General features: G+C 40.0%; 1 protein-coding gene across 3 annotated transcripts; it reads left to right on the top strand.

Moving 5' to 3' along the window:
* Positions 1-14885: 14885 nt before the first annotated feature.
* On the top strand, positions 14886-68016 carry LRIG3 (leucine rich repeats and immunoglobulin like domains 3). 3 transcript variants are annotated; one of them, XM_045467161.1, is made up of 19 exons: positions 14886-15469; positions 21054-21125; positions 21338-21412; positions 45513-45644; positions 46464-46607; positions 47620-47763; positions 48065-48208; positions 48603-48746; positions 49672-49752; positions 50655-50726; positions 53124-53195; positions 53694-53857; positions 56188-56508; positions 58037-58318; positions 59297-59749; positions 60512-60670; positions 62490-62633; positions 62727-63002; positions 64232-68016. In XM_045467161.1, exons 1-19 carry the CDS (start codon positions 15225-15227, stop codon positions 64474-64476), a joined length of 3369 nt encoding a protein of 1122 aa, XP_045323117.1. In that variant the 5' UTR covers positions 14886-15224; the 3' UTR covers positions 64477-68016. The 3 variants fall into 3 exon arrangements, with proteins under 3 accessions (XP_045323117.1, XP_045323118.1, XP_045323119.1); XM_045467162.1 differs by lacking the exon at positions 62727-63002 and having other exon boundaries at positions 14915-15469; XM_045467163.1 differs by lacking the exons at positions 14886-15469; positions 21054-21125; positions 21338-21412 and adding an exon at positions 37098-38055.
* Positions 68017-72089: the final 4073 nt, after the last annotated feature.

Below are 72089 nucleotides of genomic sequence, written 5' to 3'. Positions count from 1 at the left end.
AGAGGTGATTTGAAGTATTCATCTCTAGGAATGCTTCTTGACTTTATAAGTTTCCTTTTTCTGACAATAAAATAACTACACCAATTTGTTTAGTTTACCACTGAGAGGTAAACGAACTTTTTCTGTCCCTTGACTTTAAACCTTTATCTGAATGTTTTAAGTGTATCTCCCATGAGCTGAATATGGCTGATTGTTGTATTTGTTTTAAAATTCAATTTGAGATTGTTTTTAACTGAAGAATTTAACTTGTTTACATTGATTATGATATGATTACTACCATGTTTGGATTTTTTCTGTACTCTTATGTGCTTTCTACTTTTTTTACTTTTCCTGTTTCTTTTTTAACCAAGGCAGTGGGCCTTATGGAAATTTTTAAAAATAAAAAGAAATTAAAAACATTTTTACATAGGCAAGATGTGCCCCTTGCAGAAAATAGGACAACACAGATAAGAAACAAGAATTTTAAAATGCAATCAAATCTTCCATATCCATTACCTTTGTGTATATCTATCCATAATTTTATTATTTTTCATATGTCCAATTAGATATATGCATGATAATATCTGTACATATAAACAGCATTAAAGTTTTTAAGGAGGAAAATTACACTATGAAATAATATTTAAGATTTCCTTAACAGTATAGGGTAAATCGGAGGAAAGAGATTAACATCATAAAATGCAAAATAAAAAGACTGCTGTAGTTTTCTAAGATAAAAGCTTGGTTAAAAGCACATCTGAACACTCAGCACAGACTTATCTTTGATAAATATGTCACTAAAGTAAAAGCCAAAAAGTCACACTAAGTTTAAAAGCAAATCTTCATATCCCCACCATTATTAATGTAACACAGTGTTTTATGTCATTATTCAAGCACAGTTTAAAGTCATTGAACCTTGGCTCTTTAATGATACCATAAATCTCAGTTGTGTGAAACAGAATTCAGCTTCCTTTTGCAACATCTTGACAAGTGATTGGAAGGTGAAATAGTTAATCTAAGGTCTGTTCATCTACAAGTCGTCAAATCAAATTGTGACGATAGTTCACTAAATTAACCAGTTGTTTAAATGTTGCATAAATATAGGCTTAGTTTTAAAATTAAGACCTGGCAGCACTTCTTGTGAAGGTTGCCAAGTCTGGAGCTATTAAAAGCTGTCCCATCCCAAGAACTTTCCACTTGTAGCTGTCAGAGATCTTTTTTTCTTAATTAAGCCAAAATAACTTGATGTCTGAGTTACTTCCTGATTGCAAATTAAGTGTCTTTGGAAACCACTCTACATATCCCAGTCCTAGAGGCCAATCCATGGTGTTCTTAAGATTTATGTGCACTCTGGGGCGCCTGGGTGGCTCAGTCGGTTAAGCGTCTGACTTCGGCTCAGGTCACCATCTCGCGGTCCGTGAGTTCGAGCCCCGCGTCGGGCTCTGGGCTGATGGCTCAGAGCCTGGAGCCTGCTTCCGATTCTGTGTTTCCCTCCCTCTCTGCCCCTCCCCCGTTCATGCTGTGTCTCTCTCTGTCTCAAAAATAAATAAATAAACGTTAAAAAAAAAAAAAAGATTTATGTGCACTCTAGTGGGGAAAGTAGGAGGGGATACCACAAGGAAAAAATGCACTGGGCAGCGAGGCAGGTGTTACTGAGCAGGACTTACCACAGGAGCAAAGGTGTCTGTTGTGTCCATTGTCCCTGTCACGGACAGTTTCTGTCAACTGTCAGGCCAGCCCTGTTTCCAAACTGGGAGGAGCATTCAATATCCTTACCTTGCAGAGTGCACCGTCCTAGTCTTGAAAACTCACATCGATCTGTCCTCTGTTCACCAGCCTATTCTTCCAGTTCAGGGATCCATGTAGTTCTCTGAAAATGGCCACATACCACTTTTTAGAACTGATACTCAGCATCGTTTTCATTTTCCCACTTTATCTCTTCCTTTTTCCTTTTATCCATCTCAACCCACACACATACACACAACCCTTTTCAGCATATAAAACATGCTAGGTGCTAGGCACTTGTCTAAATTCAGGGGATATCATGATAAATACTTTAGAAATAATTTACGCATTCTCAGAGCTCATGAATATATAAGCTCAGAACACAGCAAAGGCATTTTCCACATTCACTATTGAGCCTTCAACCTTCCTGGATAACCATCCTTCCCTCTATAATAAACCCAACCCAGGAGGCTTTATTTTTGCAATGACCTGAATAAATGGTCTTTCTGCAAAGTGTGGCCAACGAGGACCTGGACAGACAGATGTCTCGGGCAAAGTCTGCAATCTGCTCAGTCACATCACATCAGATGTGGCGTGTACAGGTGAAGGACTAAACACACAGAACGACTTCACTTTCTTTATGCTAAATACAGCTACTTAATACATATTCAGTTGCTGGGTGTTGTTTTCCTTTTCCCATTTTGGGAAATCTCTCTCTTCAATGAAAATTCAATGGTGAATCCTTGAGACCCCACAAGGAGAAAACTGTGCCCCATGGAGGACACCTGTGGAGAGGCCACCATGGCCGTTTTCCCTCAGAACGGGTCTGCTGGGCACACAGCCATCCCCCCAAGGCCAGCTCTGACCCGGGTTATAGTAATGCTAACGATTTGCTTTAATCCAACCAAAATAAGAGTAGGCAATCTTAAAGCTTTTAAAGAAAAAAAAAATCTGGCTCTACCTTTGACCCGGGCTATTTTTCTTCAAATATTTAAAGTTCAAAGGCACCATGTGCTTATACTTTTATTTCAAACCAGAAAATCACCCTTATTGTATTTGATCACCTTCTTATTTGAATTTGCAGACTTGCTTAATAATAAAGCACATACTGGACACCAGCCTAATGTATCATATATATAATAATATCAGAAACTTTTTTTTTAACTAGGAAATACATAAAATACTGACCTTGTGGGTAAATGTCTTTAGCATCCATTTTTAATCATTATATTTTACTAAAGAGTGGCAAGAGTGAGGTTTTAACATGGCTCCTGGGAGAATTATACCAGTCTTTATGGAACACATTGCTCACAGCTGTGGTGAAATAGCTATCACTAAAAATCACAGCACTCTTTATTCCATGTCAATGACATCATTGGTCTAGTTGAACTGTAATTCACATGTGGGAAGCAGTTGTCTACCAGTGTGAAATTATCCTCTAACTGAATTCTAAGGGGGAAGGGGACTGTAACATGGAGCCATTTTATTATTTCACTTGCATTAATCATTACCATTATTTCCCACTCTGGATAATGTTGTCAGAAGCCATACTTCTGCTCCTATAATAGCAGATGATGTTTTTAAGGTATTTTTTTAAGGTATGACTAGGTAGACACCTTTCTACAAGACCACTGTACTGGCTGGGATTCTTCAGCTTTTCATTTATGCAGGTTTTAAAATGTCCCATAAAGACACATTTCCATAAAGAAATGTGACAGTGAGGCAATTAGTGCCTAAAACCTAAATTGGTATCCCCTGAGAATCTGAGGAGGAATCTGAAATTGTAACGGAAAGGATACCAATAACAGGTGGGTTATTATACAGGGTATTTAGGTTCTCAGTGACATAGAGAGAGAGAAACAAGTGAAAAAGGCCTATTACTAAGTCTCTATTGTCTTATTTCTGATACTGTCTCGCTTCATGATAATTTGGATGCCACCCTATATCCTTCTGTTGGGCAAAATTAATTTTATGATTATTTTATAGGCTTCAAACAAGCCCAAATTGCTTTTTATTTAATAAGAACTTGGTTCTACTTGACTTTCATTCATCCAAACATGAGAAAACAAATCTGTTCTGATGGAAAATATGATCAAGGAAGCAGAGGTAGGACCAGGTAAGAGCACTTACCTGCAAGGGACACATTCTGTTTAAGGTGAATATTTGTAACTGGAAACACAAAGCTTCTAATAGCCATTCTGTGAGACATTTAGCCCCATATATAAACCTCTGATTATGTAATTCCTCTGGGAATACAGACATTTAATGATGTTTCACTGATTACTATGCCATGCCAGACATATTCTAGGCATGGAGTTTCAGTGGTAAACAGGACCAAGTTCCCACTTGGCCAAGGGGCTTACCTTCTGATGAAAAACATGAAAGAAAGAAAGAAAGAAAGAAAGAAAGAAAGAAAGAAAGAAAGAAAGAAAGAAAGAAAGAAATATAGAAAGAAAAGGAGGGAAGAAAGGAAAGGAGGGAAGAAAAAAGAAAGAGAGGGAAGGAGGAAGGAGAAAGGAAGAAAGAAAGAAAAGAAAAAAAAACACATATAATGTTAATTTCATGTAGTGATAATACAAGAAAATAAAATAACAGGCCAAGAACTAGAGCTTGTCTAGGGCCAGGGAGGGAGGAGAGGGAGGTTATTTTGAAGCTGTGGAAGGAAGTTTCTCTGGGAGGTGAAATTTGAGCAGAGACCTTAATGAGGAGAGAATGAACTAGGGGGTGATCAAGGAAGCACAGTCTAGGCCTGACTGAATTAACAGCAATTGAAACTGTCCTCAGGTGAGAATAACCTTGGTATGTTCCAGAAATAAGAGTGAGACCAAGTATGGTGTTGCCAGAGGGAGAGTGGTACAAATCAGAGCAGAGGAGTGGGAGATAAGGTCGGGGAAGAAAGCAGCTCCTATGGGGACTTGCAGACCACACCAAGGTGAAAACTTCGGATTTAATTTCAAGTGTGAGAGAATCTATGAATTGGGCAGAGTAGAAGGGTCTGTAGAGTCTGGTTTATGTTTAAGAAGGTCTGAACTGTTTTGTGAAGAACTGATTATAGGAATTCAAGAGTGGCATCAGAGATTGGGTAAGAGGTTTTCCTACTAATCCAGGAGGAAGACAATGATAGCTAGAACTGGGTCATGGGAATAGAGGTGTGGAAACTGGTGAGAATCGTCATATATTTTGAAAATAGAATTGACAGGACTCGCTGATGTGGGAGGGGAGTTGTAAACTGTGAGAGAAAGAGAAGAGCGGAGAAGAACCAGGTGCCACTAGCTGAAATGGCAGATCAAATCACAAATCAAATCAGTAAGACAGTTCCTGGCTTCCAAGATGCAAGGAGCTCACATCATAAGGAAGACACACACACACACACACACACACACACACACACACACACACACACACCTGACAAGTGTTGTTACAGAAATATACTCAGGAACTTCCTGATCTCTAGATTTTCCATAACTTTTATTTAAGTCCTTCTTCTTTAGCCTTTAGCATAAATAGATCACTGAATAGTGCGGCCTGTTGAGATACATGATATTTCAGTGTTAGCTGATTGTACAAATTGGTCTGTACAGCAGCATATTATGTATCATTACATAGCATACAAAGATCTATTGCTTGGCACCATAGAACGTATCCTTGTCCATGTAAACGTATGGGAAAGCATGCCTCTTTTTTGCCAAATTTCCATAGTGGTCCTAGGCAACCATGATTATTCAAGATAGAATCATGGTATCCTTTTCCATACTCCGTAAGTTTCAATTATGTATTTGACAGAACAGGGTAGAAAGAGAGAGGAGTTTCATGAATTCATGGTAAGGGTTTCATCACCCATGTAATGAAACTCTAAAAAGGCTACATGGTAATAGGAGAATTGGTCCCCCACAATTCCAGAGTAGCAACTTGCAGATTCCCAAACTTTGGAGGGTGTGTTAAAATGTAGATCCCCAAAACCCATCAATAGAATTTCTGATTCAGTTAAGTTGAGAAAAGGGCCAAATAGTCTTTTTGTTTATTGAGCCTCCTTCCCTGGGTCTGATGCTAAAGTTATAATGATCACCCTTGGAGAAACACTACCATCTATCAGTAATTTTGTTTTATCCTGTGCCTTCTAATAGTACACAGAGGAATCATATTCAGTATAAAGTTTTAGAACAAAGGATGACAAAAATACGAGATATTTTAAAGATTCTCTGACCTAAACCCTTTATTTTTTTTTACATATCAGTTTTAAGAAACAGATTGCTCTTAATTTCAGATCTAGTCACACATAAAACACATCTTAAAGAAGTAATTGTAGTTACCAAATATGGATTGCCTTAGGATAATTTAGTTATTTTTAATGGAAGCAAGCATGCTACATTTGAGTGATTTTATAAAAGCTGATTTAAAATTTTTTTTGCCTATGGCAAAAATTTTAGAAAGAGCTTTTGTGACTGCAATCAGTATATTCAAATTATGCATAATTTTGTTTCCAACATTCTCGTATTGGATCACAAGAAGTCAAGTATAATTACTAACAAGATGAAGAATTCTACCCTCACCTTGAGACATTTAGCATGTACTCTCATTAAAACTATAGGAAAATATCCAAAGTTACAAGGAAAAAAATATAGTACATTTTATTGTTCCCTTTACAAGCATATCAATTTCAATGAATAATCACAAACTTCAGGAAAATGCTCATCAACTTCTAATGCTATGAATCCTTTTGGGACAGATCCATCGGCATTTACTGTAATTAATTACATGCTTCCATTAACTTCCTATGGTATACTCTCATTAGCTGAAATAAAGATTATATCCAAATTCCTGTTTTTAAGATAGGTCTTGCCTTTTCCAAATTTTACCACTGCATTAAATGATTTAATGTTCTTGGAAAAGCTGTTGAAATAAGTTTTATTTTCCTAACATATTTAAGCAATACCTGGAAAAAATCAATATACTTTTATATGAATTAGTTTTGTGTACAAATTCATAAAATTGTAGATGAGAGCTCTTAATATTAGATGATAATAAAAATTAAAAAATGAATTCACAATTTTTAACCCAGGGGAACTTGTGTCGCTAGCACTCTTGCTTACAATATTAGAAAAATATAGATTTTTAATCAAAACTCCAGTAAGCTCATTTTCACGTTGTCTACTCTATTACTCATAATAGAAACTATTCGTCATGGTGATAGATGGCTTAATAAGTGTAAATGAAGATAATAAGAATTACTATCTCATACCTTGAGTTGTATCTCTGAATGTGAGAAAGACTGTGAGAACTTGAGCACAGTCCCCTATAGCCTCTGAGATGTTCCTGGGACAATGGACTTAAGGGGCAGCCTTTAAAACAAAACTGCTTGGGAAACTAGAATTCAAAATCAGCCAATTTGGGGGACACATTAAGAACAATTCTCCTGTATAAGAGGTAGAAAAGCATAAAAATGAGCATTAGCTAATAAACCAAAAGCTAAAAGAAAATTCTGCTACCACATGAAAACCATCTCAACAGCTGAAATATAATCTCTAGTATTAATATTTCCTTTCTCTGGGCTTCTTGGACAAATGCATCCCATTCATGGTTCCCCTAATTAGGTGCAGCCCTAGACAAAATTGTAAAGAAAGCCAAACCTGTCTCCCCTTCCACATTTTTTCTTCCTTCTGATTACCAACCACCTAGGTTCTCCTGCAAGTCATAAGTACTTTCCTACAACACTGACTCTAAAATGCCAATGACACCTGATGCAACACTCCTGGAGGTGAGGGGGTAGTGACATTGCAGAGGAGAACTTTAGGGGGACAGTCCTGCCTGAGCACATATGGTTAATCTGTAATGGTTACATTTGAAGGAGTACTCTGAAACTAGGGTAGGGATATTAACCTTTATGATCGGAATATGAGGTGACTTATTCATACATCTGCATAAGACAATTTTCCCCCTAAACTTGGATCAATGAAGAAAGCAAGGAAGAAGGAGGGAAGGAAAGGAGAAACAATGACTGCAGTCAAGCATCCTCAAGAATTACCAGGCAAATGCCAGGCATGCTTCCCGTCTTGATCCCAATCTACCACCAATTGGAAACCCCTTCTCTGGAGCATTTCGGAAACTTGCTTCTTCTGACTCTAGTGGAAAGCAGTGTAGCATAGTGGTTAGGAGAGTACACTGTGGAGTTAAGATTAACTGGGTTGGAATCCCAATTCCGACATAGGCAAATTCCTTAGCATCTCCATACCTCAGTTTCCTTATCTGCCACATGGGGATGACATCATACATGGTGGTGGTAAGTAATAAATGAGTTAATACACAGTAAATGTTTAGAAAATTGGAAGAATAGCGAAAGCTTGACAAAGGTTGAATAGCCTCACTTGTGGAGTCCCAGGAGTCTCCTACTTCTATTTTGCCATACTCACCTATGCAAGGCACCAAAAAACAGACATTTTTGATCCTCATGAGGGTGTTAGATAGAGGAAGGGTACTGCTTGTGAGAAAGAGTTAGAAAGAATTGTAATTATTTAATGTGCAAAGAGGAAAACTGAGGAATATTTCTGGGAATAGCTTCTATTTTGCCCAGAAGAAACAGAAAAGCTCAAATGACAGCAAGAGACCAGGAGGAATTTATTTGTGTGGGCTTTAAAGATGAAGGCTCTGACTGAAAAAGGTGTTCAAGTCTGAAATAATTGCCATGGGAGTGGAGGAGGCTGCCTGCCGCAGACATGGTTGTGCCCGGGGCAAGCCAATAAGCAAGGTGCCCTTGAAAGCGTCTTCAAGCTCCATGTCAATGTTTCTGAGGGAATCTTTCTTTATGTGTGTATAAACAACAGAAATGTGTAAAGCTTTGGGCTAAAAACTTAAGATTTTAGCAGAAAAGTACTTGTTCTGTCTTTACTATGACAGAAGCATGATGCCGTGTTGAAACCGACCCCATACAACCAAAATTCTTCTTCATTCTCTATTTGAAATACTTATGAGTGATGATACAGTAAACACTGTAGCTTAATAGGGATCCTTAAAGAATAGAAACAGAGTTGTTGTTTTTTTTTCTTAACGTTTTTATTTTTGAGACAGAGAGAGACAAAGCATGAACGGGGGAGGGTCAGAGAGAGGGAGACACAGAATCTGAAACAGGCTCCAGGCTCTGAGCTGTCAGCACAGAGCCCCACGCGGGGCTCGAACTCACGGGCCGCGAGATCATGACCTGAGCCGAAGTCGGCCGCTTAACCAACTAAGCCACCCAGGCGCCCCAAAACAGAGTTTTTAATAATGTAGGGGATTTGATTTTTGAGAATGTTCATGGCACACTCACCTTAATAATTTGATAGACTTGAGTAAACAACAAATGTGTAAGAGGATGAAACCATAAATAAAAGCAATAAGTAACTCATTTATGAGTGCTCTCATGTTTTGGAAATGCATATTAATTCTTAGAATAGTGTATACGCCAACTGTTCACGCAAGAAGTAGAAGAAAAATATTCTATAGAAAATTTTCCAGGAGAGGGGCGCCTGGGTGGCGCAGTCGGTTAAGCGTCCGACTTCAGCCAGGTCACGATCTCGCGGTCCGGGAGTTCGAACCCGCGTCAGGCTCTGGGCTGATGGCTCGGAGCCTGGAGCCTGTTTCCGATTCTGTGTCTCCCTCTCTCTCTGCCCCTCCCCCGTTCATGCTCTGTCTCTCTCTGTCTCAAAAATAAATAAACGTTAAAAAAAAAAAAATTAAAAAAAAAAAAAAAGAAAAGAAAATTTTCCAGGAGGTATACATGAATCTTTTTAGTAAATATGCCTAATGATTCTCTTTGACCTCACAAGATAAATCATAACAAATTGAGTCATGCAGTAACTTTTTGATATGCCATAATAAAAGACCTATTAAAAATCTCAGGATATGTGTAATATGCTGTCATACACATAGATTAAGGATCTTCTATTAAGGTTATAAAATGTTTTTGTCATTGTTCTCCATCTTAAAGTTAAATATTACTTTTCTCAGGACAAATAGTTGAGGGTTTCCTTAATTCCAACAGTCCATTGTCAAAAACCCCAGCAGGAGAATGTTTCTATAGTGAATTCACTTTATTTCCCTGAAATATCATTAGAAAATAGCAACTTGGGCGTTAAGTCACAGGAACTAGAATCTATGAAGGACTTTGTAGTAACACAATACTACCGTACAGCAAATGTGTCATTCTTCACCTGTTTTACAGGCCAATGTGATGAGGTATGGTATGCTGAAGCTTCCGCGTGTATGACCTCCCTATCAGACTTCTACCTTGCATCCTCTATAACAATTTCTCAAGCGTTTGGAATTCTGCATTTCTGACAGGGTGGGTTATTTTTTATGCATCGAGATTCCCCATGGAGTTAGTATTACTGCCGGCTACAGAAAAAGAAGAGAACAGACATTGAAAGAAGAGAACCTATCTGGAAGTCCCTTAAAAAATGGAGAAACTGGAGACCACTGAAAGGATCTGTTGCTGGGAAAGGATACACCACTGAGGAGAATCTAGGGGAGATCACAGCCCTGAGCCTTCACGCATTCCCCACCCCTACCTCAAGGTTCCCAGCTCCCAATGGCTCCAGGCTACACCTAGGTGAGTTCCAGGGTATCCAGTTTTGTCCACGATATGAATTTTCCTCAGAGCACATAGTATTCCTAGTGGGTGACCAGAGAAATGGGTAAAATAAAAGACAGCATATGTGTAATCTGGGGTTGGATGAATAGAATGTTCAGATAACATTGTTTGTTTTCAATTACAGTAATATCGCATGGTTGGCCAGCTTGAGAGAAACAGATGGGTGGCTATCTTCATTTTTCTAAATATTTCCTGAAGAGTTAAGACATGTTCATAGCAGAGCTTTTATAAAGTTAAGACTCTAGTCTCCTGTTCTCTAAGTAAAACATTGCACTTTTTTTGTGAGAAAGGGGGGTTATCTATTTCTTCTAAAATGCCTTAATGAATGGGAAAAGATATGGTTAGGTTACAGAGTACAGCAACATTTGCTTTTGGCATCATTATCTGGGGATTTTTGTGCTTTTCTTCCTCCTTTGCCTTATCTCTTTTTCCTTTTCACAGTTCACACTTACACAAACTGTGCCATTCATTGTCATGATAAAGCAAGTACTGAGTGTTTAGCTTTCATTCTTGCCCTGGGATGTTAAAACTGACAGCTTAGCACCTCTATTACTTTTTATCGGTGAGTCATTGCCCTTGCCAACACTCAAGATAAGAAAGTCTCACACTTGCCAGAAGGAGAAAAGAAAGAAAGAAAAAAAAAAAAAAAACAGGAAAACTGAAAAGAGAACTGGGGCCGGGTTATACTAACCACAAAATGGGCAGCTGGAGGCTGTTTTAAAAACGGATGGGAATTGCCATTCACCAGGACAAAGTTATAAATGAGAAACTGTCTGGTGTGATTTAGGTCATTTCCAATAGAGTCAATTTTCAACTACCCAGTTAACCAGTGTAAACCTCTGAAGGAGTACAGAAATCCAACACTTGATCTCATCTTAATTCAAATGTTTAAAGACCTCCATTCAAAATGAATCTGGCTACTTCATACTAGATCTGTTTTTATGAGAGATTAGCCACAAGAATGGAGAATCAACCTGTGATACTACTGTATTTGTATGTGTGTGTGTGTACAGATAAACTACGTCATGAGACGATCAGAGAATTCAATGACACATTAAGATGGTTTCTGAATCACTGCTATTCACTGATAAATTTGGGAAGATTAAACAAAGTTTTACGTTCCTTTTCCTCCTCTATTACAGACCATGTTTCCTGGCACTCAGCCTCCATTCCTATTGTCTGCATACTTACAAAAGAAGCTGCACAGGGCTGTGAGGAACATTCTCATTCAGCAGAAACCCCATGGAAGTTCTGTCCTGTGGTTCATAAAGGGATTGAGAAGTCTCTGGAAATATGACGGTGATTTAAAGTTCCCATGTAGAACTAGTTCCTCTTTCTATTGACTGAATAGTTGAGGTCATATTGAGATGGAGAATAGCCATATTTAATGTATGCTAAAACCTTTCCATGTCTTCACAGTTTGCTCAAAGACCATGTGAAGTTCTGAGCAAGCATAAGCCACATCCATAAAACATCCTCTGCTGATTGATTCCCAATTACAATTACTTTGAAGTGAAATAAGAACTTAAAGATGCTTACAAAGCAATCTGTGTGAAGAAATCTTCTAATCTATAATTTCTCCCCAGTTATTCAATTGTCTTGCCCATATCTAATCTGATGGCATTGTGTTTTAGCGATTACCTTTTAAGAATCTTCTCCAGTTTCAAATTCTTCATTAGATATCCAAATCATTATTCATTGTAAGGAATAAAGTTACTTTTTGATTGCACTCAAATTTATTTGGTTAACATAATATTTAATTCGCTTGTGTAGTTATAGATATAAACAAGTCTGGAACTACTATGGATCCTACTGGTAGGAGCAAACATGCAAAGGGTGTACTAGAGAGGGGCTGGTAGCCTCTAGATTTCAGCTAGTCATGGCTATTAGTCCTTAAATAATACAGAGGGAATAGAGGGTGACAGCTAATACAGTGAACTGATACTGGAAGTCAAATTTAGAAATATATATATATTGTATTCCCAACTCACAGATGGAGAAACTGAAATACTGAAATTTTAAGTAATTTAATTAATATATATCTGGTAAAACCCTTGAAGAATGTACAGGAAAAATGACTATATGGAAAATTCTAAGCATTACCTAGGAAATAGCGGAGTAAAAATGGCCAATTACATTCCAGTGGAGTGGATATGCTGGAAGGATATGCTGGAAGTGGAAGGATATGCTGGAAGTGGAGGGATAGGACTCAAGGAAGCCTTCTCCAAAAGAAGGGTGCTTAAGTTGAAGTGCAAACCAACCAGACAGAAGAGGGACAGAGGCCCCAGGGTACGAAGGAGGCACAAGGCAAAGAGCACAGCATGGGAAGAGAATTGCCAGTAGTTCCTGGAGTAAAATGAACATGATTAAATGAAATGAGTTAAAGAGGTGAGTAGAGGCCAAATACAAAAAGAGACTATATTATGCTAGAGAATTTAAACTTTACTCTGAGGACAGTAGGAATTAGGCATTGGAATCACAGGCTCAGATATGATCTTTTGGCTTATCACTTGAGTGCACTGTGGAGAAAGGACTGGAATGCCAGATAGGAAGGAGGCTATAGCGGTAATCCAAGCAAGAGCTGATGGTGGTCTGAGTTTGCATAACACCTCTGGAGATGGACAGGAGATATACATTTAGTTGCTAGCTTCATCAGGACTTGCTAATTGATCAAATGCAGAGGTGGTGGTGAGAATGAGGACTATTAAGGGTGAATGAGGTTTCTGGAGTTGTAGCCATCTGGAAAGAGGGAGGTTTCATCATTCCTTGAGATGTCCAACTCATGAAGAAAAGGAGTAAGGTTCAGAGGTGATGAAATTTAATATTAAACATGTTACATTTGAACGTCCAGTTTGAGAATACCTAAGAGTGGTTGAATATGTAAGTCTCGAGTTTAAGAGAAAGATGTGGGCTGGAAATATGGATATGGTAAATGTCAGCACATATGTGTAAGTGAAATGAACAGAAAATGAAATAAGGAGAGTAGAAAACAGAGAAAGAAAATGAGCCAAACTTCCCCTAAATGGTAGCCAATTTCTGACTGCTTCTATCACATGGGTGATAGGTCAATCAGCAAGCCACCACACTTACACATACATAAAGGCACATGTATAATGGCATACTTCTTTCTAAAAACTCCAAAGCACTAAGCTTGATTTTCCTTACATGAAATAGATGGGGGAGACTGAGCTGAACACAGCACGACTGTGGTGTTTCTTGACCACTCCAAGCAGGCAGAGCGATCATTCAAAACCGAGATGACATCGTTATAAATATTTCTTAATTGTACATCATCCAAAAAAGTGGTGGAGTTGACACTAACAGTAGTGAAAGGAAGAGGATGGGATATCATATCTAAAGTGTTCTTCAACTTCAAAGTGAGTCTTTACTCTCCCCCAAGAATGGGAGTGCTTATTAACAGGTGGTTTGCTGCAGTAGAAATCAAAGAGCACTGGAATTGGGGTTAAAGTCTCCACTGGACAAACTACGTCCACTCCTCAATAATGAACAGTTTAAGCAGTCCCTAAGGAATGCTTTGGCAGATGGCCTGCAAGAAACAACGACCGCAGAAGTTGAAGTTTCAAATAAGCTTCCTTTTTTCACCGCAAACAGATTAGTTACCTTCTCTGGGTATATATCCTCACCTAGAGGAGGAGGATGTTCACAGATTATCTCCGAGGTTTCCAACATCCTGTGGCCCCAACCACCTGCAGGAGTAAGTCAGGACACAGACTTCACTGGGGAAGTCCTATATGCCTGAATCCACCCCACTCCCCAACCCCCGTCCCCACACCCCCTAGCTAAGCAGGTATACCAGTACTTTTAGCCTGATAGCATTCTCAATCAGAATTTGTCATCACTCAAAGCCCAGGTAGACTATGGGGCCTATATTAACCTCCTCCTCCAAGGTCCTAGTTTTCATTTTGCCTTGAAATGACTGTTGACTATTTTTATTATTCCTAGCTATTGCATACGCTCTACGATTGCCATCACAGTTTACTGGAAGGTCATTTCCCAGAATTTCCTCCCAGCTCGACCCAATGCACTAAGGCTGGCTATTTCCACGCCATATACCGTTTCCAATGCCATGACTTTTACATTTTATTATTTTTATCTTTAGAGCTGACATATGTGTGAAAAAAATCAACCATTATTAATGTTAAAGGAACCGTATTTTTTACTGAAACCATCATTTCATCTGTGGATAATTTCTAATTTTTTTTTTTTTTTAATTTGGAATTGAAAACTTTCCTGATAACAGGACTAACTTTACTCCTCTCAAGTTTGCCAAAATACCTCCAACTCCGAGAGCTGGCCTAATGATGTGTTCAGTTGTTTGCACACTCCCTTTTTCTCTTCAACTCCATTTGATATATGTTTCCCAGGACGTAGTGGAGACTGCTGGCCGGAGAGGCTGGAAACTCTAACTCCAAATTTCCTACAATCTCAGCTCCACTTTCTCCCGCGCTCCCGCCCGGGGCTGGAGGCCTGTTGTTGTCACGTGGACTCGGGGAGACTGGGCCTGGCCGGCCAATGGGCGCTCGACGGCTCCGCACGCCCCGCCTCCCGACTCCACCGCGCCGGGACTTCACGCACCGCGGCGGGGAGGAGGCAAAAAGTTTCTTTGCGGGCGAGAGGGGCTTCGGCGCGCCGACGCTGCTGGGGCTGCAACGCCGTCGCAGCTGGCCGTCCTCACCGGTTTTCCTCTCGCTGCTCCGGGGCATGAAAGGGATTCGCTGCGGGGCGTAAAATAAGGGAGTTTGCCGCGGAGCGCCGGACAGGGCGCGCACACGCGGCCCCGAGCGCGGGCGGCCACTCTCAGCTGCAAGTTTGTGCCGGACCCCGAGCGCGCGCCGGCTGCGGAGCGCCGGGCCGAGCTAGAGGCCGCAAGAGTGCGATGGGCGCGCCGAGGCTCTGCGCGCCGGCTGTGGCGCTGGGACTGCTGCTGTGCGCGGTGCTGGGGCGGCTGGGCCCGGCCGAGGGCAGCGGTCGCGGCGGCTTGGGGACACTCGGGCAGCCTTCTGGGGTCGCCGCCGAGCGCCTGTGTCCCGCTCCCTGCCGCTGCCTCGGGGACCTCCTGGACTGCAGTCGCCAGCGGCTGGCGCGCCTTCCCGAGTCGCTCCCGCCGTGGGTCGCTCGGCTGTAAGTATTTTCGAGGGCACTGGGGGGAGCCGCTCGAGATTCGAAAGGGGCCTGGGGCTCGGCGCTCAGTTGGCCCTTCTGGAGCAGTTGCTCTTGGCCCAGGCCTCGAGCGGCGCTCCTTGGGGACGGAAAAGGAGCCGTCGAGGCCTCAGTCTCTCTACCCCGGTGCCTGGCTGCAGGTGGGCGGGGGAAGGGAGCTGCTGACAACTCCAAAGGGTAGAGCCTGGGTCCTGAGCCTTGAGCCTGCCAAGGGGATTCCACTGCGCTCCCCTGCGAGGGCGGGACAGGAGAGGTGGCAACCTACGTGTTACCGGCGTTTGCAGTTCTCCCTGAGTGTGTGATCCTGTGGCTCAACTACAGTTTCTAACTGGTTCTGGCCCCCTTTACTGTTCCTAACCAGTAACTGAGTGAGCCTTTGAGAAGTCCCCCTCGCCAGAGTTCCGTCCAAGCTGTAGTAGACATCCTTTTGTTGTTCTTCCCCTGTGCTTAATTTCGCCTATAAGAAATTCCGTAAAGCCTCCACCAAATTGTAACGCATCCTGGTTCTGGTAAGAAGTCGGCGAGACTGATGAGTAGATACGGAAAGGAAGGAACTAGTTTTCAGAACGAAGGGCGTGATTTCTGTAGCTTCTCAGCAAACAGTTTAGGACAGAGGACTGGACGCTGTTATGCAAGTTTTTGGAAGCTAGCTGTGAAGTCTGAAAACTTGAAATCACTGCCAACTGCGTGGAAGAACAAGGAAGAAAATGTAGTTTAGTTGGAAAGGCTGATTCTTTCCAAATGTCCTCTCCTTAGGCTCTCCAGGCCCCAGTCTTTTGTTAAAATTGGCGGACTTGTGTAAAATGTAAATAATCAAAACTTGTGTTTCTCAAAAAAAATTAAAAAGTTATCTTGTCTAAAAAAGTTGAAATACAGTCCATCCTCAATCCTTAGGTTTGGGCCTAGCAGAATTGCAACGCAAATTCTGCCTTCATCCTGGTAATAGTAGTAGAAAGTTTAGTCTGGTAGTTTAAGAAATTGTGTTTTTAAATCATTGCGCTAATCAAAATCTTTATTTGTGAATTGTGGGACTGTTGGCCCCAAAAGCACATTATTTGTGTTAATAAACCTTACTTTAACAGAAAAGTAGAATTAAAGGTTTAGATGATTTAATCTCTTATGATGTTTTAATAGTGTCTTTTTTTTTTTTTTTTTTTTTTACAATTGAAAGGAGATAAGGGCTTTAACCCGAAGCAGGAAGACTTTCAATTAGTTGTGGCTAATTCTGTTCAATTGCTTCTTGTGGAGGTCATGCTGCCTTATTCATGAAATGTGAATGGCTCTATTGACAACATATGGAACTGAACATTTGAATGACTGGAGGTGAACATGTATGAATAATAGAGAGATGAGAAAAAGAAATGAATAGTCCTTCCTGGGGTGTGTTTAGAAATGCTTGAATCATTCGCCAAACTTATATTAGTAGTTTCTCATTGCCAAGTAGTCTATTGGGTCATGCCAGTGTGCAATATATATTTTTGGTGTGAATTTGGATGTCTTAAAAAAAAAAAATAACTGTACTGGTCTTGATTAGAAGTTGAGTTAAACCCAAAGGGGTTTGATATGTATTGAAACGTTGTCTTAAAAGTAGCTGACCTAATTAGGATTTTGTTTTGCAGATAATTTGGTGGCACACTAAAAACAAATTACAGTTTATTTGGTTAGCACAATCTTTAATTACATTTCCGCCAGCAGTAAATTGTCTCAGTACAAGTACACATTCCTTAAATATATGTGAAAATAAGTTCCACTTGTATAAATAAGCACCAGGTCTGTTGTCAGAAGCCCCACTGTGATCACTCATTGGACAGTTCTGTCATCCTTGTACTTGTGTGACTTTTAACCAACTTTGTAGTTGTCACCAAGCCATGCGGTCTAAATTCTTTATTATAAATGTTTCTTTTGTTCCTAAAGCTCTAGAGGTCTCCTAGCTCCACCTTTGAAAGGAGCAGAAAAACACGTGGAATTGGGCTTTACTTCTCTGTTACTTGGTGTTTGGAACAGGAGGCATAAGATCACCGTTTCTTAAATTTTACACAATTATAAAAGCGTTTAAGTAGACTTTCAGAGTTGAGAACTAAACAGAAGAGTACGTATCATTCTTTCCTGTATCTTAACTCTTTCTCAGGTAATTAAGATAGTAAACATTTGCTTTAGGACTAATTGATGAGAGCACCATTCGGGAAAACTTTGTGTTTTGTGTCTTTTGTTGAATTTGCGAGTTAAATGCACGTGCGTATGTACTTTGTTCATTTTATTCGGTTGTAGTGTATTGCCTTAAGAATCTCGTGTGTGAAAAATGGAATAGTTTGAGCTGTAAAATAATAATACTGTAGTTCCCTTTTCCAAAAGTAACTTGTAGTACTTTACTGAAAGTGGCTTTTAAAACAGTAACTACTGGAAGTCTTTGCTTACAAACTGCCTTTAAAGGCAGACTTGAGTTTACATCTTTTGAGTTTGCACTTACAGAGTTCTGAACCCAAAGAGGAGTGCTTGTTGGAATATGTTACTTTAGCCAAAAGAGAGAGAAGTTGCTCAATTGCCAGTGAGAGCTAAACGTATTAAAATCTCAATGGAGTTTGAGAATTATCTTATCACACAGAGATGTTTGAGTTAGCTGGGCTGAGGAGAAAGTCCGAAAGGTACTTTCTGCTGGTGTGGCTTTAGTGTTCTCCTGTTAGAAATCGTCTGCTCGGTACCAGAATTGGGGCTGGAGTGGGGGTAATGGGCCTTATGGTTTTCACAGCTGTTTTTCTGTATTTTCCAGACTAAAACTTGAACATAGCAGGCTGATTTATGAGTCACTTTGGATCAGTGTCTTAAAACAGCTACAGCCTGGCTTTTTGTTTTTCAGCTTCCCAGATTTCTGCTGAATTTGCAGCTCTGCAGGCCCCAGTGGGATTGATTAAGAAGCTGAGCTGGATTTGCATTTTAAAATTTGACTTGGAAGTCAGATTTCCAAATGCTAAAAGGAACAAAATGATGGCCGGAACCAAATGTTGTAAATGAATTATTTTCATGTATATTTATTTGCTTGCTAACGTGCAGGAAGACTTTTCTCTACCATGTAGCATTTAATTTTCAAGCATTTGGCCGGCTGAGTTCTAGGTAAATAGTTCACACCTCCTTGCCTCACCACTTTTCACATTTATTAACCTCACTCTACAGAGTTTTTTAGTAAGGTTTCCTGGGGAAGGTGTTCATTAATGGGACCCTAAAAATGAAGAATCTGCTTTTCTCCCTGAATGTTCTTGCGGGTTTAAGAAAATATCGACATTGTATGACTTGTGTTTGTTTTTAATGTGGTTTAGCCATAAAAACAATATAGGGAAGACTGAGGAAAATGTGACATCCTTTAACTGGAAAGTAATCATTTCTGAAACATAAACTGTATTAAATCTAAATTTAGATGCATTCAAAGATTCATGGCTTTAAGTATTTAGTAGTAAAAGTCACTTAAGAGGTGATTTTTTTTTCCTCCCACATATAATGTGGTTTTAATAGTACACAAAACTCAGGAATGGAAGTGTGTTGCAATAACTGAAATATTTAAGGTTGCCAGTTCCCGCTTCTGGATCAGAAATGAGTGGTCCCCAGCATGTGCATAGTTCTTGGAAGGCAGTTTCTCATTTTAAAGGTCTTTTGTTGGAGATCTCATCCCATTACTGGTTGAAAAAAAAGCTCAACACTCGCTCTCTTTTCTCACAGGATTGCCCTATGAAATAATGTTTAAAACGAAGCGAAGAGTGTGGTTTTAGTTTTTTCTAATTAAAAAGAAAACCACCTGTATTAAATGGCAATGCCAGATTGGCTCCCCTTTTCCTTTTAAAAATTGAAACAATCAGGGACGCAGTTTTATGCTGGTTCAATGTTCTTTAGTTAAGTGGATCCAAATGAGACTCTCTGTTGATTCAGGCTACCTCCCAGGTGAAGGACTCTTTTCGCTGCTTGTTTTTGAAACCCTGTGGGAAATCCGTGACTGTCTGTGGTGCTAAAAGCACACAGGTTTTGTTTGAATCCTAACGTGAGTTGCTGGGCCCACGGGTTCCTTGATGAACTCCAGACGGACGTGAGCTGGGCCGTGAGGGAAAGTGTCTGGCTCCAGCGTGGTGAGCATGCACAGCAGTGGTTGTAATTGCAGGATTTTTATAGTTTAAAGACTGTGCCAGATTTTTTTTCATGTTATAACTCTACCAGAACAAATCTACTCATGTCTGTTACTGTCTGGTAGGTCTTTAAGCAAACATGTTTCAAATAAAACCTTTGCAGATTTTTTTTTTTTCTATTTAGGTGAAATAGAGAAATCCAGGTTTATTCTCAAAATAAAAATTCAAAGACTTGAAAGGATTGCTGGTTTCTAATTGTTAGCTTAATAGATGTGCACCAAGTTACACTGTGTTTCTCTGGATGTGATTCTTCGGCCCTTTATTTTTGGTTCACGCTTTTCTCCAGTCAAGTTTGGTTACCTAAAACTTGGGTTAGTTACAAGTCTTCATTTTTAAACACTGAAAGAATTAATTTGGTAAGGGTTGGTAAGCTTCCTTCAGTGGGAGAGCTTTAAGCCATACTGCTTGTAAGCCTGATTTTCGATGGCTGTTCCAACCATTTCGTTTTCATTATACCACGTGGAAGGCGCACATTCAGTTTATTAACACATAAAGGGAATGCCATCAAATATTTACTGGGTTTCTTTAAAATTCTTGAATCTTAAATGCTCAGATGATGGCCTGGCCTAGAATATTGTATAAGTAGAAGTTTTGTTTTGCTTTCTTAAAAATAATGCTGTCTTATGGAAATTGTTACTCAGGTTGTCTTTGAGTAAGAAGCAGATGTATTTAACGATTGAAAAAAGTCTGATCATAGGTTTCTATACAGCCTACTTTGTAGGTGGTTTATGTGGTTTAAATTATACATTACATTATCAGATACTGAGATTTGGGAAATTCAGGAAAGTAGAATTCAGGTGGCTTCCTACTCTCTCTCACACACACACACACACACACACACACACACAAAATGGTACTTGAAATAATTTGGTGCCTAAACCCAGAGAAACAAATATGTATAAAAAGCAATTTCTATTTTGTTTGTAATAAAGACACCGATCCTTAATTTTATGATAATAATAAAAAGGTTTCTTTAGAGATTTGAGTTTCAGCAGCCTGCCTAATTAGCCACTTTTCATAGGCCATGACTTCATCATATCAGGTTGGAAGCGAGGAGATGGTAGGGGATGGGGAGGGTGAAGCAAAACAACCAGTTCACAAAAGATCTGTTCACCTTGTGCCAAAAAACATCTCCTAAAAATTTGTAGGCTCAAAGCACTTGAATCTTCCAGCCTCCTAAACTAATTTTGTCCTCAGAATTTGTATTTTTGATTTTGGCAGTTTGGTTACCATCTAGTTTGGGGAAAGGATGAACCACTTATTTCTTATGTTGTCACTAGTGTTGATAGAGATATTTCCTAACTGTCTTGCACTTTGTTAAAGACCGTTAGTGACTTGTTTTTGAAACCACCTATAACTTTATTTTGGTTTTCTCATAGGGACTTGAGTCACAACAGATTGTCTTTAATCAAGGCAAATTCCATGAGCCACCTTCAGAGCCTTCGAGAAGTGTGAGTCTTATTTTACTTTCTATTTGAGGTTGAATAAAATATACCACTTAACTGTAAAGAACATTTAGATAACAGTAAATTATTAAAAACTTTTAATTTGGGAGGTATCTTTAATTTTATAAAGTTTTTACCTCTGTGAATTACAGATTATCTAATCAGCATTCTTTTTGTCTTTTTTTCTCCCCCCCCCCTTTTTTTTTTGGCACTTAAAGGAAACTGAACAACAATGAATTGGAGACCATTCCAAATCTAGGACCAGTCTCAGCAAATATTACACTTCTCTCCTTGTAAGTGAACCTTAGGATTTTGTGTGTATGTTTGCAAGGACCACGGGTAGTAGCAGTTCTGCTAGAGTAAAGGTCTTACAAGCAAAATACGAATGTTTCTATAGATAATGTAGAAGCATTTTTTAAATTGGTTGACTTGTTTTCCAGCCATTTTCTCCCAAATTTGAAGTACCATTGTAACAACACACTTTATGTGTTGCTCTCATTGCTGACCTGGTCTCCAAGATTCAGAAGAGCTGCTTTCACCTCATAGAGACAGGTGTTGGATGATGTCCTGTAGACTAGGACTAATTCTGGTTATTGCTCAGTGGTCGGCATGGGATCTGTGGGTTAGGTATTACATAGTTCCTGGTGGAGGGTGATTGGAATTGTTTTGTGAGAAGTGGGAGTTGGTAATAAGACACTGAAGTATTCTCTTTTAAGTGTGGTACCTGTAGCAGAAATCGAGGTTCAGAGACAATAAATCAAAATATCAGCTTTATACAGTTAAAATTAAGTACGTGATTGAAGTTATAAACACCACTGCATGTTACTTTACGAAGATGAGTTTTCAAATAAAATTGTGCTAAATTTCCTGTATTTTTAGGACAAATAACATGTTTATACTCATGCTTTGGAGAGGTTCTGGCATAATTTTGACTTTTGGCACTTAAGGGTAGCATGTAGGATGTGCAACATTTAATTTCTAAAATTTAAGTAGCTTGCCACCATGATCTTGAATAATTTAAAAATATATTTAAGCCATTGAGCTTAAAATGTTTTCTTTCCTAATACAACTTAAGAAAAAACCACCATTGTTGCTTGCTTCTAGGAAAGGTGTTGTGAGGGTTGAAATTATACAGTAAATTTCAGGAAAGCTGTTCAATTAATTAAAGTGATCACTACCCAATTGCTTACATCTGGTGATTTATAGAGGTTGGGTTTTACTGAGGGCCCAGGTCACCTAAGTCACGAGTGCAGCCGCTGTGTCTGCTTTCCTCTGTTTGAATAAGAACTAAGTGACATTTGATACTGATGTGGTTTTTCCAAAGATCAGAAACAGAAAGGAATGAAAGAAAAAGGAGTTGGTATTTGACAAATAAACACTGAATTTAAGAAACATTTTTATGCTAGCATTAATACCTGTTTTCTTTGTCTTTCATAATTGCTTAAGAATTTGGTGTCGAAATGGAGTACTGGTTTTGGTATCTTAAACAGCTTTAGCTATTCGCATTGGACCAGTGGGGCCTTTCTAAATCCCAGGGAATGCCTCTTCCCCCCTGCTGTTCTCGTCCTGTGTATTGGCAGATTCTGTCAGCATGTTCAAGAGAGTCTTGAGTTGAGGGTCATTGGGTGCTTCATGGTTGAGAGGGTCCACCATGGAGTTTTAGAATCTGGGTGGGGTGGGGAAAACAGTCTTCTCTTTGACTTGGTATAGAGTTGAAATCATAAGAACTTGTAAGGAAATTAGAAACTTCTATTGGAAATAAACAACCTAGGTGATTTTAATTACACTTCAAGCTTTCCTTTATAATTTGAAAACTGAAAAAGAACTCTGGAAAGACAGAAGCCTTCGAAATTTGAACTGTCCTCCCTGTTTTCATTTGTGTTTTACTTTAGTGAGCGCTGAATAATCTCTTACTGAACTTGAAGACTCTCACTTTCTTTCCCGTTAATGTGTTGCAGCATGTCTGACCGGGGATTATTTTGTTCGTTTTTATGTAATGAGAGATCCTATTTATTACCTAGATTACATAGCATCCGCAAAGGATTATTTATGTGATGGGACTGCTAATTCAATATAGGTAGTGAAAAATTGTTTTCATGCCTATAAAATATGTTGAAAAATGTATTTCTCTGGCTGTTTTCTTTTACAAATGTGTTGTTTTCTCCTGTAGTCCTCTTTCGATATTGCAGTACACGGTCATTGTTTCTGAAGCACTGTTAATTTCTGTCTTGTGTTGTATAGGACAGAGCATTTTCTTTTATATAGAAGTACTTGAACATTAGATCAGTACTTAAATTTCTGAAATTTCAAGAGATTGTTCAACCACATCCCATGGCTTAGATTAGAAACTTGCCATGGCACCACAGTTAAGCACCATGTCTCTCAAAGTAGGTCTCAGACTGTTTGACTTCTTTTTGATCAAGGTGTTTGGTTTTTGTTTTTGTTTTTTCATAACATTTGTGGAGGAAAATAGGTTTTTGGGGGTCATTTGTGCAAGTTAAATCATTTGGAAACATATTAAAGGAAAGGAAAAATCAGTTGGGAGTCTTGAGCAAAAAGATTTAAGGTTGGTTCTCCATATCTTTGCTGCTCTGTGCAGTGGGGACCCTTCCTAGCTGGAGGCAGAGAAGAGCACCTGGTGAGACCTTCACCTTCTCTCATCTTCAGGAGCCAGGAGCAAACGGCATCCCAGGTCCAGAGATGAATTCGTTTAGGGACCACTTCTGATAATGTCAGGGAAGCCTGGTAAAATACCAGGGTCTTTGGGATGGTGGTTGGATGAGCATTGAACTTTCCCTTAACAAAGTTCATCTCTAACCTTTTTAGGGGTCTGTCAGAATGTAAAAGACCTGAATAGACTTGTTTTTCTTTGAATCCCACCCAGAGCACATTTGACATGCTAGAGGCAGCACATGGTTTGTGTGATTTTTTTTTCTTTTTTTTTATTTTGTAGCCGTGGCAGGATGCTATATGTTAAGGGAAGAAATGCAATAATGTTTGGAATGAACATACATTAAAACTGTTGCCCTGATAAGGCACCTTGGTGGCTCAGTTAAGCGCCCGACTCTTGGTTTCAGCTCAGGTCATGATCTCATAGTTCATGAGATGGAGTCCCACGTCAGCTTTGTGCTGATAGCGCAAAGCCTGCTTGGGATTCTCTCCCTCTTTCTCTCTCTGCCCCTCCTCTGCTTATGCTCGCTCGCTCTCTTTCTCTCTCTCTCTCCTCTTCTCTCCTCTCCCTCTCCCTTTCAAAATAAACAAACTTAAAAAAATAAAACTGTTGACCTGGCATAAATAAGTTAATTTCACCAGACATGGTAGTTCTGACCTCCTGTGAGGCAGCATGAGCCACTCAAACATTGGACATCTGTAAAAATTATGGCTTGAGTTCGGGCAGTTTTGAGTTAGAGCATTTTTGTTGAATTATATAACATTATTGTTACATAACATTATTATTGAACAAAAGAGTTCTCACTGGTCATTAAATAAAGTTGGTTAGATCTTGGCCTTGACACTGGTGGTTTTATATAGCATTGCTCAACATGTAAGTACTTGCCTATGTGTTAGAGTTGAAAAGACTTAGGTCCCTGAATGTCAAAGGAATACCCAGAGTACTTGTTAAAAAAATGTCGATTTCCTGACCCTCTCCCTAGAGATTCTGAATTAATGGGATTGGGTGGGACCCAGGAACATCCATTTTAACACATCTACCCAGTTGGTTCTGATTAGATATTCAGTAAGTATTTCTGGAACCGCTGATGGAATCCAGTTATAATCAAATAAGCCTTTTCTCATTATTTCTTATCTCAAGGGTAGAGCATTTCTCCCAAGCCCATCATGTTCTTTATAGCCTGTAATTTTTCTAGAAATGATAATGTCATCCTTCGAGGGTGGTTATTATAAATTTTTTTTTCAACGTTTATTTATTTTTTTGGGACAGAGAGAGAGAGAGAGAGAGCATGAACGGGGGAGGGGCAGAGAGAGAGGGAGACACAGAATCGGAAACAGGCTCCAGGCTCTGAGCCATCAGCCCAGAGCCTGACGCGGGGCTTGAACCCACGGACCGCGAGATCGTGACCTGGCTGAAGTCGGACGCTTAACCGACTGCGCCACCCAGGCGCCCCGAGGGTGGTTATTATAAACATTGCTGGTGGGACCTCAAAATGTGTACTCTACCAATGGACAGCCAATGGAGAGATTTAAGGCAGAATGAGGTGATGAATTTCGCTATCTGAAAGTGTCATTTTTTCTTTAGTGTGGAGGGTGGCCGGAGGGTGATGTAGAAGGGACAGATGATGGGGGAACCACTATGGTAGCCCAAGAGTGATGCCAGTACTGTGTCACAGCAGCAGAACAGTGATTAAAGCAAAGCTTAAGTTGGAATTATTTGCTGGTTCTTCCATCTACTAGGTTTGAGATCTTGGGCAAGTCTCTGTCTATGTTTCCTCATCTACAAAATGAGAATCATAACAGTGCCCACCTCCTAGGGTTGTGAGGATCTGAAAAAAGAATACAGATAGAACCATCTGGCATATGCTGAGTGCTCAGTGAATATGAGCTGTGATCATGGTGATGATGATCATTCACCCAAGTGAAATTTGTGGAATAAATACACAGTGCCAGACTCTGTTTTAAGTGCTGGGGACACAGCAGTGAACAAAACAGACAAGTCACTGCTGTGAGGTTTCCATTTCTAGTGAGGAGTAAGAGGACACTAAGTAACAATTTTTTTTGTTTAAAGATCACTTCAGTTTCTTGATAAATGCTCTTCTGGCATTTATCTCATGGGGAAGCAAGAACAGAGAAGAGCCCTGGCGGATGCCCTTTAATATGTTCAAGGAAGGCTTCTGAGTATTTGCCAAATCCTGCTATGTGCTGGGTACCATCTCAGGTTGAGATTACTGTTTTGGCCAAACAGACAAAATTCCTGCCCTCACAGAGCTGACCTTCTCATGGAAGAAGACAAAAAAGTAAAATAAAAAATGTCCTCAGAAGGTAGTGAGGGCTAGGAAGAAAAAAGAGCTGAGGTAACAGGGGTTTGTGGCAAGAGGGGGTTTACAGTTTTATTTTATTTCATTTTTTTACTTTAATGTTTATTATTTTTGAGAGAGTGCAAGTGGGGGAGGGGCAGAGAGAGAGAGAGAGAGAGAGAGAGAGAGAGAGAGAATCTGAAGCAGGCTCCAGGCTCTGAGCTGTCAGCATAGAGCCTGACATGGGGCTTGAACTCAGGGAACATGAGAACTCAAGGAACCTGAGCCAAAGTCGAATGCTCAACCAACTGAGCCACCCAGGAGCCCAAAGCCACCCCAAACACTTTAAATGGGGATGAAAGGAGAGGTCTGCTGAGAAGATGACACTTGAATCATGGCCTGAAGGTAAGGGAAGGGTCATGTGCAGCATCCTGGGGGTCAGGGTCATCTCCTTAAGCCTCCCCTAATCTATCCAGGCCTTCCCACCTTGTATGTCCAACTCCTACATGGTAATGAAATGATTTTTTTCATACTTTTCTCCCGTAGTATACTTTGGGGCCTGTGGGCCTGCTCTTAGTTTCCCCAGCACTTGGCAGATGAATAGCATGTAGTCGGTGCTTAATTAGGTATAAAAATTAAGGAGTATATGTGGAAAGCCACATGCACTTAGCATTGTTCAGGCAGATTTCCTGTTACTTAGTCTATACCAGTGCCTAAAAACTTACAGTGAAGACCAAGCATATGTATGTTTTACTTAATGTGTCTTCCAACTCTGCGTGCTTGGTAAATAATAATAAATTATAACAACAGCAATAGTAATAAGTAAAAGAAAGAACAAGAGAAGTAATTTAAGTAGTGAAAGGATTCAGCTCCCCACTCTAGCCAGTGAGTGCACGCCCTGCAGTGTGTTTGAGATGGAAGTGTGTGGGAAATAAAAGCCCCCCTTCATTATTTGCCTTTCTCAGTTTGAATATCTCAGCCCACCCGGGATGACTTTGGTCTTCAGGTTTTGGGCCCAGCATACATGTGAACTACTTCATCAGGTCCTGAACTGAAAATTCAAAATAAGAAACAATAACAAAGCACATAATCGATCTGTTCCAACACTTAAGGCAAAACTGGTCGTATAGGACTCAGGGAGGGAGAATATGCCTGCATAAGAACACTTCGCTGTTGTCTCAAAGGGATCTTCAAGGGTGTGTTATTGATAGATGTTTTCCCCTCGTGTGCTGACATTAGAGCCTGACGTGGTGTGACGTGGGGCCCATCGCATCACGTGCCCTCCTGTACCGGGGATGCTCTGGGATGTGGGGAAGTACGGGGGTTATGCCCTTTCCTGAGGTCTAATGTGATTTACCCGCTGCAAGGAACAGTCCTGGGCATCTGGGGATGCTGGCAGCTTGTGTGGCCTGCATGATATTATGGAATTCTGAGAAGAATGGTGGCTTTTTCCCTTCAGTTTTGAAACTCCCTCAGATTCTCCAGTGGCATTTGTCACATGTCTCATTCCAGGGTAGGACTCATGTCCTACTGAGCTGTTAGTCCCTCAGCAGCCCAGCCCAGAATCTGGCACGCAGGAGGTGCTCGTTAAATATCTGAGTCAGGAGAGAGACGGTGGGGCCGTTGTACAACAGTGGAAAGACCTGAACTGGGAATGGGGCGCACACGTTGTTATCTTGTCTCACACCAGTGACTTGCCCAACCTCAGGCCGACTTCGTCACCTCTTCTTTATCTGTAAACACGGTGTGAGATGTATGCCCCTCCATCTCCTGTGGTTCCGGTGCAGGATCAAATGGCAGAGTGAACAGAAGGAGACGGCTCTGAAAGGTGCGAGCAGCAGCACTTGCAGCAGGGTCAGAGTGGATTCTGGAGCCAGAGGGTCACAGGGGGAAGGCAGGATTGAGAAACATCCTGGCCACATAGTTGAGGGAGGGAGGGAGGTAGAACTTTGCGTTTGCATGGAGTGGTTTATGTGGAAAACTTTTGCTCTCTTCAAGTAGTTCAAAGAATTGGTGAAAACTCAGTTGTAATGACTGAACAGCATTTCTACCCTGAGGGCTTGTGTGTCTGTAGGTGGATTTTGAGCTGCTCGGGGTGCCCAGCAACACCACCTATGTGCTCAGTGCTAGGGAACAAAGAAAAATGGGACTTGGCCTCTGCCCTCAAGGGACTTCAAATAAGGAATAACGGGGGAAGACAGACAACAAGGGCATGCTGCGAGTAGGGTGATGCCCTGAATGATGGAGAGATGCTTAGGGCTGTCCCAGTGCGGTAGAGAGCTGTAGTTTCAGTGTGTGTGGAACGTGAGCATGAGTGAGGTCCACAGAAGGAAAGGAGACATGGGTAAGTTGGTAGTGATGCACCTAAGTGTTTTACAGGTTTGGAGGAGGAAATGACGTTTTTGTTAATCAGGAGAATGACTACATTTCATTGAAGCGCAGAATCTTCTTTCCTTTTTTTCAAGTCACTAAACCATGTTCATTTTCAAAATCAAATGCCATGAAGATAAATAATGTGCTGTTGATCATTAACAGTTACGATTTGCCAAATACCTGCTATCCATCCATCCTTAGAACTATCCTGTGTTCTGGCCCTTGCTGTCTGTTAGGGCCACATCTCTCTTTCCCACAAAAGGAAATTGACCACAGGGTGGGCATCATATAAACATTGACTTCTGTATGATGAAAAGGGTGGAGTTGAACTAGTGATTAGAAATCTGGTCTGCAGGGGCGCCTGGGTGGCTCAGTCAGTTAAGCGTTGACTTCAGCTCAGGTCATGATCTCACGGTTCGTGAGTTCGAGCCCCACATCGGGCTCTGTGCTGACAGCTCAGAGTCTGGAGTCTACTTTGGATTGTGTCACCTTCTCTTTCCGCCTTTCCCCCGTGCGCACTCTCTCTCTCTCTCTCTCTCTCTCTCTCAAAAATAAAAAAAAATTAAAAATCAGATTTGCAGTATTCTGATATGTATATATGTATATACATATCAAAATATATATATATACATATCAGAATATATATACACATATTATATATATACACATATCAGAATATGTACCAATATATATACATACATATCAGTATATATATATATATATATATCACGATATGTATATACACATATCAGAATACATATATATATATATATATCAGGATACATATATATCAGAATATATATATATAGATAGATAGATAGATAGATAGATAGATCTAGAAGCCAACACCATACTGAGTGGGAATTTCATCCATAAGCATGCATTTTTTGTTACATTTCAAAAATCAGACTAATAAAATCATCTTGGGAGATGGTGACTCGAGACCATTGCTTGGTTGTATGGCACAGAGTTGATTTAAATAATTCCTCAAACTCAATTTGTGATTTTAAAGCGTGTTGATATTTGAATAGTTTATAACTCAGATAAAGCTGCATAAAAGGAAGGGAAGCATTACATACGTTTTCACATACGATGATTGATGTAATTTCAAGTGATGATGTAACTAAGCAACTGTGTAACTGTGGTAAAGCTCAAATAGTTTGTTTTTAAACCAAACCTATATAAGTCAGCATCTGAAAGAAGGTTACCAATGTGTCATGTTAATTAGGGAAATGGGAAGAAGCTTTAGCCAAAATTAGAATCTTAAGTTTCTGGGGAATCTGGGAGCTTTGTTCTGATTAAGTGGACATAAACCATATCATCTTTACCCGTTTGTGGGTGTAGATGAGCCCATAGAATTTGACCACCTTAACTGAAGAACTCATCCCTAAATGTCTGCTCTAGTGATGTGGATGAATGGACTAGTGTCTTTGTATTTAAAGGACATTGCATCTGAAGGCTATAGCTTTTACCAGTGTAAATAACCCAGACGTTATTGTGTTTAATGGAAATAAGCTCATAAAGCTGAAGTCTTACAAAATAAACACATAAACATCTTAATATGATAAGTTGTATTCTTTTATTGGATTTTTAAATGTTTATATGTGATTTGCACATAAAAGAGTTTATTGTACACAAAGATGTGTTTGTTACACTCTACGTTTATCTTTACAATTAATCATAAACCAGTCCCCACAATACAGGTTTGCTAGGTGTTTGAATTCTCAATTTAGATATGAAACATTTGTGATCATGCCGTGGCTCTTTAAACCCTTCAGGAATTCCCCACTCCTCTTAGGTCAAGAGCAGAATCTTTCACAAGACCTGCAAGGCACTTGCCCGATCTGAATCTTCCCCTGCTGAGCCCTCTCCAGACTCAGCTCTTGCTTTTAGGAGCGTACCAGCTTGTTCTGCGTCACTTCCCTTTGCACACTTTCCTCTCTGCCCACAGTACTCACCCTTTTCCTAACTCTTGCTAAGTCAGACTTAGGTTTCATGTGACACATTTTCCTATCACCTTTATTTACAGTGTCTATGATGCTGTCATACCTGCAGTCACATTTGTCAGTTGTGTATTTGTGATTTTTTTTTTTTTACATTTATTTATTTTTGAGAGACAGAGACAGAGCATGAGCAGGGGAGGGGCAGAGAGAGAGGGAGACACAGAATCCAAAGCAGGCTCCAGGCTCTGAGTCGTCAGCACAGAGCCCGACACGGGGCTTGAACTCACAGACCGTGAGATCATGACCTGAGCCGAAGTCAGACGCTCAACCCACTGAGTCACTCAGGCACCCTGTATGTGTGATTTTTTTAATGTCCATTTTCCCCACCAGAATGGAACTTCATAAAAGCTGAGAGTGTGTGTGTTTTCAACCCAATTATAACTCTAGCGTGAGTGCCTAGCCCCTGGTAGACAGTGCATGGTTGTTAAATGAATGACCAAATGGATAGCCCTAATTAATATCGTATACAGTTAATTATAGAAGACACTGTTCAGTTAACCTTTCTGTTCACGCCTCTCCATATACACTTAGAACTGTTTTCACTATTAACACTTGCTTTTTTTTTTTTTAATTTTTTTTTTTAACGTTTTTATTTATTTTTGAGACAGAGAGAGACAGAGCATGAACGGGGGAGGGTCAGAGAGAGAGGGAGATACAGAATCGGAAGCAGGCTCCAGGCTCTGAGCCATCAGCCCAGAGCCTGACGCGGGGCTCGAACTCACGGACAGCGAGATCGTGACCTGGCTGAAGTCGGACGCTTAACCGACTGCGCCACCCAGGCGCCCCATTAACACTTGCTTTTTCCAAGGTAACAACAGTCTCAGATTTGGTGTAGTGACCCAGTGGACATCTTTCTTGAGTGGTGGTACTCGGACCCCATAGAAATGACTCCCCGCTCCCTTGAACTTGTCCTTCCAGCATAGCTTGCCCCAAAAACTCCTGTATTACCGATGTTTACCTGAACCTGCAGCATTTTCTCATCTCCCCTCAACTTCATGCTAGCCATTTCGATTGCTGCTTTGAAGTATCAAGTGCGACTTCTGCCAGAGACGTTTCTGTGCTGAATGAGGCTTGTGCTGCCAAGACAGACAAGACAATAAAGTCACAGCCAGTTGCTTTTCATGATGGGGTGGCAAGAGTGAACATGTCTCTCTCCTGGCCTAGTTGCTTTTCCTCCTTCTCATCCTCATTTTAGTATCGCTGCCATCTTCCACAGATGAGAGGCTCAAGGCTCTAGTTGGATAGAGAGACCAAAACAGTGAAACAGGCCTCTAACCTGTACCACTGCTTCTTCCCTTGGCTGAAAGTTGCATAAGTACTAAATTCGAAACATGAAAGGAGAGGCAATTATAAATGTAAAATCACCTGCCTGAGAGTCTCCCTTCCTCCCTGTGAAGCTTTAGCCAGTAGATAGACCAGTCTCTAGAATGAGATTGAAGGCAAAATGAAATATCGAGGTAACGTTCATGCTGCAGGTACCCTACAACACAGGATAAACATGGTGTATATTCTTGGACGGTCAGTTTTACTGTGCATGAGTGATTTTAAATGTTTTTATTCCAAAACAAACATTGGAATAGAATCAAAACGAACATTTTTTTTTAGAAAAAAAAAAAGACGCTTTTTGAAGTTAGTCACTAATTGCCATGTAATCCTGAACAAGGTACTGGCCTAGGAATAGAGGCAGTACTCTTTAAAGATGAATAGATGTTTGCAGAACAGGAAAGTAGTCAATTGTATAAATCCTTCTTTTTTTCTCCTCCTCCTGTCTTTTTTGCTTTCAGTTCCTCACCATCATCCCCATTTAAGTGTCCACTAAAGGATGAGGGGAATTAAAAACAGTTCGGTAGATTGTATAACTGGTCACAACCCATTTTTTCTTGGTTTTGACTATCTGCGTGCAATCCTAGTAACTTAGAATGGGAAGACACATTTCTCTCTATGGAGAGATCTCTGGAAAAAGAGGTTATCCAGCCTCCCTTTGAGCACTTCCAGGGACAAAGCCTCACTTCTTGGTGACAAGCCATTCCACTGTGAATAGTCATAGTTACTAGGATGTTTTGTTTGTTAAGCTGAGCTCTTCCCCTGCCTTTACCTATAGCCTTAGTTCTCTGTATTGGGAAAAACAATTTTGTTCTATTTTCTGCATAATAATACCTACAGGTCATAAAACATAAGGTTTTCTTAAAGCCTTCTCTTTTACTGGCTCAAATTCCAATTATCCTTTCCTATATGACATGGAGTCTAGACCAGTGGTATCCAGTGGCCCTTTCTGCATTGATGGAAATGCTCAGTATCTGTGCTGTCCCCTGTGGTAGCTACTAGACACATGCATATTGAACACTTGAAATGTGGCTAGTATACTGAAAAGTTCCATTTTTAATTTTATTTAATTTAAAATTAAATAGCTACACATGGCCGGTGGCTGTTGTCCAGGACAGTACAGGTCTAGATTCTTAAAGTTGCCCTATTCATACGTCATTAACCATGACAGTGTGAAATGTGCCCAGACAAGATATTTGAGGTAAGTCCAACACAAAATACGGTGGGATCATGCCCATTGACCAGATTACTGGACATTAATGAAGCTTAAAAATGTGTTGACTTTTTAAGGACTGTGTTGTATTTTTGGCTCATATTGAGTTGTGGTCATCCAAGCTCCCCAGGTCTATTGTCATTTTCATGAGAATTTCTTTCACATAGGCCTTTTAAAAATGATTAATTAAAAATTCAAAACACTTATCCCAACTTAATTTCTCTAATTGCTTCTAGACCATCATTTTAGTACATTGAGAGTTGTGGGATCATGATTCATCTAATAGATGAGGTATACGTTTAATTCTAGGACATTCGCATTTGATCATTCCTACCTCTGTCCATGCTCATACGAATGTTGAGAGCACAAGGGCCACAGACCCAATTGCAGCCACTGGCAGCTTCCCTTTTTCATTGTTAATTTTTATTCCATTGTAGTTAAGTACAGTGTTATATTAGCTTCAGGTGTATAATACAGTGATTCAGCAGTTCCATGTATTCCGCAGTTCTCATCAAGTTAGCTGTACTCATAATTCCTGTGACCTATTTCACCCAACCCCCCACCCATCTCCCCTCTGGTGACCATCAATTTGTACTTTAAAGAGTCTGTTTTTTGGTTTGTCTCTCTTTTTTCCCCTATTTGTTTTACTTCTTAAATACTACATATGAGTGAAATCATGAGGTATTTTTCTTTCTCTGATTGGCTTATATTGCTTAGCATTACACTCTCTAGCTCCATCCATGTCATTCATTGCAAATGGCAATATTTCATTCTTATTTATAGCGGGGTAATATTCCATTATGTGTATATGTGTGTCAGCTCTTTTTATCCATTCATCTATCAATGGACCCTGAACTGCTTCCTTAATTTGGCTATTGTAAATACTACTGCAATAAACATAGGGGTGTTTTCATATTCTTTGGGTAAACGTTCAGTAGCACAATTAATTATTAGATCATAGGGTAGTTCTATTTTTAACTTTTTGAGAATTTCCATACAGTTTTCCAGAGTAACTGCACCGGTTTGCATTCCCACCAACAGTATAAGAGGGTTTCTTTTTCTCCACATCCTCGCCAACACTTTTCGTTTCTCATGTTTTTGCTTTTAGCCAGGTGTGAGGTGATATCTCCCTTGTGGTTTTGATTTGCATTTCTCTGATAATGAGTGATGTTGGGCATCTTTTCATGTGTGCTGGCCATCTGGATGTCTCCTTCAAGAAATGTCTGTTCATGCCTTCTGCCCATTTTTAATTGGATTATTTAGGTTTTAGGCGTTGAACTGTAGAAGTTGTTAATGTATTTTAGATACTAACCTTTTATGAGATATGTCATTCGCAAATATCTTCTCCCATTTGGTAGGTTGTCTTTTAGTTTTGTCGATTGTTTCCTTCCCTGTGTAGAAGGTTTTTACTTTGATGTAGATCCAATAAGTTTATTTTTGCTATTGCTTCCCATGCCTCAGAAGGCATATCTAGAAGGTGTTGTTACAGGCAGTGTCAGAGAAATAACTTCCTGTGCTCTCTTCTAGAATTTTTATGGTTTCAGACGTCACATTTAGGTCTTTATTACATTTTTAACTTACGTTTTGTATGGTGTTAGAATGTGGTCCAGTTTCCTTGTTTTGCATGTAGCTGTCCAGTTTTCCCAACACATTTGTTGAAGAGACTGTCTTTTTCCCATTGTATATACTTGTTAAAGATCAGTTGACCATATAATTGGGATTTTATTTCTGGGCTTTCTTTTCTTTGATCTTTGTGTGTTTTTTGCGGCCAGTACTATATTGTTTTTATTACTACAGCTTTGTAGTATATTTTGAATTCTGGGCTTGTGATCCCCCAGTTTTGTTTTTCTTTTTTAAGATTGCTTTGGCAGTTTGGGGTTCCATACAAATTTTAGGATTGTTTGTTCTAGTTCTATGAAACATGCTGTTGGTGTTTTGATAGGGTTTGTATTAAACCTATGGATTGCTTTCAGTAGTATAGATATATTAACAATGTTTGTTTTTCCAGTCCATGAGCATGGAATGTTTTTACATTTCTTTGAGTTGTCTCTAGTTGCTTTCATCAGTGTTCTATTGTTTTCAGAGTATAGCTCTTTCACCTCTTTGGTTAAGTTTATTCCTAGCTATTTTATTATTTTTGGTGCATTTGTAAATGGGATTGTTCTCTGAATTTCTCTTTCTGCTCCTTCATTATTAGTGTATAGAAATCCACCAGATTTAGGTACATTGATTTTGTATCTAGCAGCTTCCTTTAAAGGTTCATGTCAGTCTGTGAATAAAAGTTAAGGGATGTGAGCTCAGTTGCCTGTAAGATCATCATCACCACATTTTCTGTGTCTTATTCACAAGGACAGTTTGTTTATTTTTAAATTATTTAAGTAAACTCTAGACTGAACATGGGGCTCAAACTCATGACCCCAATATCAAGAGTCACATGCTCTGCCGACCGAGCCAATCAGATGCCCCACAAGGACAGTTTAAATACTTGGTTAAATCAAGATATTTGGTGTCTGAGATGTTCTTAGTCCATTCGTCTGTGAACCATATCAGTAAATAAAATAACATTAAGTTAGCCTGATGTTTTTGTACAGAATTAATTTTCGGTGTGAGAACTGTTTGTTAATTTGAGGTTCAAAATAATGTGTTTTCTGCTTTGTAGCATCATCTTAAATGAAAATCCTTTATATAGGCTAACTTTTCATTAAAATATACAAGTCTAAGTTGGATGATTTTTTTCCAGCAAAAAATTACAGTAGCTTTTTTGAGGGAAGGTTTTGTGATTTATTTTGGGGTTTTTAGAGAAAATCCATTTTTCTTCATTAGAGTTCTGTTGAAGACTTCCTATCAAGCATGGTGGACTAAATGAATTCATTTCACCCTGCACCTTAAAAGGGAAATAAAGGTCTAAAAAGAAAATGCACACAGATAGGAACAAAGATAAAACAGGAAAGGAGACCGTCCACATGAGAGATGTCATAAAAATTTTGCATGCAAATGGACAAATTGTAACTGACTTAGAGAAAATGGAGTGGAGTCCAAAAGCAGCAGACTTCTTTTCTGCAGAACCATTCTGAGTTCAGAAATTCAAAGACTATAAGGGTTCGGGTGCAGAGGAGGACTGAAAATGGGGGAAAGGCTAAAACTCTTTTATAAGAAGGAGTGAGACCTCCAGATTCCTCCTCCAAACTCAAAGCCCAGTGATTGACATGGACAGAAGACCGGAAGTTACCCTCTGGAGAGTTGAAACAGTGAGTCTCTAGAATTTAGGAGGCAAGACCTACTGGGCAGAGAAGGAGTGGGGATTCAGGGCAACATCAGGGCAATTAAATCTAATCTGAACACTGAGGAGGACACTGCCTCACCTCAGCTTATGTACCTGTTAGCCCTTCCAGAGGCTAGCAATCATGCTTAGACTTACCAGACTGGAGGTTGGAGGATCGGAGCAGTAAGACATGTAAGAGATCCCATCATGAAATAGGTCGCCACTCTGCCTGCCACCTGTGGCTGGGACTCACCAGGCAACAAGTCTGTTCCACACACAGCCCTCAGTAAGTTGTTTTTGTTGTATTGTTTTGGTTTGGTTTTTTGTTTGTTTGTTTTGAGGGAGAGCAAGCAGAGAGAGAGAGGGAAGGAGAAAGAAAATCAGAAGCAGGCTGTGCACACTGTCAGCACGTAGCCCAGTGTGGGGCTCAATCTCACAAATCATGAGATCATGACCTGAACTGAAATCAAGAGTCCTTCGCTTAACCGATTGAGCCACTCAGGTGCCCCACCCTCAGTAAGCTTTTGAGTGTTTTTTCTTAAATATAAATGGATAGCCCAGTGGTTGCCAGACTTTTGTAGAAGTTTCTAATAATAAAATCAGTGTTTGACTGAAATAAATGGAAAAAGAGAGCCAGAGACAGTGGAAGGAAAAGGGAATCTCAAAACAACCTAATATGTGTGGAAAGAAAAGAGGTGTTACATCCACAAAATAAGTAAAGAATGGTAAATAATTAGTACATGACAATAAAGAATATTGGGACAATAAGGAGGAAGTCTTAGAAATTAAAAAGATAACAGACACTTTAAAAAGGCAACAGAAGTATTGGAAGAAAGCTGAAAACTCTCTCAAAAGGAAGAACCAAAAGACAAAGGATGGAAAATGGGAGAGGAAAAAATGAGAAAATAGGAATATCAGACCGAAATCTAAAACGTGTCTAATCGGAATTCCACAGAGACATCTGTGGACATAGAAGGGATGAAATTATCAGAGATACAAAAACATTTCCCAGAACTGAGAAACACACATTTCTAGGTTGAAAGGCCCTACTGAGCGCCAGCAATTAAAAAAAGATCTATGCTAGAGACATCACTGTGCAGTTTCAGTATGCTAGGAGTAAAGAAGCTCTGAGAGGAGGGGAGAAAACACAGAACAGGTCACCTGTAAGGGTTGACAGTGGCTCTTCTAGTGTGCTGCCAGCAGCATCAGAATCACCTGGGAACTTGGTAGAAATGCAGATTTTCAGGTCCCACCTAGACCTGCTGGAAGAGAAGCCATGCCCCCACCCCCACCCCCAGTTCTGATGCCTGCCAAAGTTTGAGAAACCCTGGGATAGAGAATCAGAATGGCCTCCAGCTCCTCTGAGTACTTGCGTGAGTGCTGTGGATATAGAGTAAAACAATGTCTTCAAAATCCCAAGGGAGAATGACTTCTAAATTCTGTGTACACCTAAACTATCAATCCTGTTAAGTCATCTCCAAACATGGGGGCTGAGGGAAGCACTTCTGTGCATGGCTTCTTGGAAAGCTGGTGGAGGATATGCCCCAGGAAAATGAACAAGTAAACCGAGGATGAAGACTGGGCAGCCAGGCAGTGAGACTCCCCCGCAGAGGAAGGAGGTGAAATCCCTCCAGAGCGAGGCCGGATTCTGTAAGGCTTCATTTTCTAATAATGGTTCTGTGAAGCCTTCGTGGCAAATCTGATCTTCTGCAGAGTTCATCATCCAAATCCAGAATCGCAGCCTCTTAGACTTGGATGAAATCGTTCCATTCAATGTCCTCTTGATTAACAGGTGAGAAAATCAAGGTCCACAAAGTGTAGTAAATCAAAACAGCCATGAAGAGAATCAAAATCTTGCTAGGGAACTGTGATTTCAATTACTGTGTCAAGGAGATTCTACTTTTAACAGGTCGGTTAGCATATGGAATGGCAGTTTTACTTTTTTTGGCTGGTAGCTGTAATGGTCATAGTATTTTCTGATGTACATATGCGTCTTGAACCATAGTTGAGATAAATCCTTACCAGCCAATCTGAAGCTTGATCTAGAATTTCTAGGTGAAGCACTGGTCAGTCTAGGTCTCAAACCCATTCATTTAATCCTAAGTTCTGGGGAACCAAAGATGAGTTAGCCTCTCTACTCACAAGTAAGTCCCAAGGTAAGGGGAAACTCAAACTCACAGCTGAACTCTAACAGTGGTCTGGCATATGAAACTCTCTTATGGAAAGCCTCTGCCTCACAAGAGAGGTAGAGAAAATTGTTAAATTTTAGAAATTAAATTTTTTTGTACGTAATTAAATTGTTTGAGATTCAGATAATTATTCAGTATCTTTGACATTTAACATTAGCGGGTTCACCCTGAAATCTCCCTTTACATAAAGGACTAAATGGAATTCACACATCAGTCACCCAGGTCGCTCAATTGGTTAAGCGTCTGTCTCTTGGTTTCAGGTCAGGTCATGGTCTCACGGTTTTTGAGTTCGAGCCCTGCATCGGGCTCTGTTCTTGCAGTGTGGAGCCTGCTTGGGATTCTCTCTCCCCCCCCCCCCCTCTCTCTGCCCCTCCCCCACTCACGCTGTCTCTGTCTCTCTCAAAATAAACAAAAAAGATTCTTAAGTTGAATTCACACTTGGGGATCAAAACAGATGGTTTCATATGTAGTGAAAATGGGTTTTTGACCCCTATTTCTTTTTTTCATTTTTAACATGTATTATAAATACATGTATTTATATTGGCAAATAACATGTATTATATTGGCACATGAAGAAGGCCCTGATTATTGTAGAACCTCTATATTAAAATATGGCCATCTTCATTCATGTTTTGATCCAAAAGACAATTATATTTTATGTTGACCTGGCTTTTAGCTGAAAGAACTCTTTGCTCCTTACAGTAGTTCATTTGCTGCTTAGTATCATTAGTTCTTAATCAAGAATCTTTCTCCTTGCAAAAGTTTCTTCAATTGGCTTTATTCTTTGATGCCACAGTACCAGCGGACCAGTCTGAACATGTGTTCTTTTAATGAAACTTCTTAATTATCTTTTTAGAAAAAAAGATGAGCAGAGACAGTTTATTTTTATCTGCTTGGGAGAGGCTCTCTGTTTGCCAAGTCTCTCTGTTAAAAGAAGCCTAATATTATGGGATGTTAGTTATTTCAGCCAAGGTAGTTTTCAAGGAAGCATTTTCTTGGGGAGAGAAGGTCATCATTGGAAGTGTAAGTGACCTTTAATGTATTTGCAAAATGTAACGTTTTCTTTAACAACTTGTAATTCTTTCATAAATGGGTGCTAAACTGGTTGTTTTTAAATTATATATAGAAATCAGTATTTCCTTGGGCCAGGCTGACCCCCACTGTATTGGTCCCCATCAATACAGTTAATACGCTTGTCCTGTGGTTGTATAGAAAGACCACAGATTCGGCAATTTGTTAGCTGCTGTCACTGAATTGGACATAAGTGATATGGTTAGAGTAATGCATTCTAAGAAAAGGGGGCATTGCAACATATACGGTTCAGAGTAAACTTTACTGCTCACACCTTCTCTAAAAGGTAAATGCCACATGCATATAACGTTCTCTGAATAGCCAAGATTGCACGTCTTTACACATCACAGTTGAGAAACTTTAAGCTACCTGTTACCTTGTGCAGTATGTAGGAGACAGTTGAAACTATTGACAGATATTTCTTATTCATCAAGACGCTACAGTTTAATTAGTTCAGGAATTCCAGTGTGGAAAAAAACTGATACTCTGGTTCCTCACAAAGAATGTTCCACTCTCAGACTCTGGAAATAAACAGATACCATTTATATCCACTTAAGAGTCCATGAAATTCTTTTGAGACTTTTACACTTTGTGGAGATAGTAGTGAGTCAGAAGGTAAATCATCGTACCAAGTGATCATGTCACTAGCCTCGGAAGTTATATTTTACTGTTAATAATTTAGTCTGGGTTTACATTCAGTGCAGGTGTTGAGAGTATTGGAACAAATTGAGACATTCTTATAGATGGGAATGACACATTTGTCCATTTTCCAAGCGGTTACAGACATTAAAATGCCAGTACAGGGCTGTTCTGCTCAGTAGCTTCTCAGACCTGATCGAGACGCAATCCTAGTCTGTGTCCCATGCTTTACAAGGCCTTCCATGTCAGCGGCACAACACACGAGTGGTAGTGGCGAGTGGTGCTGAATTGGGTTCCAGTGTCCAGAGGCTGCAGAACTGGAAACCTGAGCCTGTATGTCAGGGGAGGAGGAAAGCACAGCCTGTGTCCTGGGGAACCAGATGAAGAATGGTGCTTCACCCCCAAAGTTGATCGCTAGGCAGAGGTCATTGTTATCCCGACACACCACCATTGGTCCTCTGCACCCGCTGGTGCTCCTGCACCTGGTCTTACCTGCCCTCACAAGTGTTTCTACCCACCGCTGCGAGAGCAGCCTTTCTAGAATGCACACCTGATACTGCCACCCCACGTTCGAAGTCCTCTGCCCTCCCCCCCACCCCAGCTGATTGAGACAAAGGTCCAGTGCCTGCAGTGGTTTACAGGGTCCCACTTGGCCTGCACTCCTCTTCTCCCAGCTACCTCACTTTTGGATTCATCTCTCCCCAGTCTTGACCCAGGAACTCCCTACTCCAGCCATCAAGGCTTTCTTTCTTTCATTTCTTCCAAGGGAAGCCCTGCCTTACTCATACTTGGTTCTGCTTGGAGCGCTAGCCCTGTCTCCTTGCTCTGGGAAGTTCTGCTGACCATTGCCCCCCCCCCCCCCGCCCCTTTTACTCCTAAAAAGTAAAGAGCTGGTCGTTCTTCTCCCACTGCAGTCTTATCACAGCAGTTATCACTCTGGTGACTGGTTTCATCTGCCTGCGTCTTTGCCCCACCAGAACGTAAGCTCCGTGAGGTCAGGGACCATAACCATCTTGTTCCTTGTTACATCTTCAGCACTCACAGAGCAAATATCCCATAAGCAAATGGTAAGCTTTATTTGCCTCAGCGTTCTAAAGGTATTGGGTAAAGTGGGCCGGAAGTGGGAAATTAGCAACAAAGTGAAACAGCATGGTTGGTCCTGAGAAGCCAAGGCTATACCTGTGACTCCTGTTTTTCCTGTGGCTTCTTGGAAGCCTCAGGGAACCATCTGCGTTCCGACAGCCCAAGCCCCCAGATCTGTGTGTGTCCACAAGGGACTAATTATACTTGACCTCAGCACTGATTTGACCATGGAACACCTTGTACTGTCAACAGACAGATGACCAAAATGTTCACGGTCCTTTTTAGGTGGATTTGCACAAGGTTAAAATGCCTTCTAGTACTTACACGACATACATGTTGTCAATTTTGAACAATGCAGAGATGGCATTTCCACATCAAGTCGTGGAAAAAGGCATTCACACTGTTTTGTTTTCGTTAAAGCATTGCACATATCCTGCCAAAAATATTAACTGCAGTGCTTTCAGTGTGTTCATCAATTTTGGCATTTATCCATATTTGGAGAAAAATTAAAGCTGGAGTTGAATTGAATCTTTGTCTTTTAGAAGCGCCTGTTTGTGACCAACTCTATTAGAATTATGTTTATTTTGAGGGTTTTAGGTGATTAGAAAGGTTTTTCAATCTAGTTTTTAATGGAGCTGTCTCCTTTTTTAAAAACTCTTGCATGATATAAAGCAAGTTTGTTTTGTTTAAACTGGTACATATCAGGTGGTTATTTGTCAGTTAGTCTGAGAGCTAATACGAAACTGGTATTTGGATTTAATTCAGTTCCATTAGAACAGAGTTAAAATTCTGTGATACAGGGACTATTATCCTGGCAGTTGTAAGGGATTTTTGTGCGAGGAAGCAGGGCTGACAAAGAGGGCACTGTGCACACTCCGTCTGTAACTGAGCACTTTCACACTGCAATTTAGGAAGTGTGCAGTTCAGGAAATTGCTGGCTTTGGCTGGAGCATACTTTAACTGCAAGGAAAATTTTATTCGTCACTCAAGTAATTGGCAGTTTTAATACCTTGTTCATAATTACTTAATAAACAAACGAACATATAAACCAAAGATTGTATGGCCTGTTATCTAACCTGTAGCCTTATTTGACCAACGTGATAGACACCTGTAGGCCTCCCTCTCCTTCCCACAAAAAACCAGGTTGTTCCGTTTATTGCAAAAATCTATAGCTGAGCGTTTTCTTTGTGTTGTTAAACGTTAAGTGTAGCTGTACCAGCGTCAGACAGCCTGGGGGCCAAAACCAGATGCAGAGTTTGATGGGAGGTAGCGACTAGGGACAGGGAGGGCGGTGGAGACGGAGGGGCATTTCAGGGTTACTCTACTGTTTGTGGGAGGACATCCTGGTAATGCAAACATTTGGGTTATGTGTTTAAGAGAACATTTTTGTCCCCTAAAGTGTGGTTTTGTTTAACCCACACACCCTGACCCTAAGGCCCTGTGGCTTTTCTCTTGGACTAAATCCATCTCCGGGACCTAGAAATTGACTAATTGTCTCTGTTGCATTACCCTATACCTCACAACTAGATCAAGGAGTTTAAACACTGGCAAATCCAGATGTGGGAAATGGTCAAAATCAGAGGTCATGGCTGACTTGACTCTAAACAAAGTCTGTAAGACTTTATGGGAGTCTAAGGGGCTTGATATTTGTTACTTGTAAATAGGACTGTTAATCCTTTATTTTTTTTTTTAACCTTACTATTATCTCAGACAAATTCAGTTCTTAAGATACACATCACCTATGCCTGTTACCTTGTATAGGATTATTTCGAAACATAGATTCCCAGATGACTTGGATCAAGACATGAATCCGTGCAGTCCTTAAAAGTAACATATGGAGGGTTTTAACAGTATTTTGACAAGTTTTGTTAGTTTGTTTATTTTTATTTTTATTTATTTTTAAATTTTCTTACTGTTTATTCTTGAGAGAGAGAGAAAGAGAGAGACAGAACGTGAGTGGGGGAGGGGCAGAGAGAGAGGGAGACACAGAATCCCAAGCTGGCTCCACACTCCGAGCTGTCAGCACAGAGCCCAGTGCAGGCTCGAACTCACTAACTGTGAGATCATGACCTGAGCCGAAGTCGGACTCCCAGCCGACTGAGCCACCCAGGCGCCCCTAGTTTGTCGTTTAAATAGAAAGCATCCAACCTGTTTTCTCCCCTTACTGTCCTTTCTGGCAGGGAAATCAGCACCCGACATTGGCGCCTATTCAGGAAGTTGGTCTTCTAGAAGCTCTGGTGTATGGCAAATACATGCAAACCCCTGGGTTATCTTCCTGGGGTACAAGCAGGACTGGGGAGACCCTGTTTCCAGGGCATCCTTACTGTTGGCATGGTGATGGCTCTGTGAGCCGGTGTTGATTCCCACATTAGTTTGAAACCAGAAGTTAAACATGTCTGCAAGAGTGGGAAGTAGTGGCCCTTTCTGGACGTGCATCTCCATGTAAGAATTGAATTGCCAAAATAAATCTGACACTGTGTTTTATGAAATAAGCCTTGCTTTGGGACCAATATGGCTTTGTCAGGTTAAAAGCTCTAGTTTCTTAATTTTGCAGTTACCTATAATATCTACACTAGAGAAATGCTGTTAGGATTAAATGGCACGACATATGAAAAATGCTTAGCCTCGGCTTGACATGTGAGATGTTCTCAACATTATTAGATTTCATATACAATCCAAGACAGGGGTAGAGACCTATCCCTACTTTCGCTACAGTTTGGCAGAGAAGATCAGCAGTGTAAAAGTGCAATGTCAGAACACAGTGTAGGATCTTGTGAAAATACATACGAGGTGCTCCTAACTCAGGGACCTTCTGAGATGGTGAGAGGCCTGTGAGTTATAATAATGCAAAAGAGCTGAATAAACTGAAAGCACTATAGAAATAAGTTATTGGTAGAAAGATACACATATGAGCTGTATTTCCTAAGTTTTCTCATTAAATGAGGCTTAACCGTAGACTATGTATAAAAACGTCAGCCTGTGACATTCACAGAGTTCTGCCCAGAGCCTTCAGATTGTTTCCCTGTTCCTTGGATTGTAAGGAGACTTTTTTTGCAGGTGGACTCTGTTTTCATCCTGTTTCTGAGTTCTGCCCAGAGCCTTCAGATTGTTTCCCTGTTCCTTGGATTGTAAAGAGACTTTTTTTGCAGGTGGACTCTGTTTTCATCCTGGCCTTCCTACGCTTCCAACCTTGACATGTTGTTTTCCCCCGCCAAATGATGGTTTAAGAAGTCCACACTTCCTGATCTAATATGACAAATAAGATGGCTCGCACATCAGTTTGATTCCTGTTCTCTAGCAAGATTGTCATTTAATGCTGACTTTCCCCTTGAAAGCTGTTGTGTTAATGACCTTTTAAGAGATTGACTTGGCCTCTTGTTTTGTTTTGTTTTTCATTTGTGATCTAGTGTAGGGCTCACCAGTGGAACTTTCAGTGATGAAATATTCTGTATGTGCACTGACCCATTTGACAGCCACCAAGCACATGTGGCTGTCGAGGACCTGAAATGTGGCTACTGTGACTAAGGAACTGAGTTTTAACATTTAAATTTAATTTAAAGTGCTACATATGGCTACCTACCATATTGGTCATCATGGTCAGGTGTTTAAGGCTGTTAATGTCAAACCTTATTAATCTAGTTCTCTAGGAATTCTTTAGACTGGTGTGCTTTTTATGTAATACTTCTATAATATTCAAAGCCCTGGAGCACATCCACTGCTTTTGAAGACTGTATAGCAATACATTGAAACTTGCTGTCTCTTAAAGAAAAAGAGAGCTCTCTAGCATGGCTTTAAAAAATAACCCCAACCTGATGATTATTTTAAGGTTATTGGTACCTATAGTGTGGGTACTCTCCAGGAGAAGAATTAGAAATAGATTAGGAATCAAGAAAAAGAATAGGGAACTAACACACCAGTGCCTAGAATGCCAACTCGGTGCTAGTCATTTTACATAACATATAATAAAATGATAAGGAAGAAGGACTGGTAATAAAATAACATAAAGAAAAATCAGTTTAAGTGCATAGCACCTAGGTAACCACAACTGGTAAACACATTCAGATTTACATAGGAATGTTTTTCATACATTCTAATATTATGATTTACTGTTTAAGGCAAAATTGAAGTGACTTAAGAGTTGCTGTTTAACTTTTAAAAGTACAGTTTAGAGCAATCAATTTTCCATAATCCTGAAGAACAAATTAGGAATGGCCTTTCAGATTGTTGTACTATTAACCTTGTCATCTGTGTTATCCTTAAATTCCAGAGCTGGAAACAGGATTGTTGAAGTATTACCTGAACATCTGAAACAGTTTCAATCTCTCGAAACTTTGGACCTGAGCAGCAATAATATTTCAGAGCTTAAAATTCCCCTTCCACCCCTACAACTCAAATATCTGTAAGTCAGTTCTTCTTTAACAAAAATATTCACCTATGATGAAAATATCATTGTAATAATAACAAAAAATCAACTTTAGGATATAATAAAATCTGCCTTTTTTTTTAATTGCTGGTGTATCAGCCATTTAACTTTTATTGATGTGTAATTTGCTGTAAGCCCAAATAACCACAATCTTTATTTTGTTGTTGTACTTTTGGATTACAAAAAATTTAGACATCCGGGGCACCTGGGTGGCTCAGTCGGTTGGGTGTCTGACTTCAGCTCAGGTCATGCTCTCACAGCTCGTGAGTTCGAGCCCTGCGGCAGGGTCTGTGCTGACAGCTCGGAGCCTGGAGTCTACTTTGGATTCTGTCTCCCGCTCTCTCTGCCCCTCCCCCACTCATGTGCCCCCACACGAGCTCTGAAAGAAATAAACATTTCTTTGTTCTCGCTCTCAAAGAAATAAACATTTTAAAAAAATGTAAACAAAAAAAATTAGACCTCCTTTGAGTGTTAGAAAAAAATAGGTGGAGTTAAAAGGGCTCCTTTGAAAAAATTAAACCACTGCTTGTTTCATTAATAAGTGAATTTTATAAAAATTGGATAAGCATCTCTAACAAACTTGTATAACCTTCAGATATTCCAGTCACTCTTTCCTGAGCAGTACGTGTGAACCCTAGTTTAGCGTTGGTCCACAAGGACCTGAATACTTAATTTTTAAAGTGTCCATTGTTACAGATGATAGTTAGGTTCTCTGGACATTATAACACAGAGAATGTTTGTGCTTTAACTTTCCAAAGAACCGGAAAGAGCAGCTCATCTTCAAACTTTTAACAGGTATATCAACAGCAACCGGGTCACTTCGATGGAACCTGGGTATTTTGACAGCTTGGCCAACACGCTCCTGGTGTTGAAGCTGAACAGGAACCGAATCCCGGCTATCCCCCCCAAGATGTTTAAACTGTCCCAACTACAACACCTGTAAGTAAAATGTTCTTTTAGATATTGTTTCCTCAGCTCCTCCTAACCCTTGGCATCTGTTGCCCAAAATCCACAACATGGCCAAAGGAGTTTAGAAGCAAGGATGTGGCTGTCTTTCCATCGAGAGCTGGAGTGGTAGAATTTCTGAATTGGAAAGAGCCTTCACAGTCACCTAGTGCAGACTCCTGCCTGACAGGGCAGGTTAGATTGTTACTGAAGGAATGCACAGTGTAATCATTGAACAATCTCCACACAAAGGCGTCATTGTGGCACAGAAGACATCGTGGGTGACTCTCAACAGCTGTGGTTTGTGAGAATAATACCGACAACTCCAGGAGGCTCTGATAGCTTAAGTGGCTGCAGAGAACTGTCTCGTTAATAGCAGTGGAATGATCTGTGAACAGGCTCCTGCAACACAGTGGTTTTCAACCTTGGCTGCACATTATAGACACTGGGGAGCTTTTAAAAATCCCAATGTCCAGGCCACACCCTAGACCAATTATATTAGAACCTCTGGGGGTAAGATCCAGGCTTCGGTAATTTTTAAAACTCTCCGGGTGATTCCAGTGTGCAACCAAGGTTGAAAAGGACTGCCTTAAAGAGAAAGCATTAAACATAAAAAGAATCGTCAAAGAGAGTAACCAACCAACTTTTGTAAGCAGGCTAAGCTTGACGGCCCTGCCCCCGAAATAGACCTCATGCTTTAACATTATATTCGGTATTCTCACTCTGGATAATTTAGAGACAAATATACTGAGTAGATGACCATTTAGAAATTAAAGTGTAGTCTAGTTTCAGTATTTCATTCTAAAAATACATCACACGTTTCAGAAGGAAATGCCCTCACTGCTAATAAATCAAACTACTTCTCACTAAAAATGTTTAGTAATTTAAAACATTCCATGTAATTTAACACCAGCTGGTTTAACTATATTATAGTAATGTTGCATTTTATTACTAACTCCAGAATTTATCATATAAGCTAACCGTTTAACTGTTATATCCAATGCAGTGAACTGAACCGAAACAAGATTAGAAATGTAGATGGGCTCACATTCCAAGGGCTTGGTGCTCTGAAGTCTCTGAAAATGCAAAGAAATGGAGTAACAAAACTTATGGATGGAGCTTTTTGGGGGCTGAGCAACATGGAAATCTTGTAAGTATGGCTTATCCTACAGTTCCTGCTTAGGTAGTACGACCATGGACCACGCAGTGAACATGCAGTAGCTTTATTTGAAATCCTATGTTACAGTCTCCTCATTTAATACCCAGTTTTGTTTCAGGTAATGTGACTGAAATTTAGAAGCACATGGTACTTTTGGCTGATGCCTTTATATCACAAAAGCTAAACATCTTGTAACAATAGGAATATGTAATAGGTTGTAATCATATGTCTCCTTTGAAAAGACTAGATAATGAACTTTTGATCCTGCTTTTGATTCTTATTGTAAATGTAGGCAGCTGGACCATAACAACCTAACAGAGATTACCAAAGGCTGGCTTTATGGCTTGCTGATGCTGCAGGAACTTCATCTCAGCCAAAATGCCATCAACAGGATCAGCCCTGATGCCTGGGAGTTCTGCCAGAAACTCAGTGAGCTGTGAGTTGCCTTTTATTCTCCCCAGGTTTGAGAGCAGGGATCATGCCAGAGCATGAGCTTCTTACCACTGATCTGTGAAATTTTCATAACAAAGTTTCCAAGGTGACAGCTTTTTTCACATGCAACCTAGTCATATTTTTGTTGTGATAAGTTGAAGCCAACTCTGCTATTTGACTTCTGGGGCACATGGGCTAAATCAGTGACGGTTATTTTCAAATAAAGAGAATTTTTTTTAATTACTAGGATTAGAAACAATGTTTACCTGAGTATTATTAAGAAGGCAGAGTGTCAAAATAAGAATTATTGTGGTTACATACATCACCTGTTGTTTAGAAAACAAATCGTTGTGTTGAATTGGAAAATAAAAGCTGTTGTTTGTTTTTTGTTTTTACAGGGACCTCACTTTCAATCACTTATCGAGGTTGGATGATTCAAGCTTCCTGGGCCTAAGCTTACTAAATACACTGCACATTGGGAATAACAAAGTCAGCTACATTGCTGATTGTGCCTTCCGGGGGCTTTCCAGTTTAAAGACTTTGTAAGTTACACATTTTGCTCTCCGTACATGAACCTAATTGGTTCCTAAATGTGCCCACTTTTCTCCAAGCAGATTTCCTTTGTTGTGAAGGAAATATCTACAGCCTCAGAAGTAGTGTCTTAATCTTTCCCAGATCAGTTTGATTAAAATAGGTCCATTTCATCCATATGTGTTTCTTAGAGGGATTAAAAAGGACAATGATCAGATTGGTTTGGTGATTACACTTAGCCTTCTCAGGATCTCCAGGAAGTTGGTAACTGCTCAAAGGGGAAACGATTGTAAATCCACTGATTTTTCTTTATAAAAATGCAGATTAGAAATTACCCAGAGCGAAAAGATCTACAAAGGGCAGCAAAGGAAGATGCCTGTTTATCATACAAGTTATATCCAGATTTAATCCATCTCCTAAGAGAAGAGAAAATTTTGAATTAATTGACCTTTGAAATATCTCTGAAATGTTCATTTTAATGTTGTGCAGTGGGTTTTTGGTTTTTGCACTGTCAGAAATTTTTGCTCCATTCACTGTTTGAAGCATGACATAATTGAAAGACATGCTGTGTGCTTTGGCCAATTCCTGCTAATGTGGTTGGAGCTGTGGTTTTAAAGTTTAATGTATTTTTCAGACTGTTCAGGTCTTTCAGAATTGAGTCATCTTGATAGAGGAATTAATAGGACAGGTTCAACTGTCTTGATTTTTGGGCAGCAATACTTAAAATGTTGTTGAGGGAGGAGGGCAGGGAGAGAGAAAATTTTGTATTGTTTTGAAAGGGGTAGAGATGATGTGAGGGATCATGAAGAATTTGTTACAAATTATATGCCACTTGGGCGGTGATCTTAGCTTTTTGAGCATATCTCTAAGGGGAGTGTTTGTATCTTATGTTAAATATCTGGTACCGGTTTCAGTAACGTTTCTTTCAATAATTAGGGATCTGAAGAACAATGAAATTTCCTGGACTATTGAAGACATGAACGGTGCTTTCTCTGGGCTTGACAAACTGAGGCGGCTGTGAGTGGGATTTGCTTCATGTTTGTCTCACTCTCTGACCTACACGTTCACTGAAGGTCCAGTCTACAGGTTCACATTTGGAAGAGTTTAGAACTAGAGGCTTTATATCTGGTTGTTTCCCTTGGACATTTTCCCAAATGAGTATTGTTACACAAGATGGGTATTAATTAGCTTTTCTTCCTTGGGATGGTGGTTTTGTTCAACACTTGGTGAGTTGTAACTTATTTTAATATCTAGATAAGAGTGTTAAATTGTTTTGAGTGCTTAGGCTCTTGGGATTATCATTGTATAAAAATTAATATGCTTACTAAGTCCACCATTTTGAACCTTTCAGAGTTGTATTCTGCTCATAGGAGTTTTTAAGTGGAGTGAGCCAGTGTCCACTGATAGTACTGCAGTAGGTTCTAAGCAGTAGAGAAGGAAACCCTGCTTCTATTTAGCCTTAAAGTGGCCTTGTAGATGGCCAGATTCTGGGTTTTAAGTTTTCGGGTTGAGTTTCATATAGCCCTAAGCTTCTGTGGATGATGAAAGTGTCCATGAGGAGGAAAGGTAAAGAGAAGATCTCCACTATATCTTCTTTACTGATTATAGTTTTTGAGACCATTTACTTGGAAGAAAGTTTCTACCTCTTCCTCAAAAGACTTTCAAAATCACTGCTTTAATTTAACTGCCAGAGTAACTTACTGAATACCTACTTTTGCTGAGTTCTCTGCTGAATGCTTTGAGACCCTGCTGAACTGTATTACTGAAATAGATGGCATGGATAACATTTTTACAGGATATATTATTTAATTGAAGAAAATAGAATTATTCACAAATGATTTTAAAAGCAATTCTTTTCATGAGAATTCCATCCCCAAATGGCTTTAACTGTTCCAATGTAATTTTTTTTTTTTGCCCAGAATACTCCAGGGGAACCGGATTCGATCTATTACCAAAAAAGCCTTTACTGGTTTGGACGCATTAGAACATCTGTGAGTGACTGGAATTTAGTTACCCTAAAGGAATCTGAGATGGTTATCTACTTATGTGTCATGAAAGATAAAGTAGAATGTAATTTTGTTGGCATCCTTTCTGTACCATAAAGTATATTTACATATCTGCTTATCCTGTACCTATTTGTCTACCTATCTATATCTTCATGGCAGTATGTAGGTATATATTTTCCTTTGCATTTGAGGACATTGCTGCACGTTATTGGGTTTTCTTTTAGTTATTTTTCTCAAGCGGTGACATATTTAGTTTTCAAAAACCTACCATTTATTGTATATACATGTCAGGCATTATGCCAGGTATTTATATACAGTCTCATTTAATCCTCATGAGAAAACTATTCAGGGGCACCTGGGTGGCCCAGTTGGTTGAGTGTCTGACTCTTGATTTTGGCTCAGGTGATCCCTGGGTCATGGGATCGAGCCCCACATGGGGCTCAGCGCTGAGCGTGGAGCCTGCTTTAACATTTGTCTCTGCCTCTGCCTCTCTCCCTTGCTTGCACTCCGTCTCTAAAAAAGGAAAAACTATTCAATAGCTATTACTACCTTTATTTTGAAGTGAAGAAATGGAAGTCCAGAGTGTCCATTGATTCCATCGAACAGTTAAGATGGTGACTTGAATTTTAAAGATTCAAAGACCACTCCCCGCGGTCGTCAGGCATGACATTAGGAGACTAGTAGCACTACTGGGAGGCTTTTAGTAGTTTGTTGTTGTGGTTAATTGTAAAGCAGACAGTCCGTTTTCCACCTTTGTTCTTTCTCTTTTTCCATTTTGCTACCAGTCCATCGGCTAGCAATTGACAGAAGTAGGACTCAAACCGGGGCTGCCTCTGCCGTAGGCGTCCCTGTGCCGAGCAGCTCTCACCTCCACGAGCTCTGCACCACCCCCTCTTAGCAACTCCTGGCACACAGTTTTGAAATGACATTCAGGGGCTCAGATATTTCCAGCCACTAGGAGGGCAAGCTAGCCAACCTTGGTAGGAGTCGAAACCTGCATGAGCTTGAACCGACCAGCTTCTTACAACTGGATCTGTGTTTTATACTTGTCCAGCAAAAGTACAAAGTGATACTAAATGCCTCCACTCTGTTAGGGAATGTTTGTAGCCAAAAGTTTTAATAACTATTAACTTCGACAAAAGATGTTCTGATTTACAATACACATTTGGTTGTGCCCGTGTTTGCACTGCGTATCAAGAGGGAAGATTTCACCATTATCCACGACCACCTTGTTGTCTTCTGACTCACTTGTTAGTTTGAGGGAGGTTTGGATGGCTAGACACACCGACAGAAACAGTTCGGGCTGGAGGAGGGTGATTCTGCATTGCAGAATTTGGAAGGGCGGGCCAGTGTTGCTGGACTTCTTGAAACAAATTGCTTTCAGAGGGAAACTAGCCAAAAGGGTTTGTCATCTGACCCATTCCATTTCTGGGAAAGTGGAATTAGTGGATCAGTGGAGTATTGACCTCGGCTTTAGCTTTCTAAACCTTCTTGACTCTCCCAGCCTCTTTCTCTGCCCATGTTTGGTACCTTCACTCTGTCCTCTCTTGCCCCTCATCTCATTCAAAATCCTTTTTGTACACTCTGACCTGTAAAGAAAACCAGAGTAGTAATCACTGTGGAGAGTGCTTTAATTCAAACTGCTTGTAGGTACTAGTTACAAATAAAGTCAGCCTAGAATATTCTCTGGTTTTACTAATGCGCTTCCCAGAGTGTGTTACGGCAAGTACATCTCGTCTGAACACCGTACTGTCTTTAGCAGTGACATACATGTGTGTTGCAGAATGGGCTACTAAGAGCATAGGTTTTGAAATTGAAACTAATGGAGTTTGCATCTTAGCTGTGCCTGTCATGCTGAACAAGGTAGTAAAACCATCTTCTTTTGGGTTGCTGTGAGGAGTAAATGTTAAGTCATTTAACCCAGTGCATGTCATAGAAAGGATTTGATGCATGATGGGTTTTTTAAAAAGGATAACTATGAAGAATTTTAGTTGTGTATTTAAAAGTTACTCTCAGTAACTTCTGAAGTTCTAACTTCTCAAGTTACTAACTTGAATAATGAGAAACAATAAAGTATCACAGCAGAACAAGCCATATAACTATTTAAAAAAATACAGTAGAACAGCTTAGGCCCTTAGGAGTCAAATGACCTGTACATAATGATATAAAGCAAATCTCTTTTACTATAACAGAACCTACCTCTGGTACAAATAGATATTCTTGTTCTTTGATCTAAGTTTCTTGTGTTCTTCTGGAGTTGCATGGTTTAAATATTTTAGCACATGGAGTAGTTCGGTGAATGGGGTGAGGAGTGTGGGCCCAGCCTTTCCCTGAGGCATGCAGTGACCATAATTCGCTCTAATGTATTTTATTTGTTTTCAGAGATTTGAGTGACAACGCAATCATGTCGTTACAAGGCAATGCATTTTCACAGATGAAGAAACTTCAGCAATTGTAAGCTTTTCTTTTTCCTTCCAAGGGTGTCAAATAAAACATGGTGGGGGGAGCTCTCATGAGGTATGTCATCCTAGATCACGTGTCTATGAAAAGTGTCTAGCACATTCTTAGCATTGCTTAATTTTTATACCAGAAAGCAAAGGGAATTGGTTATTTGTTCCTTTGGTCAAAAAGAGGAGTATCTTTTTGTTTCTGTTAGGAATTTACAATTTACATTTTTGGGACCTAATGCAGGTCAATGAATATCCCAGTAACAGGTCTTCAGTAGTGAGAGATTTTTGATATATCATCAGCCCCTCTCCCTCAGCAGGTCGGTAAGAACAAACAATATGGTGCTAATACATTTCTTACATTTTAAGGTGGACTAGAGAACATTTATTTCATAGGGTGTATTTGGTTTCCACATTCATTGCTTTGTTAATATTTACTTGAGTTAGTTTACTTGTAGAATCTGCATTTCATATAAAACAAATTGAACATAATTACTCTCCTCAGGCATTTAAATACATCAAGCCTTTTGTGCGATTGCCAGCTAAAATGGCTCCCACAGTGGGTGGCAGAAAACAACTTTCAGAGCTTTGTAAATGCCAGTTGTGCCCATCCTCAGCTGCTAAAAGGAAGAAGTATTTTCGCTGTTAGCCCAGATGGCTTTGTGTGTGGTGAGTGTACCTGTTGCCTCTGCATTCCTTCTTTTTCCCTCCAGCTAATGGTTTTGAATAAGCTTATGTTCCCTGTCTCTTTTTTTTAATGTTTATTTATTTTGAGAAAGAGTGCAAGTGGGGGAGGGGCAGAGAGAAAGAGGGAGACACTGAATCTGAAGCAGACTCTAGGCTCTGAGCTCTCAGCACAGAGCCCGACGCAGGGCTCAAACTCATGAACTGTGAGATCATGACCTGAGCTGAAGTCAGATGCTTAACAGACTGGGCCATCCCTAATGGCGCCCCCTAAGCTTCTTTTCTCTTAATGAAGCTTCCGTGTCTGCTGAGGTAGACGTAAATGGATCTATCGTGATGATTTTAGTGTTACAGATGAGAGTTTTCCAAAATGTCATTGTTTTGACATCAGGGTGGTTTGATGGAAAGAGTAGGACATTGGATCTTGGGAGAATTGAAGGACAGGGGCAGCCCTCCTGCTTCCCTAAATCTCAATCTCTGTGTCCGTGAAATGGGAACTCTGTGGACTTCCCTTCCCAACCGTGGGGTTGTTGAGAGGCTGAACTAACCCCTGTGTAAATGCTGTGTATTAAGAGTAGAAAGAGAAAAATTATCTGCTTATGATTGATGGGCCGTTAACAATTTTGCTCCCGGTGGGTAAAGCACTATAAGGAGTAGAAAGTTTGAATTTATTATAAATGAATGTAAGGTCCATTGTCAAAGCATCTAAGAATCTCAGCGTCAGAAATCTCATACTTCACATTGCTAGTCAGCAGATCGGATCAAAACCCAGGTTCTCATCTCCCTGGTGCAGGCTTCTGTCTACCACACCACACTGCTGTTTACTATTCACCACCATGGAGACCTTTGTAAAAATAAATGTGCACATAGAACACGAAATCGACTTGTGCTTAAATTTTAGCGTGTGTGTTAAGATATTACAGAACCTAATTTTACATTGGCCTTTAAAAATTTATTTGAAACTGCTTTGCCTGCGATTGTTTAGTCAAGTACAAGAAAAATATATTTTTTTAGGTTGCAGCATTAAACAGTGCCAACGGTTTCTGGAAATAAAATGTCTGATGTAGCTTTTGGATCTAAATAAGCTTTTGGCACTCATCTAGAAGGGCCTGAGCCATGCCTTTCCCATGGTGCTTATTTCACAGTTCTCTAGTCTCAAGATAGGAACGCGATTACTTTGAGACGTACATATGGTGTCCTTAGATTTTTCTGTCACTCCTTCCATTGTGGATCTAAACATTGATATACCAGATGAGAATTTTAGAATAATTCCACGGAAGGAGAAACCATCCTGATTACAGCATGGTATTGGAAGTGTGCAGCATTGGAGTTACCAGAACATTCCCATGCCCCATTCACGCATGTGCAGACACAGAGGTATACATAATCATTCTCATTCTCTCTCTCGCTCTCCCTCTCTCCCTCTCTCTCTCTCTCTCTCTCTCTCTCTCTCTCTCACACACACACACACACACACACACACACACACACACACTCACACACACTCACACACACTCACAAGTTTTTCTAGAGCACCCAAATAATACATTTCAGTATTTCTAAGCTGTTTTCCTTCTGGGTTTAGACCATCTCCAAGAAACTGCAGTTCAAGAAGGTAACTTTTCCAAAAAGTAACAGAGAACTAAAAATAGCTGTTTGGAATGAAAGAGTTGCTCAGCTCTAATTATAATGTAGCTCCAACAGTGTAGCACAGCGGCCTGATTGATTGTCCACCCGAAACCCCAGGCTGAAGCCAGGGTCTCACAGGAAGTTTGAAAGATGCTTTTTCTTTCACTGCAGGATTATCTTTTTCTGCTGTATCTAAAAATTACTGCTTTTTAATATGGGTTCTGTCTTTGGTAAATGGGGTGTTAATTGCTCTTTAGTGATAGTGATTTCTTAATTTCCCTGGTGCTTACTTATGGGTAACATGGAAAAAAAATCGCACTTCCCCAAAACAAGTAGCATTTAAGTATGATCTCTGAGCCTGGAAGTTCCATAACTGATTTCCTCTTGTATCTGTATGAAAAAAGCATAAGGGGCCTAGGATAACCTATCTTCCAAAATAGCAGTCTCCTCTCAGTTAGTGACTGATAAATAAGTTTCAGTCTCTCTTTGAAGTGAACAAATTAGTTGATAAACACTCTCCCAGGCCATCATTTCAACACTAGGACTGTTAGTCCATCTGTGAAACATACACAAAGGGTAAAACCTAAGCCCTCATTTGTTTTGGGTTTCTTGGTATTAAAAAGTGAGTAGCTTTTGGACTCTCGAGCCTTAAAATTGTTTTGTTTTCTCCTCTCCATTTTGAACAGATGATTTTCCTAAACCCCAGATCACGGTTCAGCCAGAAACACAGTCGGCAATAAAAGGTTCCAATTTGAGTTTTATCTGCTCGGCTGCCAGCAGCAGTGATTCCCCGATGACTTTTGCTTGGAAAAAAGACAATGAACTACTGCATGATGCTGAAATGGAAAATTACGCACACCTGCGGGCCCAAGGCGGCGAGGTGATGGAGTACACCACCATTCTCCGGCTGCGCAGCGTGGAATTCACCAGTGAGGGGAGATACCAGTGTGTCATCTCCAATCACTTTGGCTCATCCTACTCTGTCAAAGCCAAGCTCACAGTAAATAGTATGTGGTCTGACTTTTCCTTTTGCATTTAAAGACGCCTTTTAGATTTGGTTTTCTCTTACTCCTGACCCTGTCTTCTGCTCAGTTTCCCACCTAACCCTTCCCTTCTCTGCCTCTCTACAAAATTAAGAGTCTTGGCATCTACACAAGCAGTTATTGTGTCGAGGACCCCATCGTGGTGGGTAACACAGGAGTGAATCAGACACTCTTTGCTCTCCTGGGAGTTCACAATGTATTAGTCTTTTTTTTTAATTTTTTGCAATGTTTATTTATTTTTGAAAGAGAGAGAGACACAGAGTGCGAGTGGGGGAGGGGCAGGGAGAGAGGGAGACACAGAATCTGAAGCAGGCTCCAGGCTCTGAGCTGTCAGCACAGAGCCCAATACAGGGCCTGAACTCACAAACCATGACATCATGGCCTGAGCCAAAGTTCGATGCTTAACTGAGCCACCCAGGCACCCCATTTTTTTTCATTTTTAATTTTTGGAGAGTGTGCGTGCAAGCAGAGGAGGGGCAGAGGGAGAGAGAGAATCCCAAGCAGGCTCCATGCCGAGCCTGATGTGAATCTCAATCCTACGACCCTGGGATCATGGCCTGAGCCAAAATCAAGAGTCAGACACTCAACCACCTGAGCCACTCAGACACCCCAACGATGTATTAGTCTGATGCGGGGAGGCCATGATGTATGCTGTTAGAGCACACCGCCTTTAATTCTGAGGTCTGGGTTGGAATCCTGCAACTCGTGCTTATAGCTGTGTAACCCTTAGCAAGTTACTTAACCTTTCTGTGCCTCCATTTCCACATCTTCCCCCCTGCCCCACATCTTTCAATTAGGAATAATGGTACCTACCTTACAGAGAGGTGTGATCTTCATTAAATAAAATAATTGGTACAGAGAACTTAGCAGAATACCTAGCATATGGTGAATGCTCACTAAAGGCAGTAAGTATTAGCTAGTGTTAGTAAAAATATGTAATTACTTTGTGTGGCTGGTATACATTTTTATGACTGGAGTCTTACCACTTTATCTTTAATCATTTGTACTTTCCGTGGTAGGAGATTTTCTTGTATGATACATTAATGTATCCATTCTACAAATGATTGCTGAGGCCTGACACATACAACAATTTTGAGTTTAAAATTGTAGGACAAAACACATATCTAAAGTCATAGAATGTTGGAGCCAGGAGAGAGTGGTCAGCGTACAAAAAGATTAATTGATTTGTCCAAGATCTCACAGATGATTACTGAGGGAACTGAGAAGTATCTTGAAAATAGCAGAAAGACCTTCACTCTGAACATCAGGTGACCTGTGTTGTTTCAGCCTGACTTCATCATTTCTGTGTCTGTGTAACCTTGAGGGCACCTCTTCATCTCAGCTTTACATTCCTTATCTTGCAATCAGAAATAACACCAGCCTTAACTATGTCAGGGGCATTGGTAGGTATGTACTTAAAAAAAAAACCAGAATGGAAATGAACCCCTAAAACTCCATAGCACTGTTGCCCATATTCTTTATCTGATTTCAGTGCTTCCTTCCTTCACCAAGACCCCCATGGACCTTACCATCCGAGCCGGGGCAATGGCGCGTCTGGAGTGTGCCGCCCTGGGGCATCCAGCCCCACAGATAGCCTGGCAGAAGGACGGAGGCACAGACTTCCCTGCTGCGAGGGAGAGACGCATGCATGTTATGCCTGAGGACGATGTGTTCTTTATTGTGGATGTGAAGATAGAGGACATCGGGGTTTATAGCTGCACAGCTCAGAACAGTGCAGGAAGCATTTCTGCAAATGCGACTCTGACTGTCCTAGGTAAGTGGCTGTTGTCAGATTCCGTGATGTAAGTTAATCTTAAAGATAACTAGCTCCCCCAGAGGCCCTAAGTGTCACAAGTTGTGAGGGTGTGAGGGTGAGAGGTAATCCATAAGACACTGCCTTCCCTTGGAGAGGGCAGATGGCCTCTTGGGAGCTCGACGTGGGGAGTGCGTTACATCTTCTAGCCTGAGGCCAGTGAGATGAATCTGTTTCTTCTGTTCCGAGGGCAGGAGAAAAGTAAATGCTTTGAAGCTTCCCCTTTTTGGAGTCACCTTTTCCTCTGCCCTCCTCTTCCCATTGCCCAGTCTCTACCAATAATCCTAACACTATAAAAAATATTTAAGGAAAAAAAAACGTGAGCAGATTGGGAAGGACCTGTTCTCTTTTCGTGGCCTGCCCTGCCATTCTGGAAATCAGGAGTTTGTCTTTTACCTTTTGCCTAAATGGGAGCTTTTTAAGCATTTGAATATGTTAATCATCTGTGTATCTTTGAAAGAGTTGAGCAAAGTAACCTATGAATACTAGAAAATAAAAATACTTTCATAATTTAAATATAGGTTTGGACATCTAGCACTAGAAAGTTTCCCTTCAAAACATTTAAACATTCTGAAATCTTTCCTCCATCAACACATCCCCCTGCTTAAAATTATTTTTATATATCTTCTGTTTCTAAGAAATGTCCAAAATGTTTCACATTGCCCCTCTTCCACAATTCCCAATCTTGCCAAGAGTAAGAGAGGCTGAGATTTGAAAAATAGTAAATATTATCCTTAACAGGTGTCACAATAAATGACAGCCAAATAATGAAATGAAATCCCAAATGTTGTATACACACTTAGGCTCTTAAAGAAGTGTACACATTAAGATGTGGAAGAATACATTGTTAGGTGCCAATTTTAGTAAATTGAACTAGTGGGTCTTATGATATGCAAAACCTAATTTCATTTAGATTAAAAGCATAACTTGTCATTTCAGAGACACCATCCTTTCTGCGGCCCCTGTTGGACCGAACTGTAACCAAGGGAGAAACGGCCGTCCTGCAGTGCATTGCTGGAGGTAGCCCTCCTCCCAGACTGAACTGGACCAAGGATGACAGCCCCTTGGTGGTCACCGAAAGGCACTTTTTTGCAGCAGGCAATCAGCTGCTGATCATTGTGGACTCTGATGTCAGCGATGCTGGGAAGTACACGTGTGAAATGTCTAATACCCTTGGCACTGAGAGAGGCAACGTGCGCCTCAGTGTGATCCCCACTCCCACCTGCGACTCCCCTCAGATGACCGCTTCGTCGTTAGACGACGACGGATGGGCCACCGTGGGCGTCGTGATCATAGCAGTGGTTTGCTGTGTGGTGGGCACGTCGCTCGTGTGGGTGGTCATCATATACCACACAAGGCGGAGGAACGAAGATTGCAGCATTACCAACACAGGTGTGTAAACAGAAGCTTGGCACAGGGGGCCGTCGTCATGTGTGTTTGTGGTCCCGTGGTAATTTTCGTCTAGAATGTGTGTCTCACATCCTGAGGCCATGGCAGAGGGGTGACTCACTTGTTGCAAGCTGCAGAAATATGGTTAGCTAAAAATAACACCTCAGCCCCAAAGAAAGCTGATGTTTAAAGATTAATCCTTTTTGTTAAAACCTCATCAGAATATCCTGTTGGCTGTGAGATACAGCCCAAATCACAGAGTAAAACAGACTCACTCTTTCACACGGTGGTGATGGAGAACAGGAGCAGCCCTTCAGCTGTGAGCTTTACACACTGACGTAGTTCTTTGTCTTGTCATGTGCGTGCAGCCATCTGGGGAGGATCCTGTTATTAGTGGGAGGGGGCTGTCACTTGACTAATACGTGCAGACTCCTCTGATGGTAAATATTGAGTTGGAAAAATGGCAGAAATCAAGCTTAATTCAAGAGCTTAGATACATCCCATGAAAGTTCCTAAGCCTTTATTTTTTGAAATTTGGGAGAGGTATTCTGTAGAAGATCAGTAGAAAATGGGCTTGTGCTCGCCGAGCAGCAGACAGAAAGCCCTAATCTTCCTTACCTAAATACTATACAATCAAGATGGGTTTTCAGGAGTAGGTTTACTTGATTTGTACAGAAACCCAAACAGTATTTACTGTTCATCAAGGAAGGCTGTGGGGTATGTACGGTCATCCTGGGTTAACAGAGTGCTGTTGTTGGATTGTAGATGAGACCAACTTGCCAGCAGATATCCCTAGTTATTTGTCATCTCAGGGAACCTTAGCCGACAGGCAGGATGGGTACATCTCCTCAGAAAGTGGAAGCCACCACCAGTTCGTCACTTCTTCAGGAGGCGGATTTTTCTTACCGCAACACGACAGTAACGGTAAGTGTTTAAAATGAACACGGGCTGTAGTTGTTTTGAAATAATTTGATGGAAGGCTGAAGTACAGTTCAAGAAATCGATACACTCATATATTCAGGAACTGGCCTAGCATCACTAGCAAAGCTTGAAATTAAATACTTTTATGTTGTTCTCTTAAATACTTGAAAAATCTTTGTTTCTGATAATAGAAGACCAGTGGAAGAACTAAAGTTTAATTTCCCCATGCAACGCAGTATTTTCTTTACACCGTAAATGCTCTTTGGCCCCGAACGTTCTCCTTTTTTAAATGACGTTAACTGGTTTCATGTATGGTCTTAAAAGTCAAATGAGAGGAATCAAATTCTGACTCTTTAAGAACTGTATGGTTTTGGGGCACCTGGGTGGCTCAGTCGGCTTCCAACTTCGGCTTCCAACTTCAGCTCGGGTCATGATCTCACAGTTCCTGGGTTCGAGCCCTGCATTGGGTTCTGTGGTGACAGCTCAGAGCTTGGAACCTGCTTTGGATTCTGTGTCTCCTCTCTCTCTTCCCCTTCCCCACTCACATTCTGTCTTTCTTTCAAAAATAAGCATTAAAAAAAGAACTGTGTGGTTTTAAGAATAACCATGGAGGCAGCATAAGACAAGCACGCAGGCTTGGTTCAACACCCACTTCTGACACTTACTCCCTGTGTATCCTTGGGCATTTCTATAGTACTTATTAGGTTGTTGTGAAATTAAAATGATACTGGAAAACTGCATAGTGCTCGGCACATACTAAAGGGCTCAAAAAGTGAAAGCTATTGACATTCTTTTCAAACATTTTACCGTCTTGTCCCACAAGCATTTATGGAATATCTGCTCTGTGGTGGACTCTGTAGTCAAGAGGGAAGATACTTGTTTTCAGTCTCATAGTGTAGTCAGTGATGAGACAAAAATTTCAACAAATAATCACAAAGTGCTTGGCAAGGCAGTGGTCTAGAGATAGAAGATTTGCACACCCAAGTGGGTCTTCTGGTTGGGCTCATTTGGTTGCAAAGGGCAGAAGCCCAAGCTTGTTCAAATGTAGCAGGGTTTACCAGAGACATTTATGAAAGTTTAAAGCAACAGAACTGGAACGCAGTAATGCTGTGTCACGTGGGTGCTGGGGCTGGAGATTGGTGCTGTCAGCAGCTCCAGAGGCCACCAGCATCACTGATCACATTCTGCACAGTCTCTTCTCGCGAAGACTGCCCAGTTCCTACTTCTCAGGCACATGACCTATCATGGCATCTCTCACCTGCACCGCATCTCTTGTCCTCCTTCTACTGTGGCCACTGCTAACTGCGTATCATTTCTGGGTTTTTTGGCTCAGATACTCACAGTAGGGATTTTTTTTTTTTTTTTTTTTTTTTTTTTTTTTTTTTTGGCCGAGCTCATCTTTGAGCTGGGTATTCAGAGGTCATTTGCTGAAGGCCCCTTCCTCATCCTGCTCACCTGTGACATTATGGAGGAAGGGGGTAGTGCTGATGCCATCATGTGTTTCAGACCATGGCTGCTTTAGGTGCTGTACGCAGACACAGATCAGTTTCTCTCGTAAGCCGGGTGGGGAGGCTCACCCAGGTGAACACGTCCGTATGATGGTTAATCAAGTGCTCTTTCTGTAAGATGGCACAGATTTAGTTAGTTACTAATCCATAGGCCTCAGTAAATTTCCTGCTCTAAATTTCTGCAATTTATTTCTTTTATATGTCATTCTATCCAAAATTTTTATCTCTAAATAATGGAAAATACCAAAAGTGGAGACAGTGTTGAAGGATACTTGAATCAAATTCATTTGGTGACTGAGATGTCTGTTTTAAAGGAACATGCAATATCGACAATGGCAGTGAAGCTGATGTGGAAGTTTCCACAGATCCATTCCTTTGTCCCTTTTTGGGATCCTCAGGCCCTGTGTATTTGAAGGGGAATGTATGTGGCTCCGATCCTTTTGAAGCCTATCATACAGGTATGTGGTTTTCTTATTTGAGTTCTGTTTCCTGGAGAGATTTTCAGAAGCACTAACTCTGGCTCTTTCTGATAATGTCCCCAAATTCGAAAGGCTGTGGCCCTGACCTGAGAACAGCTTTAATGGACCACTGTGAGCCCAGTCACATAAAGAAAAAGGAGTGCTACCCATGTCCTTACCCTTCAGAAGAATCCTGTGAACAGAATGGCAGTGATGTAGGATGGCCTTCACATGTGAGGAAATTAATCAACTCCACTTACTCTCAGAATGAAGGACCCGGAATGAAAAGTTTGTGTCTAAACAAGTCCTCTTTAGATTTCAGTCTAAGTCCAGAGCCAGCATCAGTTGCTTCAAGTAATTCTTTCATGGGTGAGTTTATTAACTTAGTAGACCCCTTAACTCAGGACTCACATTCCATGTTGTATGTGGGAGAGCAGCGAGCGCCTCAGATGCCAAACTTGTGAACAGTGTTTTGTTGTTGTTGTTGTTGTTGAAATTGTGTTGTCATGACATCCTGTGAGTTAGTACACGTGTTTCTAAAGGCGGAGTCAGCCACGGGGGATTTTCCTTGATTATATATGTAATCCGTAAGTAAGCCCTAGGAGCTTTCTGGTTAACACTGTGTGTGGCATCATCTAGAACACAAGAATTTGGGGAGTGACTTAGGAGCTCCATTTGTCAGCCATGTGGAAAAAGTGGTTTTGGGCTCCGGCAGCTTTTGGGGTGGAGTTGTGCACGCTGCATGATTGTGGTTTGGGCTGTCTGGTGGCGCTCACACTTGGACCACGGTCGGAGGGTGGACAGCGTCCCGCCTGGCAACATCTGCCCGTCTGCCAAGCCGGACTGCTTTGGCGGAGGAGCCCGTCAGAGCCTTAAAGCCCAAGTCGGTGGTGGTAGACACTGGCTAGTGCCAAGACTCATTTGTGAGTTTTTTGGTCTAGTGCTTCAGACAGGCAACAGATAGAACTGAGGCCATCTTTTCACTGAGTGAGGATATGGGAAAATGAACCACAAATTATCTTGTTTTTAAAAAATGGAATTTTAAAACCGTTTACCAGCTTTTAAGAAATTTTGTTTTGTCACAGTGTAACTACTTATATTCCTTCTTTTAACAATGAAAATATCTTTTATATGACTGTGACAAGAATTTGAGTCAAATAATATTTTGTTAGTGAAGAAGAAAGGGCAAGGCATAAGGATGATTTTGAGAGAGTTTCTGTATCTAGGCACAATTTACTTGTAACCAACAATCCAAATCTCCTTCATGGAAAATTGTGGACCCTCAGTAACAAAGCTAGGATTTGGAAGAACTTATATTGGGGAACTTCATTGCACAGTGATTAATATTACTGTAGGTTATGAAATGCAACGATGGGATATATGTGTTCATTCCTCAGCTCTGTTCCGTAAGTTCTCTCTCCATAACACAGATGCACATATACCTGAAACCATAAGTGACTTGTACAAAACACTTATTTGTGCTCACTGGGTAAGATGCTCCTTCATTTAAAATGTGTTTTGATATCCATACTAGCCAAAGGACCCATATGTTAAGGGGTCTTTTTTGTTTTGTTTGTTTGTTTTTTGTTTTCTTTCAGGAACATTTGGAAAGCCTCTGAAGAGAGCTCACCTGGATGCTTTTTCAAGCTTTGGACAGCCATCAGATTGTCAGCCAAGAGCGTTTCACCTAAAAGCTCGTTCTTCCCCAGACTTGGACTCTGAGTCAGAGGAATATGGGAAAGAAAGGACAGATTTTCAGCAAGAAAATCACACGTGTACCTATCAACAGACCTTAGAAAACCATAGGACTCCAAATTTTCAGTCTTATGACTTGGACACCTAGACTGAGTAGGAGCAAAGAAGAGCTCTAACATACTACCTCAAGCAGACTTTTATTTAAAAGAGAGAGAATCCTATGTTTTTAAATGGAGTTATGAATTTTAAAAGGATAAAATGTCTTATTTATACAGATGGACCAAAATTACAAAAAGTTATAAAAAATTTTATACTGGGAGTAACTTTCATATAAGGATACCTTTTTAAACTATTTTAACTTTGTTTTATGTGAAAAAAAAATCTTAATGTAAATTAATGGTATGAATCCATGACTATTTTATGTATTTTTATAATGCCAGATTTCTTTTTATTGAAAATGAGTACTAAAACATTTTAATTAATACCTGTCTTGTACCTTTTTTGAATAGAGGTCACTTCATTTTATTTTGCACATTGCATTTAATAAAATGTGTCATTTTGATCCCAAGCCCCATCTATACAATTACAGTTTTTGTTGTTCTCAACACATTTTAGGCTTAATAATTTCATATTATCATGTCCAAATTGAAGGAAATTCTACTTAGCACATTAAAATATGAGCCAAAACTGACCATTCTGCCTATCACACAGAGCTGAGGTAATGCAAACTCAAATCAGATTAGTGTATATAAAAGCACATTGTAAACAAAAAAGAGCTACAAAGATTTGAGGTGTATTAATTTATTTCTAACTTTACAAACAAAGATTGCAAACAACGAAAAAGAGCTACAAAGATTTGAGGTGTATTAATTTATTTCTAACTTTACAAAGATTTGTTGGTATAGTCTGGTATAATGTAGTGCAATCACCATTGCTTAAATCACTGCCCAAGCCATGTTTCTTTAATTATAATAATGCCTTATGTGGCCTGATGCCTTGTGCTTTTCCAAATAGTTTCACATTTACCATCCCTTTAATTATAACAAGAGCATGGTTTACTGCACATTTCTGTAGTTAAAGTGGCTATAACAGAGGTGATTTTCATTTACTGTTCCAGGTTATAGTGGGATGCTGATAGAAATCTTGGCTATTTTTTACTGATTTTGTGTTGGATGAGCAGTTCTTATATAAAAGGTACTTTTAAGCTATTCTAAGGAATTAAAATATTTTCCTAATTTGGTTATCCTGCTTTTGGTAAAAACTGAGTATCAAATCTGTTACTTAAACTATTTAAAATATTTGTTTTAAATAGTATTTAAGTGAAAATGTCATTACATGGTGCGTATATACACACAAAACATGAATATAGTCATCTTTAAAATTAAGTGACATTATTTCAATTACTTGAAATAAACTTAAGTCTACTAATTCAGGTGATGAAATTGGATTTTTTAAAGGCAATTCTTGTTTACGTCTGTAGTTTAAAGACCAATCCTCTTGCCCAAGAATAAATATATATGGGAAGAGTTAATGCATAGCACATTAAGCTTTAAAATCCAACCTGATGAAGGTGTGAATTTATGCCATTTTCAGTCCTTTGAACTAAAGTGAAAGCAGTTGTTAGAAAAGCAGATTCTTCTCGGAGGATATGTTGGGGGGGGTGACGTTTTCCTGCTTAGGGAGTGTCCGGTTTTGTTGTCTGTGAGCCAGAAACGACCCCAGAATGTAGTAAGATTTTCTTCCTTTAATGTAGACACCAGAGTCTAGGACAGGAAGTTGATCCTTCCTTGGACCACCAGTGACTACGTGCAGAGAAGTGATTGTGTATGCTTTGGCTTTATCATATTGCCAGACTTTCAAAATCTTATTAACTTGTCTTCATTATTGCCAGATGTGTTGTAAGCATTGATGGGGGCCTATTCAATGATTAAGAACTTCTTTTAAAGGATTTCATTTTTCCGGACTTAGCCACAAAGGTTTAAATCATTAACACTTGAAATTCAGAAATTATATTCATTCTACTTTAATATGATTTTTCCCTTTTACTCTGTGTGTATGTATGGATTACAGATAATTTTAGCTGTGTGGAAAAATAGGAGCTCAATTTCTCTCTGCAGGAAAAGAACGTATATAATCACAAAATGAATCTAGTAAGTATTAATATATCCTAGAATAATACAGACTTCAGAAAAAGATAAATACCAAATCATTTAGTTTGTGAAAAATAATGCCTAAAATTTTTCAATTTAATCTTTCTGTGCTTTCTGATAAAGACTAATTCACATACAACATATCTTAATAGATGTTCACGCCACTTTCATAGTGTTTTCTTCATTACCAGTGCTAATGATAACATCGTTACTGTGTGTAATCTCAACCTGTTTTTTAAGATATTCGGAGATAAAGGTTATATAATTGTGGCAGGCAACATTAAAAAAATTTTTTTAATGTTTATTTTTGTGAGAGACCGAGTACGAGCAGGGGAGGAGCAGAGAGAGAGGGAGACACAGAATCCGAAGCAGGATCCAGGCCCTGAGCTGTCAGCACAGAGCCCGACTCGGGGCTCAAACCCAGGAACCGTGAGATCATGACCTGAGCCAAAGTTGGACACTTACCCGACAGCCACCCAGGTGCCCCAGCAATATTTTGTAATGTCTAGTCTGTGGAACGTTTACAACTCACTTTCACAGTCCTCTTAACAGAAGCCAGAAATTACTTCTCAGAATAAAGCCAATGGTACTATTTTTAAAAACTTGATGTCAAAAAGGAAAGTGAATTGCTGTTTGTACACACCTGAAGGGTGTTAGTCCTTTTGATTTAATGTGATAGGAAGTAATTTATAACCAACATTACAATAGATGTGCTACAGGGGTATTTTTCAAGAAGGAGAACCAAATGTCACCACAGAGAGCCTGCTATGTGCCTCCCACTCTCGGAATCTGCAGTGGTTGGACTTGTGTAATAGGATAATTTAGAACTCACTATTTTTTAAGACGGCATTCCATGAACACATTGAATAGCTCAGCGTCCTGCCAAAAAAACTATTAGAGTCTTCAAAGAGGGGTACGGTTTCTTCATGAATTGAATTATTTCAATATTTGAGAAATATCCAGTTACCAGAACTTACCTTTTTCCATGAGGCACTTTTTAAACTAATGTAAAAAAGAAAGTCTTTTAACAGAGAAATATTGATCCCAATATTTGGGACCATTTGGTTTGTTTTTGTTTTTGTTTTGTTTTTTGAGAAATCTGATAATTGGTGTCTTTTAATAAAGATGTTTGATTTAACTTGAGATGTATTACTGAGATTAAAAAAACATGAAAATCTATATTATAGATTGAAATGTATACAGTTTCCCCAAATCTCTCTATTGTAAAAATTTCAAGATAATTAATCTATCATTTCTACTGGTTTTAGTGTCTAGGGTCCGAATTCTTTATCCTCCCATATGATGATTGATATCCATGAGCATGAGAAATTAGAATCAGTATTTGCATGTAGCTTTTTATTAGAATTACATGTTTTAGTTAAAGAATTTTTAAGAATACATCTTAATAAGGCAAAGCAATCCACAATTGTTACAATTTCACTCTTGGATTTCTATAATTTTCATGTATCTCTGTTGGGTTTTATGGTTGATTTTGGTTTTTAACAAGTAAACTTTTTTTTAATCCTGTTTAAACATAACACCTAATGCCTTCATGAGATTATTGTCATTGTTTTGGTAGTTACTGTGATATTTCTGCATATGGTTTTGTTTTGATCTATCTACAGCTCAGAGTGGAAATTCGATAACACACTCTCAGCTGTCAGACATTTCTTATATACTTAATTGTATGTATATTTTGAATCAGTGATCGAGAAATGAGTAAAATGATCCTTGTCCTAATTAATCAGAGGGACAGGAAGCAGGTTCATAAATACTTATAATACCTTGCATTAAATGCTATAGCTTTGGCCCCTGTAGCTATTTTTGAACTAACTTTGTAATTTTAATGGAACTATCTACAAGTGTTAAATACACTTCACTCAGCGTGTCCTAGAACAAGTTGATTATCCAGGTTTCCCACCTGCATCCCAGAACAATTTCATTTCTGGTACTCTCTTCCATGTTTAATCATCAGTAATCGCCACTCCTATTGATTTTGCACCTGAATGTCCTCAAGATGGTTTATGCCTTCCCTCTTAGCCCATTGCCACTGCCAAGTTCAGACCCTCATCTGTCTTTTGTCCTTTGTCTCTCTCCTACCCGATTCATTGTTTAACAAAATTAGTTTTCTAAACTAGATCTGAATCGGTCACTTTCCTGTTTAAAAACCATTGATGGCTAAGCTTTAAATCCCATTTATGGTGTATAAGATCTTTCACTCATAGATCCAGCCCACCCTTCAAACCGTACCTGCTTTGCAACCCCCTACTCCCAGCTTTTCAGAGAACAGTACAGTACCCCTGACCAGCCCCTATGCACCTCTGTGGTTTATATTGACAAATGTACAGCCTAAAGTTGAAATTTGGCAACAACACTTTTGTCCTTGTATGTATTTTCTCATTTTTGTTTTTGCAAACTTTTTTTTTGAGTACTCTTAGGTGCTATCTTAGGTGCTTGGGCTATTAAATATTAAAATTAAATATTTTAAATACTCATAAATATTTTTCCCCAAAGAAACTCCTAGACATACGAAAAAATTATTGTCCTGAAATGTTTATTTTTCTTCTGTTAGAATCCAGAGGCTCCTTGAAAAGCAAGCTTTTCCTTTTTGCCCCACACGTAGCAATGTTTTCCCATAGAACTTCATATGAACTGTCATGAGAGTAGCACAGGAAGCTGTTAGTTACAAAGCCAGCTGTGATGTCATTGTATGAAAAATACTAAGAACAGTTAACCTGTGTGTCAGTAGGACGCCTTCTAGAAAGAACTAAAGGAAGTCAAAAGATCTTTGTTTCTTTTTCAAACAATCACCAGATGATTTGGTCCAGCAGTCAGCAGGAAAATAATTTCCTGTTCAGTTTACTAAAAGTAAACAGGTGGCCAGGTGTGTCAACAGATTTTTATTTGGGTAGGTACTGCACATATGGCCGCCCAGCTACTATATATTTCTCAGTCACCTTGCATTTAGGTGTGTCTATCACTGTGTGACTTTTCCCCCCAGTGGAATGTGAACAGAAGTAGAAAGCCTGGACACATAACCTTTACTTACAAGCACCCATCCATGTCCTTTTCCTGCAGCTGTCTGATTGGAAAGCCATAGCCGAGAGCTGCTCTTCCTTGACTTCACCTGTAGGAGAGACTGGGTCTCTGAATGGCTGAATGGAATACGGTCTCCCCATCAACCTGGGATATTTGCTTTGAAGACTAGCAACATAAGTGAGGAAAAAGTGCTTATTGCACTTGAACATGGCATTTGGGGTGTATTCGTAACAGCTTGTCCTGCCCCTGCTTGAAATCATATTTTAATATGAAGAACAGCCCAAGATGCTCATTGACTTTGTTCTTCATTAATTTATCAGGCTCCCTTTTAAAAATGAACAGCTTGGCCTCAATGACCAGCCCTAACATAGATGCCAGGACTTGGGTTCCACTGTTGTGTCAGGTCACTAAGTCCTTGACCCTGCTAGCATTTACTGAGCATCCTCTTGCAGTGGTACATCCCACCACTGTTACAGTGTCCTCTCTTTCCACCTCAACCATGGATATACTTTTAAAGGAGGCTTATTGAGTGTATTTGGTCATACAGATTTTTGCAACTGTGTTTCAAGGTCTCTTAACAACACATGAGTACCAGCAATGTGATAGACTCTTGGGATTTCAAAAGTCAATGAGACATGGCCTGGATCACTGAAGGATTCTTCTTTTCAGGAGGTCACACCCTGATAAAACAGTGATGATTTTCTTATGGTAAAATTCTCAATAAAAGTAGGTATTAATAAAATCAATAGTGGATGTGATTTGCCTTTCTCGGGACACAAGTAGTTATAAGCTTATCACAACCAGGAGAAGAAAAAAAAAACCTGTTGCCTACACAGTGTAGCTCCTTTTGAGTGGCTTTATAATTCACATATCATATTACATGGATGCTAATACCCGAGAAGCTCTATGCGAATAATAACAGCTATATAGGGAAGGAGAAGCCATTAAATCTATGCAAAATATCGTGGTGATCAAAAGTTAGAATTTAATCAGTAATGATTAAATTTTATGGCTATGCATGTATAACTTTAAAAACTTCACTGTTGATATTTATTTTTTTAATCTGAAATCTCCCAGCTCCTGGCTTCCCATTCTTTTCCTCATTGAAACATAATGATTGTTGAAACAGTCATTTTCAGACATTAGACGTTGGGAATCACAAGGCAATGATCCCCAAGGAAATAAAAATGAATAAGGTGAGCCCTCTAATACCAGGCTATGGCATTGGAAGAGGGGACCAACTGGAGTCCAACCATCTATCTGAGTGAAAGAGAGTTGGGAGTGTAGGGTACTACATAGGAGAAAACTACACAGACAATTTCAGAGATCTGCACAGGTTCCCCTTGAGTCTTTAGTTGAATACCCATTAGCACATGCGTGTGAGGCAACAACCCAAGGCCAGGAAAAGAATTAGAAGGAACATTTCCGAAGTTCCCACAGGGGCAGTAGTTGTGTAAAACTTCCTAATTCAGTGGGCATCAGGTAGACTACCCAGGACATTGCCTTAGTAATGGGGCAAAATTAGCCCTAAAGACTGCTCTGGTCCCACCTAAAAACTATGAAGATTCAAAAGAGTCAAGCTATTTCAAAGTTACTTACCTGTCTTTGAAAACAAAGCTCAAGAATATTTATAGAAATACCAAAATACACAGCACTCAAGTTTAAATGCATAATATTTGATACAATAATAAAAAAATTACCAGGTTTGTAAAGAAGCAGGGAAATATGACTTATACTAAGGAGGAGAAATCCATGGCTAGACTCATACCTAGAAATGGCATAGATAATTCCATGTATAAATAACATTTGTTACAGAAGAACAGACTTATTTACAAACCCAATGAATACAATGGATCGAGTGTTTGGTTCTCCTGGGAGAGTCCGAGAGGATTTAACAAAGGAGGGAATATTTGAGCTAAATCTAAAGGGATGAGTAAGAAGTGGCAAAAAAGGGAAAGGAAATTTTAGACCCTGGAAACAGTACCGATATCAAAGTACAGGTGAAGGTATAGGGCTGTTCAGGGACCAGTGAGTGGCCCTGTGTTAAAGGAAATGTATGTGAGATGTAGCTGGAGAGAGATGTTGCCACCCCTCTGGCTTAATCTCTTTGCTCTCAATATATAAAAATGGTTATATGTGTCCTGTAAAGCAATATTTATATTCCCTTAGCCTCACCTGTACATTATCTTCTCACCCATTTTTTCTCAAACTTCTCAAAAGCACAATTCCTCTTCAATCTGAGAGACAGGAATTTGCTCAAATTCAACTGAAATTGCTTTGGCCAAGATCACCAATAGAGATCATCAGTACTCTGAACTTCTACATTTGCTCACGTGTTTAGGTCCTTATTTGACTGAACTAATATATTGTTGCATAATCTTTACTTTCTGAATCTCTACATTCTTCTTATTCTGCTCATGATTCTCCCATTCATTTTTTTTCTTGGTCTCCTCCATTGATTCTTCTTCTACGCCCCACTCCTTAAAAAGTAGTGTTGCTCTGAGCATAAGCTGATTGGAGTGGCTAATGTTTATTCTACACCAATTAATTTTCTATTTGCTTTATGTCTCTT

This window comes from Leopardus geoffroyi, chromosome B4 (assembly GCF_018350155.1).
Source record: "Leopardus geoffroyi isolate Oge1 chromosome B4, O.geoffroyi_Oge1_pat1.0, whole genome shotgun sequence".
Lineage (NCBI taxonomy): Eukaryota > Metazoa > Chordata > Mammalia > Carnivora > Felidae > Leopardus > Leopardus geoffroyi.
This window is presented reverse-complemented; position numbering and strand designations above follow the sequence as displayed.

Excerpts from the sequence above, each read along its gene's own strand:
- LRIG3 (XM_045467161.1), top strand. The coding sequence starts at position 15,225 with ATGGGCGCGCCGAGGCTCTGCGCGCCGGCTGTGGCGCTGGGACTGCTG. Across the intron at positions 46,608-47,619 it reads CTGTCCCAACTACAACACCT|TGAACTGAACCGAAACAAGA; the intron begins GTAAGTAAAATG and ends TATCCAATGCAG. Across the intron at positions 62,634-62,726 it reads TTTTGAAGCCTATCATACAG|GCTGTGGCCCTGACCTGAGA; the intron begins GTATGTGGTTTT and ends CAAATTCGAAAG.